General features: G+C 49.1%; 2 pseudogenes; one reads left to right on the forward strand and one right to left on the reverse strand.

Moving 5' to 3' along the window:
- Window positions 1-16,698: 16,698 nt before the first annotated feature.
- Window positions 16,699-28,503, reverse strand: LOC147977028 (zinc finger BED domain-containing protein RICESLEEPER 2-like; annotated as a pseudogene).
- Window positions 28,504-51,985: 23,482 nt separating this feature from the next.
- LOC147977029 (secreted RxLR effector protein 161 pseudogene) lies at window positions 51,986-52,744 on the forward strand (annotated as a pseudogene).
- Window positions 52,745-72,089: the final 19,345 nt, after the last annotated feature.

A 72,089-nucleotide genomic window follows, 5' to 3' on the forward strand; every position in this document is an offset into this window, starting at 1 on the left:
GTGCTCATCATGTACACGTATGTTCTAGAAACAGGAACACGTGTCATATTCACAGGCATTATGTGTAAAGTAAGCAGATGCAACACAAGTTAGAAGCAATACAAGCTAGACATGATACGCAACATGCAACCACATATAATAGTGTCAAGTTAGAGGAAGCACCTGTGATGGTGGAGTAGGGGAGATGTGCTCATCATCTACACAACTACATTGACTGTCTTGCGAATCTTGTTGGGAGGATGGCGGAGTAGAATCTGGAGAGACCCCCAGTTTGAGTTGCTCCAAAGGACCACCATCATCCAATGCCGGACTAATTTCCTTCAGCTGTAATGATTTTGCATTGTGAAGTCAAACCGATAAGAAAAAGGAATAAAATTCGCTCTTCAGAACTCATTCATGCATGATACTGACGAACACTACTCGGATGAAAGGCAAACACATGATGCGAGGATGGAATATGTATGAAAAAGAGGATGGTGTGACATATTCACACCTATGATGTGGTAACTAAGAAGAAGGCATTTCAACAAATTAGAAGCACTGCAAGCTAGACACCATATGAAAGATGCGACCAATATCACTCTGCCAAGTTCAAACTGTATGGCGCTTCAACAAACTAGAAGCACTACATGCTAGAAATCATATGCAAGACACAACCAATATCACAGTGGCGACTTAAAGGTGCCTTATCATAAGATATAGTATGTACCAAAAACAGGAAAGTGTGTCATATTCACATGTATCATGTGTAAGCTAAGCAGATGTAGTTTACACTAATTAGGAGCAATACGAGCTAGACACCATATGCAACATGCAACCAGATATCACACTGCCAAGTTAGAGCAAGCACCTTGGATGGTGGAGTAGGGGAGCGGAGACTTGGACCTTGTAATGCACAATCAATACAAGGAGAATCGGTACAGATGCTCCGTTTACGTTGCTGCAGAGGACCACCATCATCGCCTTCCTTACTCTTTTCCTTCCTCTTTCTTGATTTTGCCTTGTCAAGTCAAACCCACAAGAAAAAGGAATAAAATTTGCTCTTCAGAACTCATTGATGCATGATACTGACGAACACTACTTTCATGTAAGGCAGCCGCATGATAGGAGGATGGAATATGTATGAAAAACAGGACGGCATGACATATTGACATGTATGATGTATAAAGTGTAAACTAAGCACAAGGTGCTCTAACTTGTTATATAAAAGATGAAACCAATATCACTCTGCCAAATTAAAAGGGTGCCCTAACAAATGTATTTGACCAAATTAGAAGCAATACATGGCTACATGGCAACAGGCTAGAAATAATATGCAATATGCAACGAATAAAGGTGACTCATCGTAAGTGATTGATGCAGGATACAGAAGAGAGGTAGTTTCATGTAAGAACAAGGTTAACACATAGATGTAGTGTGTACCAAAAATAGGAAGGCATGTCATATTCACAGGTATAGTGTGCAAACTAAGCTGATGCAATTTACCCTAATTAGAAGCACTACAAGCTCGACACCGTATGCAACATGCAACCACATATCACACTGCCAAGTAAGAGCAAGCACCTGCGATGGTGGTGTGGGGGAATTGCGGTGATCAACTAGAGAGCTACGTTGACTATCTTCATTTAGCCTTGCTGTTTCTTGAGAATCATGTGGGGAGGATCACACTGCACTCTTTAAACGAGTATAGGGTCTCACAGTAACCCACCCGGGTGACTGTCTCATCATAAGTGATTGACGAGGGATACAAAAGAGCATTAGTTTGATGTACGAACATGGTTAATAGAAATATGTAGTATGTATCGAAAACAGGAAGGCATGTCATTATCAAAGGTATAATGTGTAAAGTAAGCAGATGCAATTTAACCAAATTGGAAGCAATACAAGCTAGACACCATATGCAACATGCAACCACATTTGACAGCGCGAAGTTAAAGCAAGCACCTGGGATGGTTGTGTGTGGCAATTGAGATCATCAACTGCAGAGCTACGTTTACTGTCCCCAACTGCTGACACTGCACCCGTTAGAGCGCTGGAACGCTTAGTGCTTATCTTCGAATTACACTGGAGCGACTTCTATCTTTTCTTTTCTGCATTCATCAACACTGCGTCAGAGTCTGAAATACCCATGCATAAAAAAACAATAGTGTGAGTATGGGTGTAGTGTGTGCACAGTTAGTACAGTGTAAAGGTAGCAGATAGCAGGTCGGTGAGAAATAAATGACGGGAGACATATGATAGCTCTACAACATGCATGGCACACTAAATTACTACAGGATTCTATGAAAATAACAGTCGACTGAAAGCAAATAAGTCAGTCCATTTTTTCTGCACCGTCCGATGTACAAAGAACGGGTAGATCGCCTTCATCTCCCTCCAGCCACTCAGTGTTGATGATCTTCCTCAAAACGCCAGCGACCATCGGCCCAGTATTCCTCCCCTGCCTGCGCCCTCCCCTCGACCTCACCGCACCGCCGTGCTTGGCACCGCCCCCCGGCCATCCATTCAAGCCCCTCCGACCTCCAGATCGGGCGCAAGCAGCTCCTGTGCCCCACACCCCGCTTCCCCGGGGAGCAGGCGGACTAGGTGCTCCGCGCGCCTAAGCGGGTGCTGCTTCTTTTATTTGCGGTTCGACTAACCCTGAATTGAAATCTAGGCAGACTACTGACCTCTAGCAAAGGTGAAATACTAAAAGGGAGGAAACCTTGTGCATTTAGTATCACGAAGAAGATGCAGTAAGAAGCGCTCAACTAGTTTCTTTCGTGGGATGAATACGGTGTGAGCGGAGACGTAAGATTTGCACGAATATGGGAAGAGGAGTACCTCTTTCCGTTGGCAGTGATGTGTCCTCCTTCTATTTTTCCGACGATCTTCTTGTTGTTCGTCGGAAACCAGAAGTTGTTGAGGACGGTGCAGCCTTGGACGAACCCATGGCCAAGTTGTTGAGTGTGGTGCGATGGCCGTCTGCCGGTGGCGGGGAAGCAGATCCGAGGCGGCGAACGACGGCGTAGCGGGAACAACTCTAGTGCGGTGGACGGTTGCGACAGTGGAGCCGCAGCAGTGAGGCGCGGGACGGCGTGGTCGGAGTGGTTCTGGTACAGCGCACGTCAGCGTCGGTGTCGTGGAGGTAGCTCTGCCTCGGCTTCAGCTGCTAAGTCCTTGAGGGCGTTGTGGTTGCGGTGGCATTGGACGATGACGTCGGGGTACCGGCTCCGGCATGATGGAGGAGGGCGGCGGTGGATTGGCCGCTATGGGGTGGAGGACAGAGGAGACTGGGGTCTCGCAGCTAGTGGAGAGGGCGTTTTCGTGCCCACGGAGTATGAATGGGGAAACGGAGGGAGGCGGGGAACTAAGGGGGAACAATGTTTCGGTTTGAGACGCGCTTGTTTGAAATTTGGGGGAAGTTACAAACTTTCCCCCCATCTAAAATTTCAGACATATTGCGGGTTGGGGGTAGGACAGTCATGTCAGGTGTCCCAAATGTGGGCGGGATAAATTTCGGCCGAGCGCATGGGTAGGCGCCCACGGTGTATGAATGCTTCTCTGGCGTCTTGGTGAAGTTACAAACCTACCCCGGTTTAGACCTTTGGACATCGGGCCGATAGGCTACACGGGCCAGAGTCAGGACAATAATTTCCTACCACCAAAACATTAGTCTCGCCCAGTTTCGGGTGACCATAGGCCTATTTGGCGCTTCGTTCAATATTTGGGAGCAGAAGCATTAACGTTTTCGGTTCTCTTGAATTGAACTTTCAGGATTTGTCAAACTTCACAAATCTTTACTCTTGAAAATCCTAAAGCTACGATTATTTTGGAATGGAGGGGGTACATTTGAATATACATTGTACACGAGTATATATTAAAAAATATGCAACTTACCTCAGTTCATGCATGGTTCCAGATATAATCTCCTTGGTTGCAAAAAAAGTTAGATATGCGTATGAATATATATATATATAGCATGTTCAAACTCACAACAAAGATTGATGCCCCCTTTTACATCTGATTTACAAATGCCATTATCTCGGGTTCAAATAGATGATTGCACTTCCTATGAATTCGAATCTTCGAAACCCCCTTTATGTTGAATTCGACATGTATTCTATTTCGTAGCTAGCAATTTGGAATGTATCCATGCAAGTGACAAATGTATAAAGTTCTTCACACTAACAACATGGAGTGCACTAATTAATGTTTATATATGAATTGCAAAAGCATCCATTGCCTGTATTTAAAATCACTCTCACTCTATGGATCAATAATATGAAATAAACACATGCACATGCTAGAATTCAATTGTAGTTGAAGAAAGAGACTACTCCTGGTACTGTATATTAGTGATAGGGGTGTGTACAAAGTACACGTGATTACCAGGCATTGTGCGTGTGTGGATACTATCGACGGACTAGCCCCCAATCTTGTATAACATACTAAGGGCCTAGGGTTACAAATCATATATAGTCGGCTTATCACCAGTGGGGATAGAGTCCTCCTCGACTCTGGTAGCTTCGTGTTGTACGCCGAGTCCTCCACATGAGTCTTCGTATAACACGTCTCGATCCAGCCTATATGTGGCGCAGGATGGAACTGACCCATGAGTCTTCATGTTGACCCACCACAACTAGAAATGATGTGCCCAACACACCACACACGCAATCGGCCACTAAGAGAATAAGCATATACAATAGTACAACGGTATCTAGCTTACGATACGTCTCCATATTTTGTTGATGACACTGACGGACTTTGCATTTGATGCATGCTCCGTATTTTGTTGACGACACTTACGGTCATTGTATTTGAAGCGAAAGCACGATATGGTCACTGGACTTCAGAATAAGCTCATCACGGTCACCGCATACATTTTGTCGTGCTAACCAACATGTGGTTGGATGGTTAGAGGACAGTGGTTTCTCGAGCCCACCAAGGTTAAAGTCCCGGTGCTCGCATTTATCTTGTGTTAATTTCAGTATTTTCCGGCGACGTACGTTCAGTGGGAGGAGACGTTCCACTCGACTACGAGGCACCTATGGTGACTTCGTAAAATCTCAAGATCATATATGTTGGCCCACTCTCTCGAAGGTGCTCATAGGGGTCAGGTTCGCGCGTGTGCGCTTATAGTGGTGAGTGCTTGCGCGTATATATGAGCCCTTGCGTCTGTACCGTGTTAAACAAGTACATATCATGATTTTACGGTCACTGGCTCACCCGTACAACTCCGTATTTTGTTGATGACACAATCAATTGACCAGTCAAACGTTCCACGTGACGCAACTAGTGTTGCACCATCGGGGCGCGTAACCGCGGGGCCCACCTGTCAGCCCGTATGTGAAAGAAAGAAATGGTAGTTTGAGTCTGTACTGTGTTAATAAAATAGGAGTACATTTTAGGGTGATCGTACGGTCTCTAGCTCACCATACAGCTCCGTAATTTGTTGATAACATGATCAATTGACCAGTCAAATGGTCCACACTCAGTAGCGCACATTACCATAGGGCCCACCCGTCAGCGCGTATATGATGGACAGAAATGGTAATACATTAGTGGTCGGCGGGTATTCGAAGTCGTGAGACCTCTAGTTGGCAGTCATCGGCGGTTGGGGGCGTTCATTGGGCGGTGGGGTGGGGATCCCCGGAGAAAAAGCTCGGCGGGGGGAGGGGGGGGCTAGAGGGATGGCCGGTGCGGCGGCGGACCGGCGGTGGGGAGTGGTTTCGGGGAGGGCGGGCCGGCCGCGGGCGGCGGGGGCTGGTGGCTCGGCCGGTGGTAGCAGGCGGCTCCGGGGGGGTGGAGTTTGATGATAAACTGGAGGCCCTTGATTTCGTATCCAACGACTGGAAAATCTAATGGCCAGAGATGAAAAAGTCAGTTGACTGATGTGTAGCCTCACCCCGCACGAACACATGCACGCACGCAAGACACACACGCATGTAGGCGTGCAACACTGACACGTACACATGCACACATGCTGGCGTGCAACACTGACACGTACACATGCACTCATGAACACACGCACGTACGCACCCATGCATGCAACACTGAAACGTACCCTTGCACGCACGCAACACTCGCACGCCTGCATGCACGCAGCACACGACGCAAGACACACGTTCAACCTATACGTGCATGCACCCTTTGTTAAGGACATGGATTGTTACGGGTATTAATCAATCTTATCTGTGATAAGCAAAATATTGATGTTTGCAGTGGTCTTTATGAATCACGACGTATAGAACGGGCTATCAACATAGTAGGCTTATCTACATGAAAAAGATGACGTCAGACTCAATGAACAATTATCGGTTTATGAAATGCTCGCTTCTGACCGCCCTGGCCCACCAAAGGTTCCTCTGATGTGCGCTTCCTGCATTGGGTCACTGACATGCAGGTCATGCACCCAAAGAGCCCACACGTTAGTGGAAGAACGACGCGGTGTCCTAGGTCAGAGTCGAGGGCGCCACTCGCGGCACGCCCGGCTAAACACGCCTCCGTGCCGCATTCAAATGCCTCCATGAAACCCGCCCGTGTGGAAGCCGAGAAACCCACTCTGGACACACGTCCGTTCATGACCGGGCCAACGTTAAACGGAATGCCAGCCGAGCTCCTCCCGTCCGCCGTCTATTTAATCTCCTATTTAAACGAGGCCAAACGCCGGCCAAGAATCGCACACCTTCGTCGCTCCCCTATCTCCTCCACCATTTTGTCCACTCTTACAATGGCTTACGAAGAGTAGTTATTCTGCATCCAAGCCGGCTGGGTAGCCCACCGGATACGAGCTATGCAGCTTGCTGATCCACCTCCCTCCCCTCGCCCGACGGAGCCAGTTGCCGCCCCAAGCCAGCGCGCGGTTCAGCAACTCACCACTCCAGTCCAGCTCGACGAGGAGCGGCGCACGGGTGTCGTTGTTGCCGTCCACGCCGCCGCCTCGTACCACGTCTCCCGTTTCTGTGGCCGAGACTCCCATGCCGGCGGCCGCGCCATGCAAGTAGCGACAGAAGCCGGGTACGCGGAGAGCGGCGAGTCGGTGGCCAGCGCCTCCATGTCCGCCGCCATCATCGAGGAGAAGTAGAACACGGGAGGCCGCCGCCGCTTGGGTCCCATGAAGGCCACCACGGAGGCGACGTCGGCATACACAGCAGGTGTCTTGCTGGATCCTTTTGTTGCGAGGACCTTCATCGACCCCGCATGGGCTCCACAGAAGAGGGCAATGTTTGGATGAACACGAGCCGGTGCCGGCCATGGCGAAGTAGTCGCCAATATTTTGGCTACCCCGGGCAAGATCCAAACAGCCCCTCCCAACAGATTCAAATCCCTCGTTCGCCGTGGAATTTTGCCATGTGTTGTTTTCATGGACTAGCAAGATGCCTGTGCATTGCACGGAACATCAAGATGCATTTTTTACAAACTCCCGCATGCATGCAAGGGATAATTAATGTCCTCCTTTGCTAGTACCACGAGGAAAACACCATTAATATTGCATCGATTAGTGTTAGTGGCCTTGTATATCTGCAAATTGTAATTTTGATAGTGGCCCCTTGTATATAAAAATGGAGGGAGAAAGATGAGGGATAAGGCGAGGAGGAGTGGGGCGTGGTGGTGACTGGTGGTCGGACTGGGCGGAGGCATGGGGATGGACGGCGCATTATGTCTAGGTTTGTATCTCTCTCACACACACACCCACGTAGGTGGGGGACGTGCACGAAGAGAAGAGGTGCACGCACGGGACACGTACTCCCGTCTCTTTCCCAACCACACCCGCGCAGGTACATGGTGGAGCTCATTTCTATACGAAAAAGGCAGCCCACGTGGTAATTTGGCACGTGTACTGGTTTTCCACATGGTGGAGGGAGGATCATCTACCACGGGTGAACAAACAAATTGCGACTTGACGCGTTATGTTAAATTAAAAAAAGAGGCAAACCATGTGGGGCCTACCTTAGAGGCAAGGCTCTATACACTGGAGTACTTTTGATGTGTCCCGTCAACTCGCAGAACGAGGAGAAGCTTGCTTAGTACGCTGTCTCCCCCGCCCACGGGCACGGTGGCTCGCAGGATGAGGTGAAGCTTGCTTACCACGCCTTACGCCCGCTCCCTCGCCCACGCGCGCGGTGGCTCGCAGCCCGAGGAGAAAATTTTACTACTCCCTCCGTTTACTCCTCGTCCCTACTACGTACTTTGGTTTGTACTCCCTCCATTTACTTATACAAGGCCACTATAAAAAAATACATTTTGCATCTATACAAGGCCACAAATAGTAATCGAGACAAAAGTTACTACTCCCTCCTTTCCAGTTTATGGCTCAATTTCAAAATCTCTCCAACAAAGGTAGACGGTGAGTGGTTGAATTAATTTCGTAGTTTTCACTAGTAATTAGTACGCTCGTTTTTCTCAAGAAGTTGTGTTTACCGAGGCATTAATTAGAACGAATGCATGAATGACCACTAAATTTCCATGAACTTGTACATGCATTGGTTAGTTTCCTCTTGACACTGCTTGTTTCGGGTGATCTAACGCACCTCGAAATCCAACATGTAATGGTACTACTACTAGTATAGTGGAGTAGAATTGAGAATTATCAAACGGAAAAACGAATGTTTTTTAGATGAGCCCTATAAACCCTAGTGGGCACGTACTCCGTAAAAACAGATTTTTCCAAAACTAAGTCGCTCCCTTTCATGAATTCTGTAGTAGTATACCCTAAACTAACTCTAACCAAAGAGGTGTTTGGATGGCAGGGTTAGATGGAGCGCGGATACGGCGAGGCGCCTTCACGGACGGTGCGAGAGGGAGGGAGGGAGAGGAGGATAAGCTTCGAGGAAGTGGGGAGACGGATCTGCTGCGGGGAGAGCGAGAGAAAAAAATATTTTTTAATGGCCTTGAGAAGAACTAACCCAAATAAACACCTCTTGTATGGGTTAGTGTTTTTGGATGGGTTAGATGCATCTAACCCAAACTAACCCTCATGTTTGGATCTTTTTGAGTTTGTTGAGTCCAAACTAACTCTAACCCATTGATCCAAACAGGGCCTTCGGTTCGCCATCATCTCAAACCACGTACTAGTATCGCTTCTGCCTCAAGAGGGACACGCGCATCGCCTTGGTACATCATGACACGTGGGACCGCATGACAGGCCATGCTCCCTCGCCGATCGCTCGGTAAAATCACCTCATTTTTACTATACTTCCTCCGTATCGGTTTACTACATGGCATGCACATCGTTCTAGGTTGAGAATTTAACTGGGTATATATGTGATGAACAGTACTCTAGCCTTTTAAAAAATGTATACTTTTGTACAGTAGTACTATCGATGGATTGCACCATGGAGCAAAACTTGAAATTAAAAAAAGGTGGTACATATAGAGAGCGCTCGTCGCCAAATTATGCATATAGTACTATTAAAAAAGCTAGTACGTGCTTAATTGGGGTGCTAAATTCAATTAAAGAAATACTAGTAGTATGTACATACTGAAGAGTTAAAGTAACGAGAAGAAACATAACATAGTTCTGCTGGAGGCTCAGCATAACACACCCCTCAAATTAAACTAAGCACACCTGAAATTAAACTATGCAACTAATCCGGTAGACACTGCATTAGAAGTTTAGAACCACCATGAGCAACGACACTGCCACCTTACTCGGAGTCCTCGTCCACGTCCTCGACTTCGTCCTTGCCCTATTCCTCTTGGCCGATACTTCTTTGCTTGAACCGCACACTTGGCTGTTGCTCTTCATCCAACCCTTGTAGATATTGAAGCAAAGGTAGCCATCCATTGCAACATAGTGGATGTGGTCTATATCTAGTAAATTCCGCTGGCATGCATGACGATGAAACGTGTATGGAGGTTTCACCAGTTTACCATACGAAGGTTGAACCATGGCTCCTGCCAGGGTCAGCATTGAAGGCTGACGAGAGGGCACCAGCCAATTCTTCTGGAGGTCGATGGGGTTGCCTACAACGAGGCCTATCCGACCCAGGATTTCTTTGTCGTTACCAAAGTCTACAGTAACGAATTTGACTAGGTTGCTCCCGAGGAAGTCCTTAAAATCCTGGCACTCAACGTCGGCATGGCATATGTGGTAGACCAAGCATAAGTCATGCACGCAAACCTGGATCACGGCGGGCTTCTTCCTCTCTTCGTCCTTTATATCCTTCTCTCGTCCCAGGACTGTGGTGTACTCAACATCTAGCCCAACGACCCACTCATCATCTGAGTTTTCGAACATGCGTCTGAAGCGAGAAAGGCATCCTTTCACCATCGCGGAAGAACGGGTGTAGATGATGTCGAACTCATCGCTGGTGATGGTTCTAACGTTGTACTCACCGCCAATCATGGAGATTTGGGACGCCATGGATTTGGGAGGAGGGTTAGGATTAGTGGAACTGCCGTAATGTGAATGGACAGGACGACTAGGAGCGAACCGCTGTAGTATTGAAGGACGTGCGTGGACGAGTAGGAGCGAACTGCCAGCGTTTGAACGGCAGGGTAATGGCTTTCCATTCTCCCATGATACGGGCTTCCGAGAGCCCTTGGATCTGAGATCGAACGGTTGCAAGGCGTGATTCTAGACCTATGGGTGAATATCCTATCCTGGAGGGTTATTCTGCAAATTTTCAGCAACTTAGCATGCAACCGTTTGATCTCAGATCCAAGGGCTGCCAGCAGCCCGTATCATGGTCGCGCCTACCACGACCGTCGCGTCGTTCGCGCGGTCGCGCCCTTGGAGATTTAAAACTGTGCGTTAGGCTATCTGATGTTGGCATGTCATACATAGTCATCACTTAGTCACCCATACTACAACAAGGTTGGCTATAAGTGTATTTTTTGTCACTCCTCTCTATCTCTTCCTTCGTACTCAAGGAAGAAACGGTGCTAGTAAGAGCGTGTATTTATTGCATTTGCCAAGGAGTGGCCTCTTCCAATGAAATGGTGTTGCTAAGTTTGCTTCATTTAATTAGCTATAGACTCAAAATTGTCTTTTCACCTAGGTACACGCGCTTAGCACCGTTTCTTCCTTGGGTCACCAAACTAGTCTCTCTCTTCTTGATTAACCTGCCACATCAGACTTTATGCCTATGTGGCAAGCTTAAGCACCTGTAGGAGCAAGTAAAAGTAAGTACAATAGTGCGCTTTACATGGCATTTTTGCATATGTGGAGGAAAGAGAGGCAAGGAAAAAGTGAAGAAGTGGGCTCTCATGCAAGAGCCAGCCTCTACTACATGGTGGAGCATTGGGAGGCACCTGTATGGAGGTGGTCAGGAATCTGGGAGACTCACGCCGGTCGTAGCGCCACAGTTCAAATGATAATGGCAAGTCAAATCACGGGGCCCCACCTGCCAGTAGTAACTCGCTATCAAATCACACAGCCCTACATTTGCAGCAGGTACTCCCTCGTCTTCTCGCGTCTCTGTCGAACCGACTAGGCGGAACTTCCCCGCCGCCTACCGTGCAGGAAAAGCCCCGCCCTCGACTTTTAAATACAACTACATCCTCTTAAGAATCCAATGATATACTTTTTGTGACATAATAACTCCTATTTAGTTAGTCAAATGGATGACCTAGAACTACATGCAGGCCCTATAAACCGAGACGCCTAAAAATAAAAAAATCGAGACAGAGAGGGTAGTTCAGCATGTATCTTTTTAGATCAATATAGTCAGGATTCACCAAGGAGCAAAACCAAGTGGTAGGCTGCTCCTGTCGTGTTGGCGTAGCAACTCAAGCAGGGTCAGTCTGCACACGAAATGGCGACACACTTAACGGGACCCCTTTGGCCGACATGTGGCTCATCCACCATCTTGTTCCACGTGCGATGCACCAAATTACAGTTCGGAGCAGCGGTTGGAATTGGAGGCACCCCGGTCGTAGCGCCGCAGTAGTAGAAAATGAGCGACGAGGGGTCAAATCACAAAGCCCCACCTTTCCCGCATTAAGCTGGACGGACGAAGCAACCATCATTTCACTCTAGGGCGCAAGAGCATAAAGAAAAGAGAAAAGAATGATGCGTGCGGCAGCTACCTAGGGCACCCTAGGGTAGGGGTCTCCACTGCAGATCCTTTTTTTTGAAAGCGCCTCCACTACAAATCGGCTTCTCCCTCGTCCTCTTGAAGAAAACCGATGATGAGTGCGGCAGTAGGGTTTGTAGGAGTACTATGGCGTGTGGGGCCACGTCGTAGTAAACGGGTTTGAGACGACACCTTAAATATGTGTGGGCCGCTTGGTTTTACGGGAACGAGGCAGCATTTTGGGTTCGGTGACCAGTGGAGATATAGTACGTACAAAAAATTGTGGACGTAGGTTCGACCGAAAGGGAATGATGCATGGGCCCTGCATTTTGATATACCCGGGGCCGCGTGAAATTTGCTACTCTACTCAAAACTACTATTAAGGTACTCCCTCCGTCCATGAATAAGTGTACTTCTAGCTTTTGTCTTAAGTCAAAGTTTTAAAACTTTGACCAACTTTATAGGGAAAAGTAGCAGCATTTATGACACTAAATTAGTATCACTAGATTCATTTTGAATTGTAATTTCATAATGTATCAATTTTATGTCATATATGTTACTACTCTTTTGTATATATTTGGTCAAAATTTTAAAACTTTGACTTAGAACAAAGGCTAGAAGTACACTTATTCGCAGACGGAGGGACTACACATGTATTGAACGTATGAGATTTCGAAACCAAATTATGAATAAAAACGCACTATAACATGTAAAGCTTTGATTCATATATGCATGATGTAGATGTTCGTTTAGTTCTTATAGTTCATCTCATTCAAAATCAATAAGTTTTATAAAAATGTTAAGATTCATGGGGTTGTGCATTGTACTCCCTCCGTTCCAAAATAGATGACCCAACTTTGCACTAACTTTGAGTTAGTGCAAAGTTGGGTCATCTATTTTGGAACGGAGGGAGTAAATCATAAAGTAAAAAACAAATAATGGCAATTCATTTAGAAAAAAATAATCAATTATAATACAGAAGAGTCTAGAACAAAGGAGAAGTGCTTGTGTTTTGAGGTTTGTGCATTATGCTTAAGTTCAACCATGGAGTCTTCTAAATTGTAAATGTGGCAGATCTGGTGGAATGTTGACGATATCCAACGGCCAGTAGTGCTCGGATTTGCCCATCTCTGCATCGTCGGGTTAGCTTCATCCAGCAACCATCTTTCAAAGTTATTGGCACACTATATAGTTCTTGTGCCATAGTTGCATGTTTTGGAAAAAAGCTACTAGTGGGTTGTACTATCTATTTAGGAATAGAAGATGTATACATGGAAGTTGTAGGGAAAGAGATGACATGGAGCATCTCAATTCCTATGAGTAGGGACTGGAAAAGAGATGTCATTTGGTTCACATCATAGGAACTTTTCTATTGAATCTAGAGATGACATGTATCTCAATTCCTATGAGGAGGGATTAGAAAAGAGATGTAATTTGGTTCATATCATAGGAACTTTTCTATTGAATATACACTAATGTTTATTTTCCTTTGAAATTAAGGGAGTATAGGAAACCATTCATATGAACCAAGTGGCTCTAAAGCCATAGAAATGATATCATGTTTATTTCCTTTGAAATGTGGAGTATATGAATATATTCCTATGAACCAATTGGCTCTAAAGGAAAAAATCCTACAAAAATCATATCATATAGAGTTCCTATGATATTCCTCGACACTAAAGGATGCTTGAAATTGCTGCGGGTGATACGATGGTCTTTCTTTGTAGACTCCTCACCCAACTTTATAGTTACCTCTCGAAGATGAATGAAATGACATATACATGGTATTCTACATGCGCAATTTGGTACACGAAAACTCGATAAAAGTTTGCAAGGTTCGAATTTTCAATAAAGCTATATGCACTGCATTTCGGAATGGATGGAGCATACGGCAGTTGCTAACACTCACGTGGAAGATTTGTGTGTAGGAGGAGTGCCTATTCTATTAAATGACATGGCAAAACTGACACTGTCGGATGCCGATCTAACGGTTCTTACGGCGTTCGTCAGGAAAAGGCTTGTGGCGAACGTTTGTCGGATAATGATTTACGGACACATGCATTGCACTGATACGTGCCCCGTCTCTCTCACGCACACGCACCCTCACGAGTCACGACTCTCCCGAGTCCTCTCGCAGACTCGCACGTCGCACCCACCGTCTATCTGCAGGTAGACGTCACGCACATATGTGCTCTTCACAGCCTACCCTCAGAACTTCTAAAAAACAAAAGACGGCGCACACATTTTATTTTAGCTCACACGTCACACACTTGTACTATTACTCTTGCGGCGAACGTTCTTTGGGCATAGTATATTGTACTCTCACGAAGAGAAGCGGTGCACACATGCACTAGGTCTCTCACACCCACTCACGGGTACACGTAGGAGCGCATTTTTTTGAAGCTGGTACAACAAAATCACTCCACTATATATAAAATCAGGAGCCTTAGCGCTTGCTTTACTAGGGTTCCTCTCGTTCACTCTATCATGCTCTCCAGATCTAAGCAACACATAGGTGGCCACACTCTCTCTCAGCTCACGGCTGGTCACAAATCCGGCCGGACAACCTCGACCGGGGCAGGGGTGTAGGTGCATCGTTCACGCTGTCGTCGGCGGCGAGGGAGGAGACCAACGGCTGCCCGCGCGTCCCGATCGGTGGCCGTGCCGTTCTCTCCGAGAGAGCGCCGGCTCGGGAGGGCCTCCGACCCCTTCTTCCTCCCTGCGGTATGGTGGCCAAGATGCGGCCTCCCGACGCCGTCTTTGTGACATGCCGAGGACCCTCAGGTATATATTCCTTCGAAACCTGCCTTGCTCTACTACCACAGCTCCCTTCGTGTGGATCCTTTTCTACTTCCGTCCGTTGTTCCAAAGCCACCTAGACTTCTACTATTATTAGAAGTAAAGCTATTTCATACAATTCACTCAAAGCATTGGTTCAAACAGGGAAGAAAGTGGGAAAGCTGTAGCATGAATCTAGGACTTGGTTCTAAGAGGAAACGGGGGAAAGTAGTAATATCTGTCACTGTTTAAATAACCGTAGTTCTTATTTGCGCAAATAGGGATGTCTGTCTCCATATCATTTCGGGATGTCTGTCTCCGTATCGTTTCTATCCGCGCAATCAAAAGCACACACCTCAGTTTTAGTACAACTGCGCAAAATGATATGGCTATCCCTCGTTGCCGTCGTCTAACCTCCCGTCTTCAAGGTATCCCTACATTGGTAGTAACTAAGGTAGAATGACCAACACAATTTAAAAGAAGTTGATTCGTACGTTTTACTTCCTGATTGCAGTGCAGGGACGAGCGAAAACAACTGCATCCTAGTCCGGAATGCACTTTCTACCAGTTCATCCATGGACCGAGGACTAGCTGGCACGGCTACATGGCGGTTTTTTGGACAGGTGCGCGGACAAGAGGCATTGTGGTCTGCTTATTTCTACAAATAGCGGTGCTTAAATTTAGTGGAATGCACAAGAATTTCACCTGGTCAGTACACTGCATGGTTCAGTTCAGCATTCTAGCTGAGACCACAATTATAATTGGTTATTCTGGAATGAGAGAACCTAACCCTGAATGGTGGCAACAAGAAAAAACAAGAGTGAACTCCAGGAAATTTAAGCCTGCCGGGAGGCCCTTTGCTCAGAGAGAAGCCTTGCTTATTTTTTCCTGATTTGTAAACCTTCTCACAACTTTGTCTTTTGCTGTGAACTAGTATATGTTTGATATGTTCTATGAATCGTTGAGATGTATAAAATTGCTGAACTTATGCTTTTCAAGTTTTTTATGAAGACGAGTTTAATGTGAGTGTTCCACATGAGCGCTGGACTAGCGTGTGAACGTTTGGAATTTATTACATTGTGGCCTCAATTAACTGCATGAACCATTGTAACAAGATACATAGTTGCTTATATGTCAGACATCAGATTGTTGATTGTTAGCTGGTCGATAGCTAGGGCTGGACAAACGAGCTACTCGACTCGTTAAGCTCGTGATCGTTAAGCTCGTGATTGTTAAGCTCGTGATCGTTAAGCTCGTTAACTTTAACGAGCTCAAACTCTTGATCGGCTCGGTTCGTTAAATACTCGTTAAGCTCGTGAGCGCTCGCGAGCGCTCATTACAGTTGTAAACATTGCAGAAGCATTCCATCATATATTCAATATTTAAACATGTAATAAAGTAGTAATGCATCACCCTTTGCCAAAATTACTCTTTCCAAATAGCAGCACATAATGCAACAACCAACAGCAACACAGAGTGACACAATCATAAGTCAGACCACCATTATGGTTCATACTTCATACACAATCGCGAGGTGAACAGCAACAATAAGTAGGGCCATTGACAAAGACAAGTCCATGACTTCAAAAGAGAAAGCCAAACATGGCTTAGGCGCTCAGCATTGGATCAAGTTCGATTAGCAGACTAGCAGTACATATTATATTAACTACTTCGCCACTTCAGCATGACAGTTCAAACATAAGGTCTTACATAAATAACAATGACCGAAATAAAATGATAGCTGCTAGGTGAGGAAATGCAAAGTAGCTCCTGCTCCTCACATCAGTTGCTCATCGGTTCATCAATTTCATCTTCCTACATAGACATAGAGAAATTCACTAGTTATTATGCAAGCAAATATACAATAGTACAATGCTATAGCAATACAATCACACTTAATAAAAATATGGGAAGCCTACTAGTTGCTTTCTGTCGTATCTTCAGGAAATGGAATGAACTCGACATCATCATCATTGCCATCTTCCTACAAAGGTAAGTGCAAATATGCAATTTCAGTTAACATTTAGCAAGAGTTTAAGGTTACAAGAAGATAATACACAATAGAGAACAAGTAATATTACCACTACAATTGTAGGCTTAAGTTGGTTTTCTTTTGATCCTTTAATGTAGCTAGAAGCACACACAAGTGCCTCAACCATGTTTGGGCTGAGAGAGCTACAATAGTCATCAAGAATTCTGCCGCTCGTAGAGAATGTTGACTTCGATGAGACACTAGTTGCTGGTATAGTCAAGAAGTTCTTTGCCATCTTTGCCATGATAGGATATCTATGAGCATTCAACCTCCACCAATCAACTACGCTGAACTTTGGATCCAGAATTGGATGGGTTTTGTCGTCAAGGTAACTGGTCAATTCAGATTTAGATGGCTCTGAATTTGTCTCCTCTAGGAAGGACTGGAACCCACTTAACAATGAGGACATAGATGTACTTGTTTGCCTACTAGATATTGAACTCTGTTTATTATTGTTGCCAGCCTCATTCTTGCGATTTTCCATCTCATAAGTAGCATAGAGATCAAAGAATTCAGATTTGATTTCCTCGGCCTCACTACTGCCCTTCTCTTTACCATACATTTTCTTAAAACAATAATCAACAAGTTTCATCTTAAACCTAGGATCAAGAATGGTGGCAATGACCATGACATTGTTCTTTTCCTTTTTTTGTTTTTCCCACCGTTTTCATTTCCCTCACCTTCACTATTGCTATCCCAATATTTATCAAACTTATCAAGCATTGCTTCTCCCATCTTTTTCAATTTTTCATTTGAACCCATGGCATGCTCTACGATAGCAATCTTAACATTCATGATATATGGATAAAAGATGTTGGCAGTAGGATAGGTAGATCCTGATAATACAGTTGTTACCTCAGCAAATGATTTCAAGATGGGTTGAATCTTCTCATATAATGCCCACTCTTCATCTTCAAGCTGCCATTTGTAGGTAGCATCTACCTCTGCATACTCCTTGAAAGCAGCTCTATACACAGTGCAAGCCTCTACCATTCTGCATGTAGAATTCCATCTAGTAGCAACATCCAGGCATAAACCTCTCCCAATTTCCATATTCAGAGACTTGCACACCATCAATAATTTGTACATGCGTGTTGGGGATTTTTTCAAATACTTGACAGTGTCCCTAAGCTTATTGAGCAAATTTTGCAAAATAGCAATGCCAACATTCACTATCAAATTGACAATGTGCGCACAACAGCGAACATGGAAGTACTTAGGAATAAATTTAGCCGATTTCCTAGCAATGATCATGTCCATCAATCTCTTGGCAACATTATCATTTGTGGAAGCATTATCCATAGTGATTGTCATGATCTTATCTTCTATTTTCCATTCTTGGCAACACTCAAAAACTGCTTGAGCTATGACACTACCCGAGTGAGGTGGATCTAGCTCTATGAAGTTTAAAACATGACATTGCTGAAGGAAATATGCCCTAGAGGCAATAATAAAGTTATTATTTATTTCCTTATATGATGATAAATGTTTATTATTCATGCTAGAATTGTATTAACCGGAAACATAATACATGTGTGAATACATAGACAAACTTAGTGTCACTAGTATGCCTCTACTTGACTAGCTCGTTAATCAAAGATGGTTATGTTTCCTAACCATGAACAAGGTGTTGTTATTTGATTAATGAGGTCACATCATTAGTTGAATGATCTGATTGACATGACCCATTCCATTAGCTTAGCACCCGATCGTTTAGTATGTTGCTATTGCTTTCTTCATGACTTATACATGTTCCTATGACTATGAGATTATGCAACTCCCGTTTGCCGGAGGAACACTTTGGGTGCTACCAAACGTCACAACGCAACTGGGTGATTATAAAGGAGCATTACAGGTGTCTCCAAAGGTAGATGTTGGGTTGGCGTATTTCGAGATTAGGATTTGTCACTCCGATTGTCGGAGAGGTATCTCTGGGCCCTCTCGGTAATGCACATCACATAAACCTTGCAAGCATTGCAACTAATGAGTTAGTTGTGAGATGATGTATTACGGAACGAGTAAAGAGACTTGCCAGTAACGAGATTGAACTAGGTATTGGATACCGACGATCGAATCTCGGGCACGTAACATACCGATGACAAAGGGAACAACATATGTTGTTATGCGGTCTGACCGATAAAGATCTTCATAGAATATGTAGGAGCCAATATGGGCATCCAGGTCCCGCTATTGGTTATTGACCGGAGATGTGTCTCAGTCATGTCTACATTGTTCTCGAACCGTAGGGTCCGCACGCTTAACGTTACGATGACAGTTATTATGAGTTTATGCATTTTGATGTACCGAAGTTAGTTCGGAGTCCCGGATGTGATCACGGACATGACGAGGAGTCTCGAAATGGTCGAGACATAATGATTGATATATTGGAAGCCTATATTTGGATATCGGAAGTGTTCTGGGTGAAATCGGGATTTTACCGGAGTACCGGGAGGTTACCGAAACCCCCCGGGAGCCATATGGGCCTTAATGCGCTTTAGTGGAAAGGAGAAAGGGGCAGCCCAAGGTGGCCGCGCGCTTCCCCCCTCCCCTAGTCCTATTAGGACTAGGAGAGGTGGCCAGCCCCCCTCTCTCTCTTTCCCCCTTGGGGAATCCTAGTCCAACTAGGATTGGGGGGGGGGAGTCCTACTCTCGGTAGGAGTAGGACTCCTCCTGCACCCTCCTCCTGGCCGGCGGCCCCCTCCCCCTTGGCTCCTTTATATACGGAGGCAGGGGGCACCTCTAGACACACAAGTTGATCCTTGAGATTGTTCCTTAGCCGTGTGCGGTGCCCCCTGCCACCATATTCCACCTCGATCATATTGTTGTAGTGCTTAGGCGAAGCCCTACGTCGGTAGAACATCAAGATTGTCACCACGCCGTTGTGCTGACGGAACTCTTCCCCGACGCTTTGCTGGATCGGAGCCCGGGGATCGTCATCGAGCTGTACGTGTGCTAAGAACTCGGAGGTGCCGGAGTAACGGTGCTTGGATCGGTCGGATCGGGAAGACGTACGACTACTTCCTCTACGTCGTGTGATCGCTTCCGCAGTCGGTCTGCGTGGGTACATAGAAAACACTCTCCCCTCTCGGTGCTGTGCATCACCATGATCTTGCATGTGCGTAGGAAAATTTTGAAATTACTACGTTCCCCAACAGTGGCATCCGAGCCTAGGTTTTATGGTTTGATGTTATATGCACGAGTAGAACACAAGTGAGTTGTGGGCGATATAAGTCATACTGCCTACCAGCATGTCATACTTTGGTTCGGCGGTATTGTTGGACGAGACGACCCGGACCAACATTACGCGTACGCTTACGCGAGACCGGTTCCCCCGACGTGCTTTGCACACAGGTGGCTTGCGGGCGACTGTCTCTCCAACTTTAGTTGAACCGAGTGTGGCTACTCCCGGTCCTTGTGAAGGTTAAAACGGAGTCTATTTGACAAACTATCGTTGTGGTTTTGATGCGTAGGTGAGATTGGTTCTTGCTTAAGCCCGTAGCAGCCACGTAAAACTTGCAACAAAAAAGTAGAGGACGTCTAACTTGTTTTTGCAGGGCATGTTGTGATGTGATATGGTCAAGGCATGATGCTGAACTTTATTGTATGAGATGATCATGTTTTGTAACCGAGTTATCGGCAACTGGCAGGAGCCATATGGTTGTCGCTTTATTGTATGCAATGCAATCGCGATGTAATGCTTTACTTTATCACTAAGCGGTAGCGATAGTCGTTGAAGCATAAGATTGGCGAGACGACAACGATGCTACGATGGAGATCAAGGTGTCACGCCGGTGACGATGGTGATCATGACGGTGCTTCGGAGATGGAGATCACAAGCACAAGATGATGATGGCCATATCATATCACTTATATTGATTGCATGTGATGTTTATCTTTTTTATGCATCTTATCTTGCTTTGTTTGACAGTAGCATTATAAGATGATCTCTCACTAAATTATCAAGAAGTGTTCTCCCTGAGTATGCACCGTTGCCAAAGTTCGTCGTGCCCAGACACCACGTGATGATCGGGTGTGATAAGCTCTACGTCCATCTACAACGGGTGCAAGCCAGTTTTGCACACGCAGAATACTCAGGTTAAACTTGACGAGCCTAGCATATGCAGATATGGCCTCGGAACACGGAGACCGAAAGGTCGAGCGTGAATCATATAGTAGATATGATCAACATAACGATGTTCACCATTGAAAACTACTCCATCTCACGTGATGATCGGTTATGGTTTAGTTGATTTGGATCACGTGATCACTTAGAGGATTAGAGGGATGTCTATCTAAGTGGGAGTTCTTAAGTAATTTGATTAATTGAACTTTAAACTTATCATGAACTTAGTACCTGATAGTATCTTGCTTGTTTATGTTGATTGTAGATAGATGGCTCGTGCTGTTGTTCCGTTGAATTTTAATGCGTTCCTTGAGAAAGCAAAGTTGAAAGATGATGGTAGCCATTACACGGACTGGGTCCGTAACTTGAGGATTATCCTCATTGCTGCTCAGAAGAATTACGTCCTGGAAGCACCGCTGGGTGCCAGGCCTGCTTCTGGAGCAACACCAGATGTTATGAACGTCTGGCAGAGCAAAGCTGATGACTACTCGATAGTTCAGTGTGCCATGCTTTACGGCTTAGAATCGGGACTTCCACGACGTTTTGAACGTCATGGAGCATATGAGATGTTCCAGGAGTTGAAGTTAATATTTCAAGCAAATGCCCGGATTGAGAGATATGAAGTCTCCAATAAGTTCTATAGCTGCAAGGTGGAGGAGAACAGTTCTGTCAGTGAGCATATACTCAAAATGTCTGGGTATAATAATCACTTGATTCAGATGGGAGTTAATCTTCCAGATGATTGCGTCATTGACAGAATTCTCCAATCACTGCCACCAAGCTACAAGAGCTTCGTGATGAACTATAATATGCAAGGGATAAACAAGACTATTCCCGGGCTCTTCGCAATGCTGAAAGCTGCGGAGGTAGAAATCAAAAAAGAGCATCAAGTGTTGATGGTTAACAAGACCACTAGTTTCAAGAAAAAGGGCAAAGGGAAGAAGAAGGGGAACTTCAAGAAGAACGGCAAGCAAGTTGCTGCTCAGGAGAAGAAACCCAAGTCTGGACCTAAGCCTGAAACTGAGTGCTTCTACTGCAAGCAGACTGGTCACTTGAAGCGGAACTGCCCCAAGTATTTGGCGGATAAGAAGGATGGCAAGGTGAACAAAGGTATATGTGATATACATGTTATTGATGTGTACCTTACTAGAGCTCGCAGTAGCACCTGGGTACTTGATACTGGTTCTGTTGCTAATATTTGCAACTCGAAACAGGGACTACGGAATAAGCGGACACTAGCAAAGGACGAGGTGACGATGCGCGTGGGAAACGGTTCCAAAGTTGATGTGATCGCGGTCGGCACGCTACATCTACATCTACCTTCGAGATTAATATTAGACCTAAATAATTGTTATTTGGTGCCAGCGTTGAGCATGAACATTATATCTGGATCTTGTTTGATGCGAGACGGTTATTCATTTAAATCAGAGAATAATGGTTGTTCTATTTATATGAGTAATATCTTTTATGGTCATGCACCTTTGAAGAGTGGTCTATTTTTGAAGAATCTCGATAGTAGTGATACACATATTCATAATGTTGAAGCCAAAAGATGCAGAGTTGATAATGAAAGTGCAACTTATTTGTGGCACTGTCGTTTAGGTCATATCGGTGTAAAGCGCATGAAGAAACTCCATACTGATGGACTTTTGGAACCACTTGATTATGAATCACTTGGTACTTGCGAACCGTGCCTCATGGGCAAGATGACTAAAACACCGTTCTCCGGTACTATGGATAGAGCAACAGATTTGTTGGAAATCATACATACCGATGTATGTGGTCCGATGAATATTGAGGCTCGTGGCGGATATCGTTATTTTCTCACCTTCACAGATGACTTAAGCAGATATGGGTATATCTACTTGATGAAACATAAGTCTGAAACATTTGAAAAGTTCAAAGAATTTCAGAGTGAAGTTGAAAATCATCGTAACAAGAAAATAAAGTTTCTACGATCTGATCGTGGAGGAGAATATTTGAGTTACGAGTTTGGTGTACATTTGAAATTTTTTGGAATAGTTTCGCAACTCACGCCACCCGGAACACCACAGCGTAATGGTGTGTCCGAACGTCGTAATCGTACTTTATTAGATATGGTGTGATCTATGATGTCTCTTACTGATTTACTGCTATCGTTTTGGTGTTATGCTTTAGAGACGGCTGCATTCACGTTAAATAGGGCACCATCAAAATCCATTGAGACGACGCCTTATGAACTGTGGTTTGGCAAGAAACCAAAGTTGTCGTTTCTTAAAGTTTGGGGCTGCGATGCTTATGTGAAAAAGCTTCAACCTGATAAGCTCGAATCCAAATCGGAAAAATGTGTCTTCATAGGATACCCAAAGGAGACTGTTGGGTACACCTTCTATCACAGATCCGAAGGCAAGATATTTGTTGCTAATAATGGATCCTTTCTAGAGAAGGAGTTTCTCTCGAAAGAAGTGAGTGGGAGGAAAGTAGAACTTGACGAGGTAACTGTACCTGCTCCCTTATTGGAAAATAGTACATCACAAAAAACTGTTTCTGCGACATCTATACCAATTAGTGAGGAAGCTAATGATGATGATCATGAAACTTCAGGACAAGATACTACTGAACCTCGTAGATCAACCAGAGCGAGATCCGCACCAGAGTGGTACGGTAATCCTGTTCTGGAAATCATGCTGCTAGATCATGATGAACCTACGAATTATGAAGAAGCGATGGTGAGCCCAGATTCCGCAAAATGGCTTGAAGCCATGAAATCTGAGATGGGATCCATGTATGAGAACAAAGTATGGACTTTGCTTGACTTGCCCAATGATCGGCAAGCAATTGAAAATAAATGGATCTTCAAGAAGAAGACTGACGCTGATGGTAATGTTACTGTCTACAAAGCTCGACTTATCGCAAAAGGTTTTCGACAAGTTCAAGGGGTTGACTACGATGAGACCTTCTCACCCGCAGCGATGCTTAAGTCTGTCAGAATGATGTTAGCAATTGCCGCATTTTATGATTATGAAATTTGGCAGATGGATGTCAAAACTGCATTCCTGAATGGATTTCTGGAAGAAGAGTTGTATATGATGCAACCGGAAGGTTTTGTCGATCCAAAGGGAGCTAACAAAGTGTGCAAGCTCCAGCGATCCATTTATGGACTGGTGCAAGCCTCTCGGAGTTGGAATAAATGCTTTGATAGTGTGATCAAAGCATTTGGTTTTATACAGACTTTCGGAGAAGCCTGTATTTACAAGAAAGTGAGTGGGAGCTCTGTAGCATTTCTGATATTATATGTGGATGACATATTGCTGATTGGAAATGATATAGAATTTCTGGATAGCATAAAGGGATACTTGAATAAGAGTTTTTCAATGAAATACCTCGGTGAGGCTGCTTACATATTAGGCATAAAGATCTATAGAGATAGATCAAGATGCTTAATTGGACTTTCACAAAGCACATACCTTGACAAGATTTTGAAGAAGTTCAAAATGGATCAAGCAAAGAAAGGGTTCTTGCCTGTGTTACAAGGTGTGAGATTGAGTAAGACTCAAAGCCCGACCACTGCAGAAGATAGAGAGAAAATGAAAGATGTTCCCTATGCTTCAGCCATAGGCTCTATCATGTATGCAATGCTGTGTACCAGACCTGATGTGTGCCTTGCTATAAGTTTAGCAGGGAGGTACCAAAGTAATCCAGGAGTGGATCACTGGACAGCGGTCAAGAACATCCTGAAATACCTGAAAAGGACTAAGGATATGTTTCTCGTATATGGAGGTGACAAAGAGCTCACCGTAAAAGGTTACGTTGATGCAAGCTTTGACACTGATCCAGACGATTCTAAATCGCGAACCGGATACGTGTTTACATTAAACGGTGGAGCTGTCAGTTGGTGCAGTTCTAAACAAAGCGTCGTAGCAAGATCTACATGTGAAGCAGAGTACACAGCTGCTTCGGAAGCAGCGAACGAAGGAGTCTGGATGAAGGAGTTCATATCCGATCTAGGTGTCATACCTAGTGCATCGGGTCCAATGAAAATCTTTTGTGACAATACTGGTGCAATTGCCTTGGCAATGGAATCCGGATTTCACAAGAGGACCAAGCACATCAAGAGACGCTTCAATTCCATCCGGGATCTAGTCCAGGAGGGAGACATAGAGATTTGCAAGATACATATGGATCTGAATGTTGCAGACCCGTTGACTAAGCCTCTTCCACGAGCAAAACATGATCAGCACCAAGGCTCCATGGGTGTTAGAATCATTACTGTGCAATCTAGATTATTGACTCTAGTGCAAGTGGGAGACTGAAGGAAATATGCCCTAGAGGCAATAATAAAGTTATTATTTATTTCCTTATATCATGATAAATGTTTATTATTCATGCTAGAATTGTATTAACCGGAAACATAATACATGTGTGAATACATAGACAAACTTAGTGTCACTAGTATGCCTCTACTTGACTAGCTCGTTAATCAAAGATGGTTATGTTTCCTAACCATGAACAAGGTGTTGTTATTTGATTAACGAGGTCACATCATTAGTTGAATGATCTGATTGACATGACCCATTCCATTAGCTTAGCACCCGATCGTTTAGTATGTTGCTATTGCTTTCTTCATGACTTATACATGTTCCTATGACTATGAGATTATGCAAATCCCGTTTGCCGGAGGAACACTTTGGGTGCTACCAAATGTCACAACGTAACTGGGTGATTATAAAGGAGCATTACAGGTGTCTCCAAAGGTAGATGTTGGGTTGCCGTATTTCGAGATTAGGATTTGTCACTCCGATTGTCGGAGAGGTATCTCTGGGCCCTCTCAGTAATGCACATCACATAAGCCTTGCAAGCATTGCAACTAATGAGTTAGTTGCGAGATGATGTATTACGGAATGAGTAAAGAGACTTGCCGGTAACGAGATTGAACTAGGTATTGGATACCGACGATCGAATCATGGGCAAGTAACATACCGATGACAAAGGGAACAACGTATGTTGCTATGCGGTCTGACCGATAAAGATCTTCATAGAATATGTAGGAGCCAATATGGGCATCCAGGTCCCGCTATTGGTTATTGACCGGAGATGTGTCTCAGTCATGTCTACATTGTTCTCGAACCGTAGGGTCCGCACGCTTAACGTTACGATGACAGTTATTATGAGTTTATGCATTTTGATGTACCGAAGTTAGTTCGGAGTCCCGGATGTGATCACGAACATGACGAGGAGTCTCGAAATGGTCGAGACATAAAGATTGATATATTGGAAGCCTATATTTGGATATCGGAAGTGTTCCGGGTGAAATCGGGATTTTACCGGAGTACCGGGAGGTTACCGGAACCCCCCGGGAGCCATATGGGCCTTAATGGGCTTTAGTGGAAAGGAGAAAGGGGCAGCCGAAGGTGGCCGCGCGCCTCCCCCCTCCCCTAGTCCTATTAGGACTAGGAGAGGTGGCCGACCCCCCTCTCTCTCTTTCCCTCTTGGGGAATCCTAGTCCAACTAGGATTGGGGGGGGAGTCCTACTCCCGGTAGGAGTAGGACTCCTCCTGCGCCCTCCTCCTGGCCGGCGGCCCCCTCCCCCTTGGCTCCTTTATATACGGAGGCAGGGGCACCTCTAGACACACAAGTTGATCCTTGAGATCGTTCCTTAGCCATGTGCGGTGCCCCCTGCCACCATATTCCACCTCGATCATATCATTGTAGTGCTTAGGCGAAGCCCTGTGTCGGTAGAACATCAAGATCGTCACCACGCCGTCGTGCTGACGGAACTCTTCCCCGACGCTTTGCTGGATCGGAGCCCGGGGATCGTCATCGAGCTGTACGTGTGCTAAGAACTCGGAGGTGCCGGAGTAACGGTGCTTGGATCGGTTGGATCGGGAAGACGTACGACTACTTCCTCTACGTTGTGTGATCGCTTCCGCAGTCGGTCTATGTGGGTACGTAGACAACACTCTTCCCTCTCGTTGCTGTGCATCACCATGATCTTGCGTGTGCGTAGGAATTTTTTTGAAATTACTACGTTCCCCAACAATTGCATGACCCAATCATCATCTATGTAGTGAGCGACCACAGCTAGGTATGAGAGAGTTTGGTTTGAAGTCCATAGATCACATGTCAAACTAATGCTTTCAACAGACTTAAGTTGCTTTTTAAGGATTTCTTTCTCGGAAAGATACACCTTCATGCATTCAGCTCTAATTTTCTTCCGACCAATGAACTTGTAGGACGCATTCATATACCTCAGGAGGATATTGAACCAAGCATGCTCTACCATCCTAAAGGGATAATCATGCACAATTATCATCTTTGCTATGATCTTAATGACTTCCGCATGATTACATTCATGGTTTACTATGAGAGATGCACCTGGCTTTTCAGGATCGAAGTTGATTGTACCTTGCTATAGTTGCCTTCCCTTCTTGTTTAGATAGACTGAAGAAACATCTTTATGCCTATTGAGACTAGTAGTTGACCCCCCAGGATTATAAGCAAACAATTTAGCACAATGCAAACATTTTGCCTTCGTAACAACCACCCCTGGCATCCTCTTACTTACAGCCTTGACCTCCTTGAAATGCTGCCAACATTCTGCACGTTTAAGTCTCATTTTCTTCACCTTCACCTTAGTAGTATCCACTGCTGCCTTTTTCCTTTTTCCTCTTTTCTTTGCTCTCTCTTTGCCATTGACCTCAACTTCTGTGTCATTTCGATTGTCTCCTGATCCAAGAGAGGGCTCTGACATATCATCATCCATATCATATGCCTCTGCCTCATCAACCTCCTCATAGCCTTCATTAACCTCTACCCATTCATCTTCATCGCCATCATATTCCTGTGGAAAATGAAATAGAATGATTCAGATTTTACAAGCCAAGCATTTACAAAATACTATTAATGCGAATTGATTGATTAGGAATACAAATAATGAACCGAAACACATACAAAATAATTAGTAAGTACCACTACATAATTAATTGCAATGTGCAAAATTGTACCAAGACTTCCAACGGTTTTATGCAAAATTAGAAGTTGCATTAAGTAGTAAGTGATACTGTGATATAGAACATGTACAAAATTTAGGGAATGAAATTATAATCCACAAGATATCCACAAACATTCAGCTAGGTACTTAAAAATGACTAATCTGGTGCGTGTGTCAGTGTGTGTGTGACAAAGTATGTCACCTAACTATGCTTGTATTTCCACAATCAACTAACTACAGTTGGTATTTCAGCAGATTCACAAGTATTTCAGCAGATTCACAATCAATTAACTACAATTTGGATGACCTAGGGCGTCAAAGATTCAAAGTATATGCTAATATGAACTGGAATTAATAGAAATTGAAAAGGAGAGTGTGAGACAAACAATCTCACCGGTCCCGATCCAACGCCAACGGCATCGGCATCAGCGTCAGAGCATGTGGGTGATGTCGCCGCCTCTGCTCCTAGACGCCTTTGTCCTTGCGCTTGCTGTCGAGGATGAGAAGGCTTTCCTGCCGTCGAAGGAGACTCCCATGATGCTGAATCGGAGGCCGAAGTCCTCTTCCTTACCACATTCTTTCGGGCCTTGGACTCCATGCTTGGAGTCGCGGCTGCAGGTGCTGGTCGCTCGCGCCGTTCAATGGGGACGAGGATGGAGATGGCAGAGGTGGGAGGAGGCGGACTGGAGTCGTCACCGGCGGCCGCCGGAGTAGAGAAGGAAGCAGAGCCACGTCGCCACGCCGGGGTCAAAGAGATGAAGACCTAGATATAGCCGCCACTCCCTGCTACTCTGCTACTGTTGCTAGTCTCCTCGACTCCTCCTCTAGTCTCTTCGAAAGGCCAACTGAACAGATTCCCACGAGGCCATAAAAGTGAACAAAACGTGGGGGAGGAGCCGAGGAGGTGGTGGGCTGTGGCCTGTGACGGTGGGCCGGGCTAAGCACTAGTATTTTGCATCTAGTAATTAAACTAAAAATTAGTGATCTGAAAATTAACGAGCCAAGTGAGCTACTCGTGATACTCGCGAGCTAGCTCGTTAAGTTCATTTGTATTATCGAGCTAAAATTGTTGTTCAGCTCAGCTCATTAACTAACGAGTACGAGCCTTATCGAGTCGAGCTTCCGAGTGCTCGTTAAACTCACGAGTAACGAGCTTTTCGGCCAGCCCTATCGATAGTCTAGTGTTGAAGCGAGCTGAGCCAATGTGCCGTGTTTTGCACAACTGCTTACAAGTGGGGTATCACCAACAGTGTTTACAAGTACTTATGTATACGTCGGCGCACGGTTCTCGAACGAGTGCTCTATTTCATCAAAACACACACTGCTCGTATGATAAATCGTGACAACTTATGTCTTACCATGCCATATTCATGAAAAACTAGTGAGGACGCATCTGTTTCGGCAACAATTACGATGGTTCTCACATGATTCACGGGCACACAAAAGTAGCAGCAGTTCCCATAGATGGATTCAAACAGAGTACTAGCCCCAGAGGGGTCGATAACAGGCAAGGTTCGGATAATTAGACACAATCCAAACTACTATTAAACACTAGCTGGGGCAACTATTTCATGCCTCGATCTAATTTGGGATGGACACAAGACAGACCTTGCCATGAACATCATCGAGGACGTCCCGCAGCAGCTCAATCCTGTGAACCTTCATGAAGACAACCTTGTGGCCTTGCCACTGATAAACTTGTTTGTGTAGGCATGCCACGTCATCTTCCTGCGTAAGCTTGACGGGAACAGTATTCCTCAGAAATGAAGGAGTAGCTTTGAACTTCTTGTGCTTCAGTACACCCTGGAAAACACGCCTGACAACAGTGAGGCTGGAATACAACTCTTCATTGGTATAACCGCAAATGGCTTCCAGGATCTAACAGCTTAAGAACACTGTTTTCCCAGTGCGTATATTCAGGTCGTTCGCCTCATAGCGAGTGACATGTACAACCACACAATCCTTGTCTGCATCAGGGCTCTAGTTGAAATAGAAACAAATTCTAAATTTCTTTTCAGTATAAGAAACACAAGTTATTTAAACCACTACATATACCATGGCATCGAAGCTAATAAAATTTTGCATTATTAATCACCACATACTTCCTTTTCTATAAAAATCACCACATACTTAGATGAAAAACCACAATCCAGATCGGCAAAGAAGGAAATCACCTTGGGCAGCTCAGCGGGGGGGGGGGGGGCACATCCTCAAAGGGGAAAACTGCTCCTGCAGTGCCACGTGGGCTGTAACCTCAAACAGGGCGTTGACCATCTCAGTATCTGGGGTTGCCTCGGTGGTTGCCTCCATCTTCTTGGAGCTCTCTGTCTCATGGGGATCAGCCTCCCGCGTCTGCTCCAATATTGGCAGATCTTTGCCTGGTTCTCCTTGGTCCATCATGAAACTGACAAATACTAGGAGACCACTGAAAGGAAAACACAATCGCAATGACAATGGAACAAAAAAGAGAGTGAGGATCGGTTACTGCTTTGCAAAATTTCTTTTTTTTTTCCTCTGTACGAAAATATACCAACATCACAGATCCGCTTACCTTCCCTTCGTTTGGAGAGAAGAACAGTGGCAGATGCAAGTGTTGCCTTTCTTGAAGACGGTGAGGGAGAAGTGGATTCAGCGAAGAGTGAAATGATGGTTGCTACGCCCGTCAAACTTAGACTGCGGGGAGGTGGGGTTTTTTGATACGACGGCTCGTTACTGCCGCGCTACGACCAGGGTGACTCTCCGCCTGCATACTGCCTTCTAATTTGGTGGATGGCATTTGGGCCCACGCGCTGCATGGCCCGCATGTCGGTGAACAAAAGTATAACGGCATTCAATAGAGGGAGACGTTTCAATGACCTAGGAGGAGCCAGAAGCGGTAGAGTGTCTCCACTGTACTAGTAGTAATTGTTTTTCTGGGTAGCTGTAGAGTGTCTGCACTGTACTAGTAGTAATTGTTTCTCGGGTCCCAAGACAAAACAGCCCATCCACACTAGTAAATAGTAAAATCAATTCAAAAGCCCATATATTTACTGAATGAGATGCGCTACCCACACCCAGCACACCGCGCCCCCCCAAAAAAAACCTGGGTTCTCTTCTTCCTCCTCGCTCCTACAGAAAACCCCAGCTCACCTTCTTCCTCACTCCTACAGAAAACCCTCGGCTCCCCTTCTTCTTCGCTTGCACTACAACTAGGCTCGTCATTCGTTACTCTGCTCAAATCCGTGAGCGCGACTGTCAGGACCCCGATTCCAGGTCACATCGATCTAGCCGGTAACACCTCATATCACTTTGCGGCCTCACGCACGGTATTCCCACGGGTGTCGCCTTACCATGGCCTGGGACCGTATGCGCCTTTTGGCTCACGTATATGATAGTGTCGCTAGCATCCATATGACAGAGAACCCGGGCTGACATGGCTAGTCGTGAACCAAAGCGGCACCAAACTATGGGGACAGGCATACATGAATCACATCGAGCATGCTGGTCAGTAGCGTGTGAATCCGGGCTGTAGCACTGGGCTAACAGGACTCCGGGAACCCAGGCTATAGCAGGCTAGGCAGGACTCCGGATGTCACCGGGTGACATTTCCCCGAAGGGACAGACACAGGAACGAAGTGAAACACATGCCGGCCAGTCATGTGTCCTGAGCAGTAGTGCTGGGCTAGTAGGACTCTGGTGAACCGGGCTGTAGCGGACTACTATGGCTCATGGAAGCACCAGACTACATTTCCCCATAAGAGAGGCTGCCAAGGATAAACAACTAGATTGTCGGATCCAACACATACCAAGCATTCCAATCATGCACACAATATGCTCGATATGTGTAAATACAACATGGCACCACAACATAACTCTACGACTCAAGTATTTATTCATTAGGCTCCGAGGAGCGAGATATTACAAACATGGGTCCCATGACCCAACAATCAAAGCATACAAGTCAAAGCACATGCAGAAGCTTAACATGTCTGAGTACAGACATCTACAAATGAAAAGGGCTGAGAAGCCTAACTATCTACCAGATCCTGCCGAGGACACAAGATCGTAGCCAAGGTATCAAGCTAAACGTCGAAGTCCACACAAAACTACTAGCGAGACTGACGTCTCTCTGCAAAACATAAAATAGGAAAACATGAGTACAAATGTACCCAGCAAGACTTACATCAGAACTATCTACATATGCATCGGTATCAATAAAGGGGGTGGTGGAGTTTAACTGCAGCAAGCCAGCTTTGACTCAGTGGCTAACCTGAACTACGATTGCAAGCAACTCTTTTGAGGTGGCGCACACGAGTCCACATATTCACCATATCAATACACCACTATGGATCCGCTCCCGTCTCCCTACGAGAACGCCATCATTTTAGAGTATCCACTTTCACTTGTCTATGAACTGTTATAGGCAACCTAGAAGTCCTTTACCGCGGACACGGCTATTCGAATAGATCATTTATAACCCTGCAGGGGTGTACCTCTTCACACACGCTCTCGCCACTTACCACCATGTACACGTCATGTATCTCGGCAACCTTCAGCGGAAGCCTGGCAAGGGAGTCGGCCACGACCTGACTAACCACACAAGTCTCTAGTCCAGGTTTATCGCCTATTCGGGTTCCATCCGTGAGAAGATCCGGCCGGAGTTTCACTCACAGCCCCAAACGATGTGTGCAGGGTTCCCGAGACACCAAACGGGCGCCCGGTACACCGTGCCACGGTGTATCTACCTCATCGTAGCCCACCCCTAGGGCTCAAACAACTCCTACTCATGCTAGTGGGTTTCATCTATTTACTATGGCAATGACAGGTCATGCAGAGGATAAGGGGTTCAACTACCGCAGCAAGTAACAGTTGAATTGTTGTTGTCCTAATGCAGTAAAAGAGAGCAGGAGCGAGAGAGTGGGATTGTATCGGAATGAACAAGGGTTTTTTTGCTTGCCTGGCACTTCTGAAGATAGTATAACTCTTCATCAGTGTCATCGAACTCATCGTCGGGAGCACGTCTATCAAGAGGGGACAAATACCGGCAACAGAGAAGGAAAACACAATGAATGCATTGCACAATCTGATGCATGATCATGACATGTCAATATGTTGTTATTTGAGCTAATGCAATTAGCAATCATATTAAATGAAGTTGGTTTGAACCAAGGGTTCAAATTCAAACTCCATATGTGCTTATTTAAATGTCAATTATGCAAATTGCCCTGTACAACAACCCTAGGTTGTTCAAACATGCATGCAAACGCCATAAACAGATTCCTTGAATTTTTCTGATAGTTTTTCATATATAGTTTATTTGATTTGGAGTTACGATTGATTTACTATGAATTTTAGAAGTTTTGCTAATTTTCTAGAATTTTCTGAATTATTTTAAATCCAGAAAACCAATACTGCATCAGCATGACAACAACATTGCGTCAGCAGGTCAACTGGGTTGACCTATGTCAAACCTGACCAGTGGGGTCCACTGGTCAATGACACAGAGCTGTCTGGGTCACACACATGTGGGGCCGGGTCAACAGCCACGTCAGCATGGTCAACTCTGACTGGTGGGTCCCTCGTGATTATAAACTAATCTAACGTGAAATAAAACCTAGATTATTTAGGGCGTAGGGCCCAGGTGTCAGTGAGCTAGGTGGGTTAGTTAGGGCGTCATCAGTGGCTAATGACAGCGCCATGTCGGGTTCGCTGGAGTTCTTCCGGCGGCAACCAAAACCGTGGCGGAAGATCGTCGGAGTGGCGCTACGGGCGGTTTTGGGCCAAGCCAAGGGCACCAGAGGGTTGCCCTTGCTCGCGCGCATCCAGGGGAGGCACGCGGGAGGTGCGGGGTGGAACGAGCTCGCCCGAGTCGAGCTCGTGGCGGCGGCCGGCGTTCAGGCACCTGCGGGTTTGGCGTTGTGGTGCACGGGAGGAGGAGCTGGTGGGTGAAACATGCTCCTGGGGGTGTACTGAGTGCGGTGACGTGCTTGGTTTGGACGGAGGCCGGCCAAAACGACGACAGCGACATGGTCGGCGCCGGCGAGGTCTCGGTCTCGATGGAAATGAGAGCTAGAGCTCGAATTAGCACACGGGAGTAGGGGGAACGGTTCAGAGGCTCACAGTGCATTGCATGGATGGGTCGGCAGCTCGGGGGAGGCTCTAGAGACGACGGAGTGGCGACGGCGATCGCCGGAGTCCGAGGAAAAGACAGAGCTGATGGCAGCGTTGTAGGGGCTCCCGCGGGGCGTGGCTCGGTGAGGAGGAAGTTGGGGTCGAGGCGGAGCCTCTGAGCGCATCGGCGAGGTGAGGCAGTGGCTGTGGCCACGGCGGTGCTCGTCGGCGGTGACGGCTGTGCTCGGCGGCCGCGCGTAAGAGAAATGGAGGAGGGGGGAGGAGCGAGGGGGTTCCAGGGGGTCTGCGTGGCAACGCCAGAGGCATCCAGGCCGTCAAAGAGGCAAGTGAGCAGGGTGGAGGTGGCGCGCGCGTGCGCCGTGCCCAGCTTCTTCTCTGCCTACTAGCAAGAGGTAGAAGACGAGGCTGCCCTTGGTGGGCTGGGCCGCCAGGTGGGCTGCGACAGGTAAGCCAGGTGAGTCTCTGCTCTTTGCTTTCTGTTTTTGTTTTTCTATTTTTCTGCAACTTCTGAGCTTTATTAAAAATACCAAAACGTTTTCAAAAATCCTGAAGATAATTGTGGGCTCTGTTTGGACTATTCCTAACAGCCCTTGCTTAAGTTCAGAATTAATTGAGCACTTCAAATAATATATAGTATTTAAATGCCCAATGCAAATACAATAAGATTTAATTCAAAAATCCAGAATGGCCTAGAAATATGTGCATGACTTTTGGCAGAGGTTTTCACCTTTAACAAGAATCATGAACTTATCTAAAGGGCATTTGGGATTATTGAAAATATTTTTATTGAACCTAGTTGAATTCATTTGGTGCTAGGGTTTCAACAATCCCCATTTGAAGTTTCTTTGGAATTTAACATGATGGCATGATGAACAAGCAATGTCAAGCAAGGGCTGAACTGCGGCTGTGACAGCTCACCCTCACTAAACAAGAATCTCATCCCGAGATTCAAGCGTAGGGTAAGGTGAAGGGGGGAACACAAGCTAACATAATCTTGACGATCCAGGTTGCACCTCATAAGGTTGTTGATTCGTTGCATACATTGATCTTGACATCCTCGCTTTTGAGATCTTCATCCACGCGATGACAACGGAAAGAAACTCTACTAGGATTGATCTTCTCGAAGATCGAGCTATACAATATCACTCGCGGAATGAGATGTTGAAACATCTCGAGTTGAGACACAAAACATATCGAGAGGGATTGAAGAACAATGACAGGGTTTGATTTGGTGGCCAACAATTCCACGCTTAGAAGGATGGTGGATGGTGTCATGGTGGCGGGTAAATAATTGCCATGATCCCATAACGGGGCACATTGGGAAAGGTGACTCAATGGATTGTTCCCTTAAGTGGCAAAAAGAATTACTTTTGATCCATAGATCATTGAAACTCTTCATACCAGCTTAAGGCAATTTACAATTGATCGTTTGAAAGAGCTCGAAGAAATGGCAAACTCGGACTAGGATGGATGGCGTGGACCACCTTGTTGAAGACAACGCAATGGATGATTTTTGGCTTATCATCGGAGATGGATGGGAGCCATGGTAGGACCACTTTGAAGATGATCCTAATCAGTAATTACTGAGAAGGGTAGTCCGTAGTAGGATGACACAATGGCGGTGCAAGCTGGGAACAAAATACAAATGCTAGGAATGATTCTAGTAACTGGGAAGAAACCCAACAGTAGAGAGAGATTCCACTGTTTGAAAGGTTATGGCATAATTGAAGAAACTGAGAACGGATCCCAATTAATGCCGACGATAAATCCTAGTGCTTGCGCGTGCTCTCAAGAACCCGAGCATTTCTGTATTCATCAAGGTTTTACCAATATCCGTGTCAAGGATCCTGGCAACATAACATGCTACCATGATGAATAATGCTGGAAGATGCAGATGCAAAGAAAGATAACACTTTCTCAGATTTCACCTTAGCGAGGCCAAGGAATAAAACTCTGGATGATCGACCGAGAGACATTTAGCGCTCCGCTTCTAATGCTCTCCTTGATGTGCTAGCCTAACCATTCTTTGAAATGGTTTGGTATCTAGAACATCAAGTAGCAGGTCGGACTTCGGAAACACAAAAATCCATAAGGAACTACTATTGGAATAAATTCTACGAGATCCTTATGGGGAGGTGGCCAACTTACTCAATCAAGATACTACAATAATAGGTCTTCCGGCTGGGTGTGTTGGTCACGACATCCACTTTACCGGGTTACATAGAGATCAATATTATAGTCCTTGAGAAACATTCCAACCATCATATCTGCCTGGGATTCAGATATGGTTGGTGTTAGGATAATCCAGACTCATCGGGTTGGGAAAGAAAAATGAAAGCTTGCAACACAAATCGATGAGATGACGTTGCAAGATTCCCGGGGGAATGAACTACGGTAGTAAGCTCCAAAACATGAGCCAGTTCTGCTACAAGCATGTGAACACGCTGTCCCAGACAAGCATGACCACATAGTAGTCTTATAATAAAACACTATCGAGTTCGGGTTAGGATCCATCATCAAGGATTTCGAAGTCCTTACGCGTGCTAGACTTCTTTTCCTTGAACAAGTCAATCAGTGGCTTGGGGTGCTAGGGAACATATGGAATGAAGGTTGCAAGTCTCCAAACCACAGGATACTTCGCACATATGCATGAATGACTTGGGATGATTCCAGAGGAAGTAAAACAAGCTTTCCCAAATTCACGGCGGCAACTTGCAACATATGCAGATGAATTAGAGGAAGTCACTACTTTCATCCAAACATATGCTTCATGAACGAAACACGAAGAAATGCTTACACAAGTTTCCAACACTAAGTTGATGTTCAACATGAGTCATGGGGGGAGACAGAATGCTGCTAATGGGCTCAACAGCAACTCATCGGAATTTCCATATCACTGGACTTCCACCATCATGTGAACACGGTGATAGCATTGGTCAGACCAAAGATGTAATGGTGTATGCTCGAGGAATCAACCACGAGTAAGACAACATTACGAACATCGTTGGTTCTTATTTGACTTAATGATAACCCATACCCAAGTCAAAGTTTTGACAAGGCAATAGATCCAACAACTGATCACAGGGACCAATCGATGAAGATACCATCTATCTTCAACACTCGCAAATATGTCCCTTGAGATGAACTAAGCTGGCAAGGTTTTATCTTCCAACTCTCCAAGTTGTTGTTTAGCTTAAACAACTAGCTTAGGGGGTAACCGACACAGATTCTTGGAGAATGGCTGGTTTGCAAGAAACCAACTTGATCACGAACTCCACATAGCGGTCAGGTGACAACTTGGTAATACTTCCGAGAGGATATTCGGAAAATCATGAACCACCGTCATGATACTAAGCTCGAGCTCAATCTTGCTCTTCAGGGTAAGACGATATGATCAAAAGAGCAAGGGTTTGGCAAAATCCTAACCCGTTGATCGAAGAGTGCACCAGGAAATAAGGACTAGGTAGCAAAATCTATCTTAGAATGATGATTCAATAACCAACACGCTAAGAATGAGAATATTGTCCATTAACTACCAAGCAACAGATTTGTTAGGAGTATTGATTTCACACATCATGACTCACTTGCCTGCATTCCAGTTACAATAACACGGGAACCAAGGAATGAACAATGATGGCAAGAAGTATCACTGCGTCAAGAATTCATAAGAGAAGGTGCAATTCTCATGACGCTCCTGACATAAAGTGGGTAATACTTCAGGGTAGGACAGAACCAAAAGCTGGGTTGCATTTTGATCTGTGGAATACAACTGCTTTGACCCAATCCTGGATATGGATGAGGTACTGGAGTTTGTTTCTCCTAGTCATTCTGAAATAGAACGGCTTGATGAACAACAAGAATACTAGGCATCGATGAACACGAATGCACACGTACTCTTGGCTATCAACTGATAGAGGATGGTCGGGATACAACTGAAGAGGAACCACTCAAGGAACATATAATTTTCTGGGTTGTGGACGCATAGATTAGTATGTCGAACAAGTTCAACAGGTTTCTTCCGGATAATCCATGCAGAAAGGTAGGACTGGTAGATTCACAATTCTTGAATGGAGAACCCATTAAGAGCACTCTTATTATGATCTTTTGGTTCAAAGAACTTCTGCCTTAATGGTTCATGGTATTTGGAAGAAGGAAATACCACGGACCTCGAGGACTATCGCAAGGTTACTAATATCCTAAAGGAACTAGCAACACTATCAACACAAGATAAGTAGAGTGAATCTTGGGCCAAGAACCCAGGAATAGAATGCCTACTAACTAAACGGCATCACGGGATGCTTTCGAGAATGGTGGCCAGAATCATCACACTGGGGATGCAAAGCATTGCTAGATTACCAGGTGATACTCTAGACACCTAGGGTCATAATAATAGCTCCAACATAAATGCCGAGGCAGCGAAGTACCTCAACAGATGGATTAGTGTGCTTAAACTGGCCCAAAAGGACATCGGGAACTGGGAGGAAGGATTTGCAAATGCATCAGATTGTTTAGAAACCTGGGATGACTCAGACAGCATAACGGCTGTAAATGCTCAAAATGATTTGAGACATCCCTGCAAAATGGTGGCATAACCACTCAGAAGCACAATATCAAGGTCCCGAGACCAACTATGAACACACAGAAGTAGTAGAGACTGAACTGGGCTTGAATCCAACAATCTTATAAGTCCATGGATTAGTAACACGTCATCCTGATAGATAGATGAGAAGGGCTAGTTCTTAATCCTCGTAGAAAATAAGAGGTTGACTCAGATCACAAGGCATGAGGTATAAGGAATAAAAAGAGCCTTACATTCCCTTCCCACAATCAATTCCCTTACATAACTAAAGCATTTCTAGACACAACTTCGACCGGTTTGGCTTGGTAATCCTACAGGTAGTCAGGCTCTGATACCAAAGCTGTAAGGACCCTGATTCCAAGTCACATCGATCTAGCCGGTAACACCTCATATCACTTTGCGGCCTCACGCACGGTATTCCCACGGGTGTCGCCTTACCCGTATGAGCCTTTTGGCTCACGTATATGATAGTGTCGCTAACATCCATATGACAGAGAACCCGGGCCGACATGGCTAGTCGTGAACCCAAAGCGGCACCAACCTATGGGGACAGGCATACATGAATCACATCGAGCATGCCGGTCAGCAGCGTGTGAATCCGTGCTGTAGCACTGGGCTAACAGGACTCCGGGCTGTAGCAGGCTAGGCAAGACTCCGGATGTCACCGCGTGACATTTCCCCAAAGGGACAGACACATGAACGAAGTGAAACACATGCCGGCCAGTCAAGTGTCCTGAGCAGTAGTGCTGGGCTAGCAGGACTCTGGTGAACTGGGCTGTAGCGGACTACTATGGCTCATGGAAGCACTAGACTACATTTCCCCATAAGAGAGGCTGCCAAGGATAAACAACTAGATTGTCGGATCCCACACATACCAAGCATTCCAATCATAAACACAATATGCTCGATATGTGTAAATACAACAAGGCATCACAACATAACTCTACGACTCAAGTATTTATTCCGTAGGCTCCAAGGAGCGAGATATTACAAACATGGGTCCCATGACCCAAAAATCATAGCATATAAATCAAAGCACATGCGGAAGCTTAACATGTCTGAGTACAGACATCTACAAATGAAAAGGGCTGAGAAGCCTGACTAACTACCAGATCCTGCCGAGGGCACAAGATCGTAGCTAAGGTATCAAGCTAAACGTCGAAGTCCACACAAAACTACTAGCGAGACTGACGTCTCTCTGGAAAACATAAAATAGGAAAACATGAGTACAAATGTACCCAGCAAGACTTACATCAGAACTATCTACATATGCATCGGTATCAATAAAGGGGGTGGTGGAGTTTAACTGCAGCAAGCCAGCTTTGACTCAGTGGCTAACCTGAACTACGACTGCAAGCAACTCTTTTGAGGTGGCGCACACGAGTCCACATATTCACCATATCAATACAACACTATGGATCCGCTCCCGTCTCCCTACGAGAACGCCATCCATAGCACTCACGCTTATCTTGCGCATTTTAGAGTATCCACTTTCACTTGTCTATGAACTGTTATAGGCAACCCAGAAGTCCTTTACCGCGGACACGGCTATTCCAATAGATCATTTATAACCCTGCAGGGGTGTACCTCTTCACACACGCTCTCGCCACTTACCACCATGTACACGTCATGTATCTCGGCAACCTTTAAGCGGAAGCCTGGCAAGGGAGTCGGCCACGACCTGACTAACCACACAAGTCTCTAGTCCAGGTTTATCGCCTACTCGGGTTCCATCCGTGAGAAGATCCGGCCGGATTTTCACTCACAGCCCCAAACGATGTGTGCAGGGTTCCCGAGACACCAAACGGGCGCCCGGTACACCGTGCCACGGTGTATCTACCTCATCGTAGCCCACCCCTAGGGTCAGCGCTACGCACGGCCTCCAACACATATCCTACAAACACAAGAAACTAGTTGCAACTCATGGACAGAGGGCAAGGGCAGTTAATAAGTCAAGAGGGTCCATTAGTTTCGGGCCCAATGCGTGGTAGTAGCTATTCATGGATCTCAAACACAGAACTCAGTTCCTGAGGACGGTTTCAATGAGACAACCCACCATGTACTCCTACATGGCCTCTCACCGCTACCTTTACCAAATCATGTTCACACACTTAGCTCACATAGTAGGACATGTTCATCACTATTCCAATTCATCCCCGATGAATCAGACCTGACTCAACTCTAAGCAGTAGCAGGCATGACAAACAAGCATGAATGAGTAGGCACATCAGGGCTCAAACAACTCCTACTCATGCTAGTGGGTTTCATCTATTTACTGTGGCAATGACAGGTCATGCAGAGGATAAGGGGTTCAACTACCGCAGCAAGTAACAGTTGAATCATTGTTGTCCTAATGCAGTAAAAGAGAGCAGGAGCAAGAGAGTGGGATTGTATCGGAATGAACAAGGGGTTTTGCTTGCCTGGCACTTCTGAAGATAGTATAACTCTTCATAAGTGTCATCGAACTCATCGTCAGGAGCACGTCTATCGAGAGGGGACAAATACTGGCAACAGAGAAGGAAAACACAATCAATGCAATGCACAATATGATGCCTGATCATTACATGTCAATATGTTGTGATTTGAGCTAATGCAACTAGCAATCATATTAAATGAAGTTGGTTTGAACCAAGGGTTCAAATTCAAACTCCATATGTGCTTATTTAAATGTCAATTATGCAAATTGCCCTGTACAGCAACCCTAGGTTGTTCAAACATGCATGCAAATGCCATAAAAAGATTCCTTGAATTTTTCTGATAATTTTTCATATATAATTTATTTGATTTGGAGCTACGGTTGATTTACTATGAATTTTAGAAGTTTTGCTAATTTTCTGGAATTTTCTGAATTATTTTAAATCAAGAAAACCAATACTGCGTCAGCATGACAACAACATTGCGTCAGTAGGTCAACTGGGTTGACCCAGGTCAAACCTGACGAGTGGGGTCCACTGGTCAGTGACACAGAGCTGTCTGGGTCACAGACATGTGGGGCCGGGTCAACAGCCACATCAGCACGGTCAACTCTGACTAGTGGTTCCCGCGTGATTATAAACTAATCTAAACTAAAATAAAACCTAGATTATTTAGGGCGTAGGGCCCAGGTGTCAGTGAGCTAGGTGGGTTAGTTAGGGCGTCATCAGTGGCTAATGACAGCGCCACGTCGGCTTCGCCGGAGTTCTGCCGGCGGCAACCAAAACCGTGGCGGAAGATCGTCGGAGTGGCGCTACGGGCCGTTTTGGGCCAAGCCAAGGGCACCAGAAGGTGCCCTTGCTTGCGCGCATCCAGGGGAGGCACGCGGGAGGCGCGGGGTGGAACGAGCTCGCCGGAGTCGAGCTCGTGGCGGCGGCCGGCGTTCGGGCACCTGCGGGTTTGGTGTTGTCGTGCACGGGAGGAGGAGCTAGTGGGTGAAACATGCTCCTGGGGGTGTACTGAGTGCGGTGACGTGCTTGGTTTGGACGGAGGCCAACTAAAACGAGGACGGCGACATGGCCGGCGCCGGTGAGGTCTCGGTCTCGACTGAAATGAGAGCTAGAGCTCGAATTAGCGCACGAGAGTAGGGGAAACGGTTCAGAGGCTCAAAGTGCATCACATGGATGGGTCGGCAGCTCGGGGGAGGCTCTGGAGACGACGGAGTGGCGACGGCGATCGCCGGAGTCCGAGGACGAAGACGGAGCTGATGGCGGAGTTGTAGGGGCTTCCGCGGGGCGTGGCTCGGTGAGGAGGAAGAGGGGGTCGAGGCGGAGCCTCTGAGCGCATCAGCGAGGTGAGGCAGTGGCTGTGGCCACGGCGGTGCTCGTCGGTGGCGACGGCTGCGCTCGGCGGCTGCGCGTAAGAGAAATGGAGGAGGGGGGAGGAGCGAGGGAGAGTGCGAGGGGGTTCTAGGGGGTCTGCGTGGCAACGCCAGAGGCGTCCAGGCCGTCGAAGAGGCAGGCAAGCAGGGTGGAGGTGGCGCGCGCGTGCGCCGTGCCCAGCATCTCCTCTACCTACTGGCAAGAGGTAGAAGACGAGGCTGCCCCTGGTGGGCTGGGCCGCCAGTTGGGCTGCGACAGGTAAGCCAGGTGAGTCTCTGCTCTTTGCTTTCTATTTTTGTTTTTCTATTTTTCTGTAACTTCTGAGCTTTATTAAAAATACCAAAACGTTTTCAAAAATCCTAAAGATAATTGTGGGCTCTGTTTGGACTATTCCTAACAGCCCTTGCTTAAGTTCAAAATTAAATGAGCACTTAAAATAATATATAGCATTTAAATGCCCAATTGCAAATACAATAAGATTTAATTCAAAAATCTAGAATGGCCTAGAAATATGTGCATGACTTTTGGCAGAGGTTTTCACCTTTAACAAGAATCATGAACTTTTCTAAAGGGCATTTGGGATTATTGAAAATATTTTTATTGAACCTTGTTGAATTCATTTGGTGCTAGGGTTTCAACAATCCCCATTTCAAGTTTCTTTGGAATTTAAACATGATGGCATGATGAACAAGCAAAGTCAAGCAAGGGCTGAACTGCGGCTGTGACAGCGACGCGACGCCCTCGAGAAAAATGGAGTCGGCTGACCCCAGCGCCAAGAAGATGAGGCTCCCGCCAGGGGCGACGCCTGTTGTAGATCCTGCACCCGGCAGCGCGGGGAGAAGCGGCGACCCCGCCCCCACCGGATCCCAGGAACCCGTAGAATCTCGGGTGGACCGCATCAGTGATCTCCCGGACACCATCCTTGGGGAGATCATCTCGCTTCTCCCCACCAAGGATTGCTGCCGCACCCATTCGGTGGCGCCCTCTATGGCGCGCCGTTCCCCTTAATCTCGACTATCGTCAGCTATCTCTCTTCAATGATTTTGAAATCCCTAGAGACATCATCTCCTCCCACCAGGGCTCCATTCAAAGCCTCTGCATCCCGTCATGCTACCTGAGCAAGCATACCATGCCCTGCACGATGGATGCCTAGCTGGAATCCCCTAAATTCACAGAACTACAGCTGCTTGAGTTCTACTATTCCCCTGGAAATCACATACCACATACCGAACGCCATGAACTTGTGCCCTCAGCACCGATGTCCATCTCGGGGTTTTCGTCCTCTCTCCACACCGCCACATTTGCGCAGTGCTACCTACCAAACAATATGGTACTAAACCTTTGACTCCCATTTCTCAAGAAACTTTCACTTGTGCGGGTTCGTATATCGGAGGCCTCATTGCACAGCATCATCCACTCCAGTTGCCCTGCGCTGGAGTGCTTGGTGCTTGTTTTCACAGTTAGAATCGGTTGTCTCCAAATAAAGTATCCTAACCTAGCAAGAATTGGAATTTCTTTTGACGGAAGGCAGCTCAACATCTAGGATGCCCCTTCACTTCAAAGGTTGATCCTCGATTCTAGTTATTCACCGTTGCAAATAACCGTCCTCTCTACGCCTAAACTGGAGACCTTGGGTGTAATACATGATCTCTGTGCTCATTTCAATATGGTGTTTGGCTCCACAGTTCTTCATGTACTTTATATTATCATCTACACTTGTAACCATAAGCTGCATTTTTAATTTCTGTGAATAATTTATATATCATCTTGGAGTACACATTTTGTACTAATATTATGTTCTATGCTCAATGAAGAGTTTCTCCATGGATGGCCTATCAATGGTGCTGGATTTTGTCAAGATCTTATATATCCAAATGAATAGTTTTGATCTGAACAAGATTATTGTCTTGCTGCAATGCTTTCCATGTCTGGAGAAGTTGTATATAAAAGTGATAATTTCACGCACATTGGAAGCCCGCATATAGTGTACTAGAATTAAACGTTCAGCTGTTGCTCTTTTGACACTCTTCTTTTAGACCTTAACTGTTTTCAATCTTCATGTCTATTTAGGCAACAGGACGGGGTAAGAAAGTTATATCCAATCGGTGGATTCGTAAGCATCGGGATTTTCTCACTTCTCATGAGATTCGATTGAAGACAATAACGCTAGAACAATATGTAGCCAACCGTGCAAACACAAGATTTGTCACATTCTCCCTGCTGAATGTGAGGTTACTATTGTCCATCAGGCTTAAGTTTATCAGCAGCATGGTTTTGATGGATAAGTATGTCGAAGAGCAAAAAAAGGAGTTTCAGCTGGGCAAAAGAGCTTCTGAACGTGTCGGGCTTCTATTTACAACATATTGTGGTCATAATCCAGTAAATTTTATGACCCAGGATGTTCATTCTATGGACCTGACCGATGCATTTGACTGTGACTGCCGAAAATAGTGCTGGAGTTAGATGTTGTTGCCCTTTTCAATCTGGTTTTTTTGTAAACCTGATGAACAATTAACCCTCGTGCTTTTGTATAGTTTGTAAGCTGGAGTTAGATGTTCCTGCCCTTTTCAACTCGGCTGTGACTGTCATATTTTCTTTGAAACAAGGCAAATGGCTTGCCATTCATTTAATTTAGAGTGACATATTGTAACATATCCAAACCAAGGGAAATAACATCACTCTCGCCGGCTGCTTGAGCTCACTGTGCATTACAGAAGCCAAGTGATTAGCCCCCACCAGCACCCACAAACTTATTTCGAACTAGCACATCAAATGGGCTCTAAATTTTCATAGGAAAGGTTGGACATCTGGGGCTCACGCCATTGTCAACATAGTCAATAAACGAGAGAATTACACTATGAGCGGCTGACACCAGGGACCCAGCAAGTCGCGCAGTTTTTTTTGAGGAACAAGCAGTTGTTATTTATACTAGTTTTAGCGACGGATCAGGGTAACAACGGGGCTGTGCGGGGGTGTGGCCCATCTAGCCAGGGTTTTATTTATGTTTACCACATCATGAGCCCAGTTGTGTTTTTTTCTTGCTGAAAATGGCTAGCTAGTTCTATTTTTTAGAGAAATACCCAAACAAGGCCTACTTGATTTATCGGCCCTGCTGGGCTGCAAATCTTTCAAGACGAGGAGAGTTTCATTCGGTTTGCCCAGAAATGGGTTGTACATTTTTAAAACACATCAAACCGGGAATTAGTTTCAATTTTTTTTCATTACAATATCTGAAATTCCATTGATTTTTATGCATTGACAATTATTTGGATTTTATATTTATATAAATTATTTTTCAAAATAGTTTGAATGTGAATCGATATTTCTGGATTAAAAACAGTTGACCGCACCGAAGTATGCAAAATTTTGTATACTTTTTAACCGTGGCCACAATATGGGCTCCAAAAGAAGATGGGCTCCAAAAAAATTCTTAAGAATTAGCAAATGGGCTGTACATTATTAAAAATGATGGCAGATGGGCTGTATGCTGTTTTCCACAGATTTGAGGCTAACTTGTGCGCCTACTACAAGTTGACGTGTATGCTTTCATAAAAAAAAGGTTGACGCACACGCAACACCCTGTAAACTTAGTCAACACACGAGAGCAGTGACTGTTGGATGTCCATCCAACGGCTGTCGTGCTTCTTCAATCTCCGCTCTTCATGCTCAAGCCGCTCAAACAAGCGTCGCCGGGACTGCCTGCTCCCTCCTCTGCGCGGCCGGCTGTGCTGCTACGCAGGCCTCACCGCCCGACCGTACTCCCATCACTGGCCTAGCCATCCCTCTACTCACCCACACCTGCTGTTATTCTCCGGCGACGGCAGACGAACCAGTAAACCCTTGTACAGTCGTACTCCCCTCCGTGTGGGAAACAACTGCCAAGTATTCCCTGGCTCCGTGTCGTTCCCTTCCTAGGCCTCGCCGTCCTCCACCGCCCTGGTGCTCTCGGCGCGGCCTGGTCAACATGGTCAATGAACGACATCCATCAGAAGTGGACTGTATGTGGAGAGGCTAACAGCTGGGTCCACGGCCGCATGCAAGGAAATGCCTCCTTATTACGCGCAAAATAATGATTCCTCCACCTGAAAGCCAGGACCCACAGGAAGGGCCTCTGTATTTCGTGAAAAAAACGTTCCCCCCGCTGACAGGTCGGACCCACCAGCTATATGTTCGCACGCAAGGAAGTGCCTCCTTATTATGCCCAAAAAAATGAATACCCCCCTGCTAGCTGGGACCCACCATATTGTTGGGCTGACTTATGGGCCTAATAAGTTGACAGGGAGGGAGAGCTTTGTCAACTTAGTCAATACTCCAGTGACCGTATGATGTCCATCCAACGGCCATAGTGCTTCTTCAACCTTTGGTCTTCTTGCTCCAGCCGCCCAAAGTAGCGCCGGTCGTGCGGCCTGCTCCTGCCTACCATGGCCGGCTGTGCTACCGTGGAGGCCTCACCGCCCCCATACTACTCCCACCACTGGCCAGGCCATCCCTCCACTCACCCACACGCCCTGTTATTCTGCGACGACGGCAGCCTCACACCGCAGCCAAACCAGTGAATGCTCGTACTCCTCTCCGTGTGGGCATCCACTGCCGCTTCTTGCATGGCTCCGCGTCGTCCCCTTCCTAGGCCTCACCATCGTCCACCGCCGTGGTGCTCTCGGCGCGGCGTGGTCAATGTGGTCAACGACCGACTTCCATCAGAAGAGTACTGTACATGGAGAGGCTGAGAGCCAGGTCCACGGCAGCCGGAAGGAAGTGCCTCCTTATTACGCGGAAAATAATTATTCCTCCACCTGACAGCGGGGACCCGCCGGACGAGCCACCATTATTTTGCGAAAAAAATCGTTTCCCCCTGACCGCTGGGACCCACCGGACGGGCCACCGTATTTCGTGAAAAAAACATTCCCCCCGCTATCAGCTCGGACCCACCTGAAGTGCCTCCTTATTATGCACAAAAAAATGAATACTCCCCCGGCTAGCTGGGACCCACCTTGCTGGGAGGCTGACTTGTGGGCCTACTAAGTTGACAGGGACGAAGGGTTTGTTAACTTAGTCAATATGAACGATTCTAGCTCTAGTGACCGTACGATGTCCATCCAACGGCCGTAGTGCTTCTTCAACCTCTGGTCTTCTTGCTCCAGCCGCCCAAAGCAGCGCCGGTCATGCCGCATGCTCCTGCCTCCCGTGGCCGGCTGTGCTGCCGCAGAGGCCTCACCGCCCCCTACTATTCCCACCGCTGGCCAGGCCCTGCGGCGACGGCAGCCTCACACCGCAGCCGAACTAGTGAACCCTCATAGTCCTCTCCGCGCGGGCTTCCACTACCGCGTCGTCCCCTTCCTAGGCCTCGCCGTCGTCCACCACCGTGGTGCTCTCCGCGCGGCGTGGTCAAGGAACAACTTCCATCGGAAGAGTACTGTACGTGGAGAGGCTGACAGCTGGGTCCACGGCCATAGCCCAGTTTTTTGTGATTTGCCAAGTAAGTCGCTTTGTCAGGCCTGTTGGGCTGCAAATCTTTCAGGACGAGGAGAGCTTTCATTCGGTTGACCCAGAAAATGGCCCATCAGTAATGAGAAATGGGTTGTACATTTTTAAAACACATCAAAACGGCAATTAGTTTCAAATATTTTTTTTCATTTCAAGATTTTAAATGACATTAATGTTTATGCGTGGAGAATTTGTTGGATTGTATATTGATATACATTTATTTTTAAAATCAGTTTGAATGTGAGTCAAAATTTCGGGATTAAAAACAGTTCGGACCGCACCGAAATATGCAAAATTTTGTATAATGTTTTAACCGTTGCCACAATATGGGCTATAATGCTAACAAAAAGAATATGGGCTCCAACGAAAACCTTAAGAATTAGCAAATGGGCTGTAAATTATTAGAAATAATGGCAGATGGGCTGTATGCTATTTTCCACAGATTTGAGGCTTTACTAAAAAAAAGGTTGACGCACCAGCACTGACTGTTGGATGTCCATCCAACGGCCGTCGTGCTTCTTCAATCTCTGCACTTTCTGCTCCAGCCGCTCAAACAAGCACCGGCGGGACTGCGTGCTCCCTCCTCCGCGCGGCCGGCTGTGCTGCCGCTCAGGCCTCACCGCCCGACCGTACTCCCATCGCTGGCCTAGCCATCCCTCTACTCACCCACACCTGCTCTTATTCTTCGGTGATGGCAGACGAACCAGTAAACCCTCGTACAGTCGTACTCCCCTCCGCGTGGGAAACATCTGCCGAGTCTTCCCTGCCTCCGTGTCGTCCCATTCCTAGGCCTCGCCATCGTCCACCGCCCTGGTGCTCTCGGCGCGGCGTGGTCAACGTGGTCAAGGAATGACTTCCATCGGACGTGGACTGTACGTGGAGAGGCTGACAGCTGGGTCCACGGCGGCAGCAAGGAAGTGCCTCCTTATTACGTGGAAAATAATGATTCCTCCACCTGATAGCAGGGACCCACCGGACGGGCCACCGTATTTCGCGAAAAAAATGTTTCCCCCTGACTGCTGGGACCCACCAGCTACACCTTCACACGCAAGGAAGTGCGTCCGGGCAAAAAAAAAACGATTCACCCCCCTGACTGCTAGGACCTACCAGCTACATCTTCGCACGCAAGGAAGTGCGTCCGAGCAAAAAAACAAAACAATTCGCCCCCTGACTGCTGGGACCCACCAGTCCCCCGACCGCTAGGACCCACCAGTCCCCCGACCGCTGGGACCCACCAGCTACATTTTCGCACGCAAGGAAGTGCGTCCGGGCAAAAAAACCGATTTGCCCCCTGACTGCTGGGACCCACTAGCTACATCTTCGCAGGCAAGGAAGTGCCTGACAGTCAGGACCCACCTGGTCGAAGCGTATGTAGCGTTGACATTCTGGTCGCGGACGTGTACGTACATACTGGTCGATGTAGAGGCGCGCACGTGTCGTAGTAGAGGCGCGCACGTAGCATGTACACGTACGTACAGCTGCCAGGGTGCAAGAAGAAAATACGGCCACGCATGTGTACATACGGGCAGGGTCTCGAACGCCTACTCGCGCATATGTACGGCGAGGGCTCGTGTACATGGCTGGGTCGGAACGGAGAAACAACATCGTCGTCGTGTTGATGGGTCAGAATGGAATGCATGGTCGTGTTCATTGGGAGGGCTTGGACAGAAGAGGCGATGGAAACGAGGCCTGGCGTACCGCACAACGGAGGAAACGGACCTCCTACGGTCGAAACGGGGGTCCTATTGATCGGGAGGGGTGTGGCGTATCGCAAAACGGAGGAAACGGACCTCCTACGGTCGAAACGGGGGTCCTGTTGATCGGGAGGGGTGTGGCGTACCGCAAAACGAAGGAAACGGACCTCCTACGGTCAAAACGGGGGTCCTCTTGATTGGGAGGGGTATGGCGTACCGCAAAACGGAGGAAACGAACTTGTGTTGGAGCGCTACGGTCGAAACGGGGGTCCTGTTCATTGGGAGGGGTGTGGCGTACGGCAAAACGGGACTCCACGGGATACTGTTCATCTCCACCGTCGACCCCTCCAGCATCCACGTGCTATTGTTCATCCACCGTCGACCTCCTCCAGCCTCCACGGGCTCCTGTTCATCCAGCCCTCCACACCATGGGTCCTATTCAACCACCCCTCCACCGTCTACTGTTCATCCAGCCCTCCACATCATGGTGTCCTATTCAACCACCCCTCCACGGGCACCCCTCCACCATCTACTGTTCATCCCTCCCTCGACACCACAGGCACCCCTCCACCGTCTACTGTTCATCCAGCCCTCCACCACACCACGGGGTCCTGTTCATCCAGAGGCAACGCCACCGCTCACTGTTCATCCAAACCACCCCCCCGCAACGCTCACTGTTCATCCCATCGATCGGCTTCAGTTAGCTGCAGTAGCCAAGGAATCGCTCGATCGGGTTCAGTTAACAGCCATCGATCGATCGCTCGGGTTCAGTAACGCGTGGCCTGCAGTGCAATCGCTCGGGTTCAGTTAGAGCCCAACGCCTCGCTCGGGTTCATTTAGAGCCAACGCCTCGCACACACGCGCGTACGTGTACGAGAGAAACGCGCATCGCGCGGCCCGCGACCTCCCACCGTAACCGGGAACTCCCCGAAATTTTCCTCCCCCTCGCTTCTACCACGGTTTTTTCCGTCATGGACGGCCCCAAGAATGTCATGCAGCTGCGTCTCCGGCCCACCCAGGACGAAAAGCCCATTTTCTGTCATGATTTTTTGTCATAGAAGTAGGAGACCACCACATCTATGATGATACCGGGTTTTGTCACAATTATCGTCATAGAAGTGTCATATGTATGACAGAAAAAATTTCCGTTCGGCCCAAAATGTCACGGATGTGTCTTTTTTTGTAGTGACACCACTTGTACAAGATGCCTTGGGAAGTAATGAACCTATCCAAGAACAAGATCAAGACCCTCATATTCCTGAGCAAGATCAAGAGCAAACTCTTCAGAATAATGAAGAACCAATCGTTGAGGCTCAAGATCAAGCTCAAAGTCATGATCAAGATCTAGATCAACTCCAACCACAAGTGTCTTCATCGTCATCACTTCCTACTGAGCAAGAACCTGTGGTTGCAAAGGGAAGAGTGTCCCCAAGGCTAAAGCAATCTCAAGGGCAAGCCTCTTCATCAAGTCAGAAACCAAGTGAAGAAGAGCTTGACCGTAAAGAGCAAAAAGTTGTCGCCAAGCTAAAACATCTTCAACACCTCGCCGAGAACATATACGGAAGCATCAAAAAGGGGGTAACTACTCGTAGATGTTTGGCAAACTTTTGTGATCATCACTCGTTTGTCTCTTGTGTTGAACCCCTTAAGGTGGAAGATGCCCTTGGCGATCCAGATTGGATAGATGCCATGCATGAAGAACTCAACAACTTCACACGCAACAAAGTGTGGACCCTTGTGGAAAGACCCAAGGATTTTCATAATGTCATTGGAACAAAGTGGATTTTCAAGAACAAACAAGATGAATATGGACAAGTAATAAGGAAAAAGGCAAGGTTAGTGGCACAAGGTTTCACCCAAGTTGAAGGTTTGTACTTTGGTGAAACTTTTGCCCCCGTTGCCCGTGTCGAATCCATTCGCATCTTGCTTGCTTATGCCTCTCATCATGATTTCAAATTATATCAAATGGATGTTAAGAGTGCATTTCTTAATGGTCCTCTTAAGGAGTTGGTGTATGTCAAGCAACCTCCTGGTTTTGAAGACCCTGATCATCCCTCTCACGTTTCTGAATTCCATAAGGCACTTTATGGACTTAAACAAGCACCTCGTGCTTGGTATGATCACCTTACGGCGTTCCTAAGCGAGAAGGGGTTCCAAATTCGGGTAATAGATTCCACTCTCTTTACGAAGAGGGTAAAAGGAGAGTTGTTTGTCTGCCAAATATATGTTGATTATATTATCTTTTGGTCAACTAACCATGCTATTAACGTTGAGTTTGAGAATCTTATGACTAAGGAATTTGCGATGAGCATGATGGGAGAGTTTAAGTTCTTTCTCGGTTTTCAAGTGAAGCAATTGAGAGGTGGAACCTTCATCAATCAATCTCGTTATATCCAAGACATGCTCAAGAGATTCAAAATGCAAGATGTCAAGCCAATGGAGACACCCATGGCCACAAATGGTCAACTTCATCTTGATCCAAATAGTAAAAAAGTGGATCAAAAGGTATATCGCTCTATGATCGGTTCCTTGCTTTACCTTTGTGCATCTAGGCTAGATATTATGTTGAGTGTGTGTATGTGTGCAAGATTTCAATCCGCTCCTAAGGAGAGCCACTATTCGACAGTGAAAAGGATCGTTCGATATTTGGTTCATACCCCAAACTTCGGCCTTTGGTATCCCAAGGGATCATCATTTGAGTTAATGGGTTACTCGGATTCGGATTGGGCCGGAGACAAGGTTGATCGCAAGTCCACATCCGGCTCATGTCAATTCCTAGGGAGATCGTTGGTAAGTTGGTCTTCAAGGAAGCAAAATTTTATATCTCTCTCCACAGCCGAAGCTGAGTATATTGCTGCCGGAAGTTGTTGTGCCCAATTACTATGGATGAGGCAAACTTTGATGGATTACGGTGTCAAATGTAACAAACTGCCTCTTTGGTGTGACAATGAAAGTGCCATCAAGATCGCCGAGAATCCGGTTCAACATAGCAAGACCAAGCATATTGAGATTCGTCATCATTTCATTGGAGATCATGTGGCCAAGGGAAACATTGAGTTACTCCATGTCAACACCGAGAATCAACTAGCAGACATCTTCACCAAGCCCCTTGACGAAACAAGATTCCGCGAGTTAAGGCATCAGCTAAATATCGTGGATATTAGTAACTTCAGATGAAACTCTTGCTCACACACACATACTCATGTACTATCTTGCTTAGATGTAGGCACATGTCTAGGGGGAGCTAGCTCAACTCATGAGCTATCTTATCCTAGAAGTGCATAAAACAAACACCATCTTTCACATAAGCCACTTTAGGTGGTACTTGTGCTTCAAAGATGAGTATTGGTCTTGGGCCCAAGGTTCATATCTTTGTGGTGCCATACCAAGTAAACTCAAACATGGTGGCCTCGGCCACCGCCCTCGCTTGAGGGTTTTTGTCTGTGTTTGTTTTGTGTGTGTGGTGTCGTGTTTCTTTTTCTTTTGTTTGGTTGGTTCTCCTCGTTTTTTTGGTACAAGTGCTCCACATGTACCCTTTCCATAGTGATAGGACTTTCCTTGCGGCGTGTTCAGAAATGTAGACCGAGTGCCTTGTGAAGTAGGGGTAAGAGTATTCACTCAGCCCTGTATTTAAAAAGATCCACTCATGTCAAAGTTCCTGGATACCCCATGCGCACGGGCTTGTACCATTCCCACGGGACCCCCGTGCCCACGGGCTCTGTACCGTGCACACGGGACCCCCGTGCGCACGGGGCTCACTTAGCCCGTGCGCATGGGGTCTGCGGTTTCTGGTCCTGAAGAGGTGGGCGTGGGGGGGCACGGGTTCATTCCCACCCATTCGCCCCCTCCACTCCCCAGGAAGCCTCCAGCGTCGCCGCCGTCGCCTCCTCTCGTCGGAGCTCCTCCGGGCCTTGTCGGAGTTCTTCCTCCGTGGATCCGGATCCTGATGGGGTCCTCCTCCGGTTGGTCCTCTCCTCTGGTTCCATCTCCTTGTGTTCCCTCTTTTGTTCTAGCCTTAGGGTTTCTTTGCTCCCTAGATTCGTTTGGCCTCATCTAATCTTGTAGATAGTAGTCTAGTGCGTAGATCCGTTAGTCTCTCTGCTGCATTCACTCTCGAATTTCGATCTGGAAGTGGCTGCCGCTGGGAGACCCCCGTGTCCACGGGGTGTTTGACCCCCGTGCGCACGGGCTCTCCAGGAACTATTGCATAGATTGTTGTCTATCTCCTTGCCATTTTTCTAGCACTTGTTCTCATTTGTGTCTCGTGCTTTGTGTTGTTGGGTTTTTGTGTGTGTTCCAGACTCCGCTGACAAGAGGTCTGAGCTTCGTCGCAAGCGTGCAAAAGGAGGATCAAAAGACTTCACCATTGCTCGTCGTCAGCCATCTAAAGGCATGGGTCAGGGGTGTGGGACAGGTCAAGGCCGTGCTCGCCGTGCAGCCTCAAAACGGCCCATTGTTGAGGCTTCCGATGAATCTGAGGAAGAGTATGAATCACAAGATGATGAGATAGAAGAAGAAGATGATCGTGATGAGGAAGATGAAGAAGATGATCGTGATGAGGATGATGAAGAAGAGGGAGAGGAGCCTAGTCCGGAGGAAGCCACTCCGGGCAGGCGTGACCTCCGGAATATGCCTCTTGTCAAGTGGACCAAGCCAGAGATCTGGGCTGAGAGACAGAACCATCGTATGTTAAGGCTACGAGTATGGGAATGGATCCCCAGTTCAAGAATGGATTTCAGCAAAGAATCTATCATGAGCTTCTTATGACCAAGTCAAAGAAGTTTGCTCCTCACAAGCAAGTCAACACTGAGAGTTTGCGCGACAATGATCATCTCTATCCCGGTGTGTACTCCGCTCTTGGACGATTGGGTCTGATTCCGTTTGTCACCTTCAACCACCCCTACAATGAAGATCTTGTGATGCAGTTTTTTGCCACTCTGTACTTCTCCAATGATTCTGCTCGCACCCTCACATGGATGTCCGAAACGTATCAGTGTTCAGCTCCTATGGCAAAGTTCTCCGAGATCATTCCCTACCCATTCATGGATGAAGAGACTATTTCTAATGAATTTGGCATTGTTCGGGAAAGTGGACAGCGCACTAAGGACGAGATTGCCTTTGCTTACAAACAAGAGAAGTCGTTTGTCACTGGGTCAATCAAAGACCTCTTGCCCCTCTATGACACCATGCGCCATATCCTGCGGTATACCCTCACTCCAAAGGCCGGAGATTCCCATAACATTCGGAGCTCCATGCTTGATGTCTTTGTGTATCTTCATCAGAAGAAGAAAGTGGATGTTCTGGATTTCATGTACTACAAGCTGCGTCAGTGTGTACAAGAGAACAAGTCTTTGATCTATGCTCCTTTCATATAGGCGTTGATTGAGACCGTCTGTCCAGCAAAGTATATTGCTAGCTTCAAGACTGCTGTCCCAAGCGCAACTCCAACTGGACCCCAGCTGCTCCTGCTCCCTATGTGCCCATCAAGAAGGGGCGCAACCCTAGGCCTGAGGATCGTGCTACTTACACTCCAGGCATGTCCTCTACTGCACGGATCCCTCGTGGTAAGGCCAAGTCTGTTGGCTCTGAGGCCATCTTTGCCAAGGGAGAGAAGAAGTCGCTGTTCAAGACCTTGAGCAACATGTCCAAGATGTGTCAGTCGATTCAGCGTCGTCAGATCAAGGAAATCAACAAGGAGAAGCTTGTTCGGCGTGAGCAGAAGGCAGCAAGGGCTGCTGCTGGTGAGGAGTTCGGTCCAGGTTCTGAGGACGTCGACAGTGAGGCCATTGCCCGGTCTTTCCCATTGGCTGGGTGGCGTTTTGATGATGATGATGCCTTTAGTGCTCCTCCTCTTGTCTAGTGGGTCTCATGTCGCCATTTGTCTCCTTTTTGTTGTCTTGATGACAAAGGGGGAGAAGTGGTGTGTGTGTGGTGTGTGTGTGTTCGTGGGTGTGTTGAGATCGTGTTTCTCGCTGTTGGTTGGTTTTAGTCGGCTTGAGATACTCTTATTTCCTTTCCGTCTATGTGGTTGTGAGACTCTAGCTTTATTATTGTACCTTGCTATTATCCTCGTATGCTTATTTGGTCTCACATTATTTGCTCATCACACTGTGTCATGAGATCTAGGCACCGTTACAGCTTTATTTTGATGAATCTCATGACTTTTCAATAATGATCTTGGTCGAACCTCCTATGGGTGTACTAGATGCATTCTTGTTTTCGGGCACACATATAGGGGGAGCTATCATGATCATTATTTGTTCCATGGCTTTTTATCTATTTATCCTCTTTGCCATGCTCTATCCACGTTGTCATCAATGCACCAAAAAGGGGGAGATTGAAAGTGCTAATGGCACTTAAGCTATATTTTGGTGTGATGACAATGTGGTTAGTTGAACTAATATCGGTTGCTAAAGTTTATCTCAGGTTATTGGTTCTAAGCGCCCGCGATGGAGATGTGCGACCCTGTCGGGGGTTGGGTGCGACATAAGCCAAAGGATGGCTTATCATGGTGGGGGCAAGCAGAACGTTGTCGGTGCCTGGAAACGGGATAAGGCGAAGGCATGCACGTCGGCGAATCTTACCCAGCTTCGGGGCTATCCGGGGAGATAATACCACTACTGCTGCTCTGCGGGGTCTCCGCATGATCACTATGGCAAAGTGTTTACACGGTTGCTCATCGAGCTGTTTCCTGGAGGTAGAAGAAGGCAAGGCTAGCTCTCTCCTTCCTATATGACCTGGTCTAGTGCTAATGGATTCCAACCCTTTGCATGGATTCCCTGGGGGGTTTATATAGGCCTACCCCCCAGGGGTACAATGGTAATCCAGCTGGGCGCGGGCCCAGCCGTCAGTCTCTCTGGCCGCCGTCTTATCCGCTGACTCCTGGGGCCCGCCGACTGGCTCGGTACGGAGCCGATAGGCCGCGTCCGCCGCGGGCGGGTCTTGCCGGCTGTTTATTACTGTAGCCATGCCTCTAATGACAGAAGCTTGGTCATGAGGTTGAGGCGATAGCTCTGCCGTCTGGCGGGCGATCACTGTGGCCACTACCTGGCACGTCTGATTAATGGCGTGTGGGGCCCGTGGGAGGGGCCGGCCGACTCCTGGTGGCCGACTCCTATCCGGGCCGACAGGTGGTGCTCTCTCCGTCTTTCGTACGCCTGCCGACTGGTGGGACCCATCGTCCTTGGGTTGTACCGGCAGGCCGTCGTGGGCACAGGACTCCGCCCTCTGAGGCTGACGTCAGGGCCGACATCGCAATAGTGTCGCGCCGCGCGGAGATCTCTGCGGGTACGGCACACTGTAGCCACGCCTGCCCTTGGAAAAGGGGTGGGAGTGGACCTTACTATGGCCACTCCCCATCCCGTCCCTCTTTATGAGGGCATGGGGGTTGTTGGCGTCGCGGGCCGACTCCCCAAGGCCGGCTTCTCTGGAAGTCACCAGTCAGGAGTCGGCTTATCCTGAAGTCGTCCCTGGGACTCGGCTGCGAGTGGGCAATCGGATGCCTCGCCGCCGACTCTCAGAGGACGGCTCTTCGTCCTGGGGTCTGAAGGGTGCAGTCTGCCTCAATGTCTTGAAAGGTTCTGGGCCTGGGTTAGCCTACCCGTGGCCCATTACTCTGACAGTAGTCCCCGAAGTTGGTGAGGCTCCGAGGGCGACATGTCAAGGAGCATCAACAGTTTCTTCTCTCCGGCGGTTGGATCTGGGCCTCGCTAGCCGTCTTCTCTCAAGCCAACTAGTTGGAGTCGGACTTGCTCAAGGCGGACTTGCCCCTAAAAAAGTTTGAACGTCGCGGCGGAGTTCAGGCGGCGTGCCTGATAAGCTTCTGGGTTGCCGCCCGTGGTGGACCCGTCACGAGGCGCCACATGGCTGAGCTAGTCTGCTCACCCACGCGCGCGACGGGATAGGCCTACAAGCGGGGCCCGCCACTACCGCGCCTCGGCATGCGAACGGATCCGTTGTGGCCGTGCGGATGGTTGTGGTTCCCTCGTGGTTATTGCACGTGGTAACTTCGTGTGGTAAATCGTGGGGTCGTGGGGTCCCGGGCGCAGTTAATCCCACGACCGCCCCCTCGGCTTCTCAGCCACGAGCCTACAAGTAGGCGGGGGAAGGGGGGCGGCGAAGGACGCGCGCCCATTCTCCCCACTCCCTTTCGCTCCTTCTTGCTTCTTCTTCCTCTCGCCGCTGCTGCTCCGAACCACACCGCGCCCGCAGAGATGAGCTCTTCCTCCGCCGCCGCGCCTCCTGCTGTACGCTCCGGAGTGTGGGATGGCTCCGAGGTTGATGACGACGACATCGAGATCCTCCGCCAGACATGGCGGCTGCCCGGCAGGGACTTAGTGTAGGTCCGCCTCGCGCCGGAGGGGGAAATATCGCAGGCGCCGGAGGAGGGCGAGCGGGTCATATTCCGCTCGCACCTTATGCACGGCCTGGGGCTGCCAGCGAGCGGCTTCTTCTGCTCCTTCTTGGAGTTCCACGGGCTCCAGCCGTACCACCTTACTCCGAACACGGTGGTGCTGCTGGCTACCTTCGCCACCCTGTGCGAAGGCTTCCTCGGTGTTCTCCCCACCATCGAGCTCTGGGGTGAGTTCTTCTAGTCCAAGCTCGGCACACATGTTGCGGACGTGCCGGCCCAGTGCGGTGCATTTATCGCGATGCGGAGATCAGTGGCCGCCAATCCGTTTCCCACCATCACACTGATTAAGTCGGTGAAGATGTGGCAGCGGTCCTATTTTTATGTGAATAACGTCGCCCCAGAAGGAGACTGGGATAACCTGCCGGCTTACGAAGCCGGCGCGCCGGCTGGAAGGCACCCCAGCTGGTCGCACTGAGCCAAGACGCTGTCTCCCGCTGGTGTCGCCGCCGTCGCGCAACTCCGAGTGCTCACGCAGTCAGAGGGCTTGACCGGGGCCGACTTGCTGGCCGCCTTCGTGGCGCGCCGAGTCCTCCCACTCCAAGGCCGACCTCACCTGATCTGCCAGATGAGCAGTCATCGGGACCCGATTCGGATGTGCTCCAAGGACATGCCTCACGCGGAGGTGGCGAACATGGTGAACTACATCGTGAACTGCGGTCTCTCGATGGACTGGCGGTTCGGCAAGGAGCCGTATTCGCGCACCAACCCCCCACCTATTGTAAGTCGTCTTCCTTCTTCTTCTGTTTCTTTCGTTGCCGAGTCCGACTTGTCAAGTCTGACCGTTTTTGTTTTGAATCAGAACCCTCTGGTCCCTCCTTCGGCCGGCACTACGGGGCCGGCTCGTCAGTTTGTCCCCGATCGGGCAGAGAGCGACGTCGATGATCCTGACTTGGGGGCGGCGGCCATGGAGGCCGACGTCGAGGGAGGAGGAGGAGAAGCAGGCGGCTCCAGGCTTCGGCCACTTTCGCCGACTGGCCTGACGATGAGGCCGAGGGAGAAGTCGCCCCGCGCCACCAGCCAAAGGCTGGTCAGCCAAGCGCGAGTTCCTCTGCCAGCTTGGACGCTCAAGGCGGCGTGAAGAAGCGCCAGGCGGGCTCGAGTACGCTTGGTGGCCGGTCGAAGAAGTTCAAGGGAGCGGCCGCTGCGACCAAGCAGGAAGAGGCAGCCGCGAAAGCCAACCGCTTCCGCAAGGAAGTGAAGAAGCCGCCGCTGGTCTCTGCGTAAGCGCCTACGTCCCTTATCTTTATTTTTTCTTTGTTGATCTTGTATGATTTTTTCATATGCTTTTCTCGCCTCAGGGCTCCCCTCACTCTTGAGAGGGTTGCCGCCGCCTCCGTTATGGGGTCGGTGGAGACGTCTGCCACCACTCGGCGGATTCACCCCGCCGTCGACCTTCGGGAGGCGACGGAGCGGAACACGCAGGGGAAGCGCGAGGAGGACGAGGCCGCCCGCCAGGAGAAAGCGGAGGCCGAGAAGGCGGAGGCCTCCGCCCTGAAGAAGCTGGAGGTGGCCGAGGCCGCCGCTGCGGCAAAGCGGCCGGCCAAGGAAGTCGTGCCTCGGCGGTCGGCGGTGTTCGTCACCCCTCTGAACTATGCGCCGCCGCCCCCGGAGTTCATGGGGCAGTCAGGGGAAGCCGGCGGCGAGTTCTCGATCATGGAGAGAGGCGGTGGCGACGCCCCCATGCCGGATGCGGTCGCCCCGCCACTGCCGCTCCCGCCACCGTCTAGGAGCGCGCAAGGCAAACAGCCGGCGAATCCGCCCTTGCCGCCGACTGTAGATGAGGCCGTGGCAAGGCTACTCCTTCAAGTCGGCTCACCAACGCGCCGCCGTCTTGAGAAGGCGACTTCGGCACCACGCCCCTTGGAGACCGGCGCCGCCAGCTCGACGATTCCAAACACCGAAGCGACGAGCGCCGCGCCCATTGGGTGGGTGCGAGGAGGCGGCACGGGCCCGCTGAACCAAGCGCTTCTGGATGTCTGGACGAAGCTGCGAGCTGAGAGCGATGCCATCCAAAACTGCACCAAGGCGCACCTGGCATTGCGGGCAGCCATCCGGGTATGCTTTCTCCTTTGTCCCTGTTTTCTTGTTCCTCTCTGTGGGGGTGCGCCAGCGCACCCACTGGGTATAGTCCCCGAGTTTTGGGTCGGCTGTTGAGCAGGCGGCTCGGAACTCCAATTGGTGAGTTCCGGGTACTAACCTTTGTCTGAAATACTTGTTGCAGGACTATCACAACCTCCGTGTAACTGCCTTCAACCGCAACGTTGAAGAGTTGGGCAAGCAGACCGCCGACTTGTCGGAGAGCCAGAGTGAGTCCTTTTTCTTCTTTGCGGGGGCGCGCTGGCGCACCCGCGGGCTGTAGTCCCCGAGATTCGGGCCGACTGCTAAGCAGTCGGGCCGGATCTCCCCGGCGACCTTCTTCGTTGATGACTTAACGCCTTCTTTCTTCTTTCTCTTCAGAGGCCAACGCCACTCTTCAACAGCAGATGAGCGAAGCCAACTCCGTGTTGCGCGCCAAGGGGGAGGAGTGCAGCAAGCTCGCCGTAGAGCGTGATCTGCTGGCCGCACATTTGGCAGAGCAGAAGGAGCTGCTTAGGAAGACGCAGGAGGAGGCGGAAGAGGCGGAGGCCGCCCTCCTGGCCGAGTTCGCGAGCGAGCGCTCCTCCTGGACTGACAAGGAGGCAATGCTGGCCTCCGGCTTCCACGAGATCGAGGACCTCGTCGACGGTGAGCTTCTTTGCTTTCCTTCTTCGAGCCGCCGACTATAGGTCGAGCCGACTCCTGGTTTTTTGACTTGTTCTTCATTCTTTCCGTCTTGCCAGACTTCTTCCCCGGCCACTCGCAGGCCGCCATTCAAGCTATCGAGGCCGACCGCGAGGAGCGGAGGGCGGATGGCGCGGAGATCGCCGCTGATGCCCCTCGGACCCTTGACGAGCATATTCTGAGCATTGGGGCTCGCCTGCGGCCGGCCCACCAGATGCTGCGCTGGCTTCAACGTGTCGGCGCCCAAGGGATCGCCGCCCTATGGCCAGACGTGCAAGTTCTGCGCAACCCCAGTCGGACTGCCGACTGGCTAGAGGTCACGGCTGGCCGTCTTGAGGCCTGGAGGGGTTCCTCGGCCCAGGCCGGAGCGCACCGAGCCATGGAATTCGTCAAGGCTCGGTATCCGGGGCTGGACCTAGACCGGCTGGCCACACTCCGGTCAGAGGCCCAGCCGGAGCTGGCAGCCTTGGAAGACGCCCTTGTCAAGCGTGCGGCGGCGATCGCCGAGTACACCGACACCAGCATATTTGTCCCCGAGCAGGCTGAAGACGGGGGGGAGGTACCACCGGAGTGGTTTGGGCTGAATCCCGACTACGGTGAGGACTCGGCAGAGGTGATCGGCTCCAGCGTCGAGGAGGAAGACGAGGCGGAGGACGAAAGCGAGACGGAGGCACCGGAAGACGGAGCGGACGGCCAGCCTCAGCTCGACCACGCCTCCAGCAACGAGCTATGCCCGCCTGAGCCGACTGCCGCCGGAGGTGATCAAGCCGAGACCGCCCCAGCCGGCCGCCCAACATCCAACACCGCCGTCTCCTCCGATCCGCCAAACCCGTCTACCGCCCCCTAGGCTGCCGCCTTGTCTTTGTTTTATCTGTTCTAATAGTTTTTGAAGAACTTGTTAATTCGCACAATTCCACCCGCGGGGTGTATTTTGAAGTTCTGCTCGAAGATTCGGCCAAGGGCCTTTGTTATGTAAACATTCATCCGACTTCCATCTTTTCTTGCTCATTGCTCTTTTGGATTTTTCCTTTGCCGTCTTCCCTCAGTTGCCGTCTTTGTCAGTTGGATAGCCGCTCTGCGGACTGCTGCTCGATCAAATTCTTGGTCACTTTGGAAAGGCAAGTACTTAGCCGTTTTTAGAGTTGTTTAACAAGTCGGATAGAAGGCAGCAAGCCGACTATTCAAGAGTCGGTTTGAGAAAAAAGGCTGGAAGCCGGCCTTAAGCTATGTTTATGCTTTGAGTCCTTAGCCATTTTTCATGTGGACGCCCATTCTTCCTTACTCCTGCCCACCAGAGAGTCGCTTTGCGAGCTGCGACTTCTGGCAGGAGATGACTTAGACGCCACAAACTACTTGTTCGGCTGTAGGAAACATTTCATTGCGTAGGACGGCAAGTCCCCGGGCCGACTGGTCGAACCCGGTGCCAAGCGGCATTACAAAGAGTAATATACTCAAAGGCATATTTCTTATCATATAGATAAAAGAGGCCAGTCCCCGAGCTCTTCTTGGGGGGCCCGAAGTCTTGGACTTTTAATACAAAAGGTAGCGTGATACATACTGCGTTTAACTGTAAAATTTTCGGAGGAGATTTGCATTCCATGGCCGCTCTGTCTCTTTGCCGGAGTCATCCCTCTTGTGTGCTCGGGGCTTCTAAGCATCGATCAGGTAGTAGGAGTCGTTGCCCAGCAGTTTGCTAATGATGAATGGGCCTTCCCAAGGCGCCGACAGCTTGTGCTGGCCGGCTGTTCGCTGGATTAGTCGGAACACGAGGTCGCCCTCCTAGAAAGATCTCGGCCTGACCTTCCTGTTATAGTATCTGTGCAGGCTCTGATGGTAGATGCTGGACCGGCTGAGTGCCAACAGCCGGCCCTCTTCCAGCAGGTCGACGCTGTCTTGTCGTGCTTCTTCTGCTTCTTCCTCGGTGTACATGGTGACTCGCGGGAAATCGAACTCTATGTCCGTTGGGATGACGGCTTCAACACCATAGACGAGGAAGAAAGGCGTGAAGCCGGTTGACTTGTTTGGAGTCGTGCGCAGACTCCAGAGGACGGCTGGCAACTCGTCAAGCCAGCAGTTAGCCGAGCGCTCCAGAGGCTCGACCAGTCGGGGCTTGATGCCGGACAGGATGAGGCCGTTTCCTCGCTCCACCTGGCCGTTTGACTGTGGATGGGCGGCGGACGCTAGGTCCAGTCGGATGCCCTGTGTCGCACAGAAACGAGCCAAGGTGCCTTTAGCAAAATTCGTGCCATTGTCGGTGATGATGCTGTGTGGTATGCCGTACCGAATTGTGATGTCAGAGATGAAAGTCACGGCAGTCGGACCATTCAGTTTCTTGATTGGCTTCGCTTCTATCCACTTGGTGAACTTGTCCACCGTGATAAGTAAGTGAGTTAAGCCACCTCGTGCCGTCTTGAATGGTCCCACCATGTCTAGGCCCCAAACTGCGAAAGGCCAGGCAATGGGGATGGTCTTGAGTGCAGAAGCCGGCTGATGCGGCTTGGAGCGGAACTTCTGGCACCCTTTGCATTTTTGGACCAATTCCTTGGCCTCTTCTAAGGCCGTTGGCCAAAAGAAACCGTGTCGGAAAGCTTTGGCGACGAGTGCTCTTGAAGCCGCATGGTGGCCGCACTCGCCTTGATGGATCTCTTTGAGAATTGCTTGGCCTTGCTCTGGCTCTACGCAGCGCTGGTAGACACCAGTGACGCTGCGCCTGACCAGCTCTCTGTTGACTATGGTGTAGGCTGCCGCTCGGCGTTGTACTTGCCGAGCTAAGGTCTCATTAGTCGGCAGCTCTTTGCTCACCAGGAATTTGAGGATGGGATGGGCCCATGAGGGTGCTGCTATTTCTTCGACTGCCAGAACTGCGACTTGGACAAGCGCGGCTGGGCAGGGAGGCGGCGGGCTGGAGTCAGCAACCGCTTGCTGGATTAATGAAGTCCCCGGGACGACTGGCGCAGCTCTTGGGCCGAGTTCTGGAGTCTTCGGGACGGCCACCGCAGTCCCCGGGCCGGGTTCTGCAGTCCCTGGGACGGCCTCGACTGTGGCGGCTTTGGAGCCATCTGCCAAAATCCCCGTACCGACTGCCGGGGCTTTGGAGTCGGATCCGACTTCTTCGGGAGGAGCCGGCACAAAGATGGAGTCTGATTCTGGAGAAGGCTTGACAGACCGCTTGAGGAGGCATTGAAGGGCGACGCCGGATGGTATTGCTTGGTGGGTAGAGCCGATTCATGCCAAGGCATCTACTTGGTCGTTGTCGTTTCTTGGCACATGGAGGAACTCGCACCCCTCGAAATATCCACTGAGTTGCTGCACGAGGAAACGGTAACTCGCCATGTTTGCATCTTTGGCATCCCAGTCGCCAGATGATTGCTGGACCACTAAGTCTGAGTCGCCATAACACAGGATCCGGCGATTGCCAAGTTCTTTGGCAAGCCGGAGCCCGTGAATGAGCGCCTCGTACTCGGCGACGTGGTTGGAGGCGGCAAAGTGGATTTGCAGTGCGTATTTGAGCTCGTCGCCTTTAGGAGAAGTGAGGATAATGCCGGCTCCCAAGCCGGTGCGCATCTTGGAGCCGTCGAAATGCATCCGCCAATGGGTCGAGTTGGGCGCTGGAGGTAGGTACTGGGTCTCGGCCCAGTCGACGAGGAAGTCGGCCAGTGCTTGTGACTTGATGGCGGTGCGGGGCTGGTAGTGGATGGTGTAGGGAGCCAGCTCTGTGGCCCATTTGGCCACTCGGCCAGAAGCATCTCGGCTTCCGATGATCTCGGCAAGTGAGGCCGTGCAGACCACAGTGATTGGATGCTCTTGAAAGTAAGGCTTCAATTTCTTGGCGGCAAAGTGCACGCCATAGCACATCTTCTGGTAGTGGGGGTAGTTCTGCTTGGAGGTCGACAACACTTGGCTCAGGTAATATATCGGTCTCTGGACAGGTAGTGCCTTGCCTTCCTCCTTGCGTTCCACTACAATGACTGTGCTGACTACCCGGCTGGTGGCAGCGATGTACAGGAGCATAGGCTCCTTAGGAGTCGGAGCTGCCAGAACGGGTGGAGTAGTCAACATCATCTTCAACTGGAGAAAAGCTTCATCTGCCTTGTGGTTCCACTCGAAAAAAGTGGTCTTCTTCATGAGCTGGTATAAGGGGAGAGCTTTCTCGCCCAGCCGACTGATGAATCGGCTGATGGACGCCAAGAAGCCGGTGAACTTTTGCACGTCTAGCAGTCGGCTGGGTACCTCCATCCTCTCAATGGCCTTGATCTTTACAGGGTTGCACTCTATGCTGCATTCAGAGACCAGGAAGTCAAGGAGTTGGCCGGCTGGTACTCCGAAGACACACTTCTCAGGGTTGATCTTGATCTAGAATCGGCACAGGTTCTCAAAGGTCTCCTTGAGGTCTTCCAGCAGTGTTCCACGCTTCTCTGTCTTCACCACCACAACGTCCATGTAGACGTGGGCGTTTCTGCCGAGTTGCTTGAGGAGGTACTTCTGTATGCAACGCTAAAAGGTGGCGCCGGCATTCCTCAAGCCGAACGTCATGGTGAGGTAGCAGAAGGCTCCAAACGGTGTGATGAAGGCGGTCTTCAGTCTGTCAGCCGGGTTAAGCTTGATCTGGTGATATCCTGAATATGCATCCAAAAAGCTCAACAGCTCGCATCCGGCTGTGGAGTCTATCACCTGGTCAATTCTTGGCAAAGCAAACGGGTCCTTGGGGCAAGCCTTGTTGAGGCTTGTGTAGTCAATACACATTCGCCACTGCTTGTTCTTCTTCAGTACTAGGACCGGGTTGGCTAGCCACTCTGGAAAGAATACTTCCATAATGAAGCCGGCTGCTAGGAGTCGGGCTATCTCTTCTCCGACAACTCTTCTCTTTCTTCTGATAGGTGGCACAAGGGCTGCCTGACCAGCTTTGCATCAGATCGGACATGTAACTTGTGCTCGGCGAATTCCGTCGGTACACCTGGCATGTCTTTGGCGGACCATGCAAAGATGTTCCGATTCTCATGGAGGAAATCGACGAACTTGCCTTCCTATTTGTTGTCGAGGTTTGCGCCTACAACAGCGTACCTCTCTGGGTGCTCCGGATCCAAGGGTATCTTCTTTGTCTCTTTGGCCGGCCTGAACGAACCCTCAGCCTCCGACTCCTTGGGGTTAGGTGACACCTCTAGCTGCTTGCCGGCCATCGCCACAACCCGGTCAAGGAGTTGCTTCTCGGCCGCGATCACCAAGGACTCGGCCAGCCGACTACTCTCAGCCGCACAGGAAGACGACTTCCGGTAGTCGCCAGCTACGGTCAGAATCCCCTTGGAACTGGGCATCTTCATTTTGAGGTAGGCGTAGTGGCAGACCGCCATGAACTTGGCCAGGGCGGGTCGGCCAAGTAATGCATGGTATGGGCTCTTGAAATCCACCACTTCAAACCAAATTGACTCTCGGCGGAAGTGATCTTTGTCTCCAAAGAGGACGTCCATCAGGATCTTGCCGATTGGTGAGAAGGAAAGTCCAGGAACAATGCCGTGGAACACAGTCCGGCTGTTCTGAAGCTGTCTTTGCTTGATTCCTAACTTCTCCATGGTGTCGTTATACAGGATGTTGATGCTGGTGCCTCCATCTATCAGAACTCGCGAGAAACGAGCAGCTCGTCTATCCATGTCAAAGGTGGCATCCAAGACCAAGGCATAAGAGCCCGGACTCGGCATCACCTCTGGGTGATCAGCTCTGCTCCAGCTGATAGGCTTCTCGAACCAGTGCATGAACTCTAGTGTCTCTGATCCTACTGCATTCACCTCTTGTTGCTGCAGCCGCCTGCTGCGTCGATCATCAGCCACGCTGGTAAATATCACGTAGCCTCTATGCTCTTCGGGGTACTCGTCTTGTACTGCGCCGACTGGCCTGACAGCCGGGTGCTGGGGCGGAGGCGGAGGCTGCTACCCAGCAGGCGGGGGAGGTAGGAGGCCGTCTCCTTTGGCGATCCTGGTGAGCCAGTGGCACTTCCGGGTGGTGTGATTCGACAGCTTCGCGCCGCTATGGAACTTGGAAGGACCATCCAGAGTCTGCTCATATGAGAAAGCCGGGAACCAGTTGGGCTTGCCACCTTTCTATCGCTTGGGTGGAGGCTGCCCGTTCAGCTGCTGGTCTTCAACTGTCGCCACCTGCCGGCTGCTGGAAGCCGGCTGCGGGGCCTTGCGCTTGTGGTCGTTCTGCTGTTGCCGCCGACTGGCGTCTCCGGCCGGAGTTCTAGGAGCCTGAGGGGCCACTTTGCCAGTCACGCTAACTTGAATCTCCGCCTTCATGGAGGAGTCGGCCGTGGCATACTTGTCTGCTATGATCAGCAGTTCGTCGAGGGTTTCTGGCTCATCGCAGAGGAGCTTGTGCTTGAGGAGGGTGCCTTCTCTACACCCGGCGGTGAAGTACTCAATAGCCTGCACCTTGTGCACACCCTCACAGGAGTTTCGAAGCTCGGCCCAACACGTGAGGTAGTCGCGAGTCGACTTGTTGGGGCCTTGCATGCACAAGGAAAGCTGACGAGGCTTGGGAGGACGCTTGTATGTGCTTGTGAAGTTGCGGACGAATGCATCGGTGAAGTCGACCCAGCTGTTGATGTTGCGGGGCTTCAGGCTGTTCAGCCATGTCCGGGCCATGCCCTGGAGCATGAGCGGAACATATTTTACGGCGACACGCTTGTTGCCGTTAGCTATGTTGACGGCCGTGGAGTAGTCAACCAGCCAGTCCTCCGGCTTCACGGAGCCGGTGTACTTTGGCGTATCTCTTGGGAGCGTGAACCCTTTGGGAAAGGGCTCGTCTCGAATGCGGGGCCCGAAAAAAGGCGGACCCAACTCGTCTTCTTCTTCCAGCGCCAGGGATCGGTGAAGTCGGTCGACCCGGTGGCGGGCGTCGTTTTCTCCGACTCCCTCTCGGCGGCCAAGGCGGTCGCCGAGAGTCGGATGGTCAACAGGCGGCGGGGAGACTCGCCTTTCCTTGCGAGGAGGAGGAGGCGGACAGTCGTCCCGTCGTTCCACTGCTCTCGGGCGGCCGTCTTGGTCGCGCTCTATGGTAATGTGAGTCCGACTGTGGCTGACAGCCGGATCCTTGTCTTTCCTTCCTCGGGCACCGCCATTCGGTGTCCGAGACGTCGCGCCTTGATCTCGGCGTGCAGGCGGGTCGTCGTTTCGTCGCTGCGGCGCCTCCATGCGGCAGCCGGCCTCGTTCTGCGCGGCAGCCGCGTCGAGGAGCCGCTGGACTCGCTCCGTCATCAGGCGGCGCTCTGCGCCCTCGAAGTTGTCCAGCTTGTCCGCCACCGCCTGGGTGGCTCGAATGTTCTCCACAGGTGTGGCGTACACAGGGCAATTTGCCCCGAACAGGTTGGCGATGGCTACGCCGCGCTGCTGGACCGCACCAAGGCGGCTCGGCCCAGCTGGGGCTGGCGAGCCACCCACAGCGCGATCCATCTCACGCTGGTAGGCTTCTGACAAGCGTCTCATGCTAGCCAGCTTCTTCGCGCCTTCGACGAGCTGAAGGCGGCGCGCCTCCAACATCTCCACGTCAGCGTCTTCCGGAATGGGCGCACTCAGTTCTTGAAGTGTCGCACCAAGTGGGTCATGCACTCCTCCGCCGGGAGGCTCCTCATGACCGATGACGAGCACCTCGGTGACGGTGCTTCCGTCGCTCTCCACACGAGGGAGCGGCTCGTCGTAGACCACCATGTTGGTGGGGAACACGTCGAGCGACGCGGTGTTGGAGTCGACCAGCATCGGGTCGGTGGAGCCTACAGACTCCAAGTCCACGGCTGGCTCACCGGCGACGTGGAGTTGGTCAAGGAGGCCCACGAGGAGGCTCTCGGGGCCGCCCATGCCTGCGTTGGATGCAGGTTCGTCGGAGAGGCGAACCTCGCCGACAAGATCGGCGAGGCAGCTGGCTGCACAGGCGATCTCAGCACCGTGCAGCGCATCAGCGCAAACTCCGTCTGGCGTGCCGGGCTGGCTGCGCTCGCCAGGGAGGAAAAGGGTTCTCGTCCAGAGCAGGTCTCTGGACGACGGTGCACCAGGCCCCACGGTGGGCGCCAAATTTCAGGGGTTGGGTGCGACATATGCCAAAGGATGGCTTATCATGGTGGGGGCGAGTAGAACGTCGCCGGTGCCTGGAAACGGGATAAGGCGAAGGCATGCACGCCGGCGAATCTTACCCAGCTTCAGGGCTCTCCGGGGAGATAATACCCCTACTGCTGCTCTGCGGGGTCTCCGCATGATTACTATGGCAAAGTGTTTACACGGTTGCTCCTCGAGCTGCTTCCTGGAGGTAGGAGAAGGCAAGGCTAGCTCTCTCCTTCCTATATGACCTAGTCTAGTGCTAATGGATTCCAACCCTTTTGCATGGATGCCCTGGGGGGTTAATATAGGCCTACCCCCCAGGGGTACAATGGTAATCTGGCTAGGCGCGGGCCCAGCCGTCAGTCTCTCTAGCCGCCGTCTTATCCGCCGACTCCTAGGGCCCACCGACTGGCTCGGTACGGAGTCGACAGGCCGCATCCGCTGCGGGCGGGTCTTGCCAGCTGTAGATTACTGTAGCTGTGCCTCTAATGACGCAGGCTCGGTCATGAGGTCGTGGCGACAGCTCCGCGGTCTGGCGGGCGATCACTGTGGCCACTACCTGTCGCATCTGATTAATGGTGCATGGGGCCCGTGGGAGGGGGCCGGCCGACTCCTGGTGGCCGACTCCCATCCGGGCCGACTGGTGGTGCTCTCGCCGTCTTTCGTACGCCCACCGACTGGTGGGACGCATCATCCTTGGGTCGTACCGGCAGGCCGTAGTGGGCACAGGACTCCGCTCTCTGGGGCTGACGTCAGGGCCGACATGGCAATAGTGTCACGCCGCGCGGAGATCTCTGTGAGTACGGCGCACTATAGCCACGCCGGCCCTTGGAAAGGGGTGGGAGTGGACCTTACTATGGCCACTCCCCGTCCCGTCCCTCTTTATGAGGGCATGGGGGTTGTTGGCGTCGCGGGCCGACTCCCCAAGGCCGGCTTCTCTGGAAGTCGCAAGTCAGGAGTCGGCTTATCCTGAAGTCGTCCCTGGGACTCGGCCGTGAGTGGGCAGTCGGCCGCCTTGCCGCCGACTCTCAGAGGGCGGCTCTTCGTCCTGAGGTCTCGAGGGGCGCAGTCTGCCTCAATGTCTTGAAAGGTTCTGGGCCTGGGTTAGCCTACCCGTGGCCCATTACTCCGACAGACCCCCCCCCCCATTTCAAAAAGGACAAAGGCGTGGTCTTTCGTCGCTTCGAAGGTTTAGTTTTGGTTTTGCTTTGAGTTGTAGCAAAGACCGCACTATTAAGAGGAGTCTGTGTGGAAAAATGTTGTGTGGGAATGCCTTTGCCGAGCCTTACTCTCTTACCGTTCCCACTCCTACCCCCTCATATGGATCTAGTGTGTGTGTGCTATGGTACTCAGAAAGTTGCAATAGTAAGTTACTGGGCACCCCGTGCGCACGGGGTCTTTTGATCCCCATGCGCACGGGGTACTAGGTAACTCTCTGGGTACCCCGTGCACACGGGGTCTTTTGACCCCCGTGCGCACGGGGTACTGCGTAACTCTCTGGATATCCCATGCGCACGGGGTCTTTTAACCCCCATGCGCACGGGGTGGTGCGTTTGTCTCTGGACACCCAGTGCGCACGGGGCTGACTTGACCCGTGCGCACGGGGTCCAATAGGCAGAAATGCCCACCCTCACACAAACACTATAAAAGGGCCCTTCTTCCTCCTCCAACCCTTAACCCTACTGTCTTGTTGAGCTGCACCATTGCTACACCCCATTTTTCTCAATACTCTCAATCCCTCCACCCAAACTTGTTGAAACTTTGGGGATTGGGAGAGCAAGACCCGATCTACAACTTGACCAAACCAAATCGCGTTCCCCGCAACATTTCTTCCCCATTGACTTGTTACTCTTGGAGCTTGGGCTCCTAGGCGGTTACAGGTTCCTCCGGAAGCTTCCTTGCTTGTGGTGTGCTCTGGAGAAGTTTGTAAAGCTGTGGTGGTCGCCTTCAAGACCTCCCCCGAGTGATTCGAGGCTCATCCGTTGGGGGTGACTCGAAGGAGAATACGGTGAGCCTTTGGTGGCATTCCGCAAGCTTTGGCTCTGGCACTGCTCCAAACAGAGATTAGCTCTTCCCAAGGAAGAGTGAACTTCGGGTTAAAATCCGTGTCCTCGTCTCACTTGTGGTTAATCCTTTCCCGCACCTTTCTTTGTTGTTGTATGCTTGTTGGCTTGCTAAGTAGTTTGTTGCCTAGCTTTTCTTCTTGGAGCTTGCTTGTCATATAGGTTGCATTCACCTACTTGCATATCTAGTAAACTCTTTTATCCGCAAAGCCTTAAAATCTACAAGAAAGATTAAAATTTGTAGTCTCCTATTCAACCCCCCCTCTAGTCGACTGTATCGATCCTTTCACGAAGGTTTCATTCCATTTGGACTCCATTTGATATTCCTTTTCCACGGAACACTGAAATAGGCAAAAAAAACAATTTGGGCTGGGCCTCCGGTTAATAGGTTAGTCCCAAAAATAATATAAAATTTTAAAATAAAGCCCATTAACATTCAAAACAGATAATATAATAGCATGGAACAATCAAAAATTATAGATACGTTGGAGATGTATCAGCAACCCAGTAAGAAGGAAAAGGATTCTGATGAGGATGAAGACAAGGAAGAGGATGATGATGGATTTCCCAATATCAAATCCACTTTGGTGATTTTTGCTGATGCTGAAAGCAAAAGTCGACTGAAAGTCATCAACAAGGAAGTAAACATGGTTGCTCCGGCAACGACGACGTATCTGAAATGGTCAAAGACCCCTATCACATTCGACCAGCCAGACCACCGGCCGCATGTTGCCACCCCTGGGAGGCAAGCGTTGGTGGTGGACCCGGTCGTTGGAGGACTTGACTGACCAAAGTCTTGATGGATAGTGGCAGCGGATTGAACTTTTTGTATGCTGAGACCCTCCGAGGGATGGGCATTTCGATGTCCAAACTTAGTGAGAGCAACATGCGGTTCCACGGAGTTATACTGGGAAAGAAAGCCGATTCACTCGGCCATATCACTCTTGACGTAGCCTTCGGTGATTTAAAGAATTACCGGAAGGAAAAGTTGACATTCGAAGTCGTGGATTTTCACAGTACCTATCATACTATCCTGGGCAGAACTACATATGCTCGTTTCATGGCTCAACCATGTTATGTGTATCTCAAACTCAAGATTCCTGGCCTAGGGGTATGATTACAGTCACTGGTAATCGGGAGCGAGCAGAAGAGTGCTTCCAAAAGGGCTCGAAGATCGCCGATGAACAAATGGCAACAATAGAAAT

This window comes from Triticum urartu, chromosome 4A (genome assembly GCF_056163025.1).
Source record: "Triticum urartu cultivar PI428250 chromosome 4A, HENAU_Tu73, whole genome shotgun sequence".
Lineage (NCBI taxonomy): Eukaryota > Viridiplantae > Streptophyta > Magnoliopsida > Poales > Poaceae > Triticum > Triticum urartu.